A 72089-nucleotide genomic window follows, 5' to 3' on the forward strand; every position below is an offset into this window, starting at 1 on the left:
GAGGGGAGTGACCAACTCTGGACAGCTGAGAGCAAAGCAAGAAAACTTCCAGAAGCTCTCAACTGAAACAGATTAACCCCTGCACTGCTAGAAGAAACCCGCAGTGTTTAATAAGAAGGTGAAGTGCTTCTAATCAGTGCGAGAGTATGAAAAATCAGACAGTGCGGTTTTCTGGTTTTTCTCTGTCGCAATAAGTCCGTGACACTCTCCCTGTCTGCCACCAGATTCCTGAGGAGGCAAGTGGTTAACAACTCTTAAGTGTTAATTTAGTGGCAGCAGGCACTCGGTTTTAATTTGCACAGTAAGACACATACTAATTTCTGAAAGTCCTCAAGAAGTACATTTCTACTGACCAAAAAACACAAGAAAATGAGATCTAATATGCTCAAAACCACATAAATAAGCAACTGAAATTTTGGGATTTTGTTCTATGGAGAAATGAAGCAAAAATTGAATTTTTTGGCCCTTTAGATCAACAGTATGTCTAAACAAGGAAAACTGAAGCATAAGTTGAAAAAAACAACCTGCCTACAAGTGCAGCCTGGTGGAGGCTCGGTGATGCCTACGGTGAAGCATGGCAGTGGCTCAGTGATACTCTGGAGCTGCTTTGCTTCATCGGACACCATCTGGAAGACAACATGAATTTAATCAAGTATCAGAGGAAAATGTCATGCCTTCTGTGATACATAGTGGATGCTTTCCTGAAACGGAAAGTACTTGCAAGCAGCATAATACAAAGAATAGCAGGTTTACCCAGAATCCTTTTGCAGTAGGCGGAGCTATGCAAATCATCTCTTTCCACCCCTGTCTAATCCACAGCGCTTGGAACCGCCAAGCGTGCAATGCTACGGATTAGTTTCTAAATTTCAGGAAAGCATCCACTATGTATTTCCTTTAAGTAGAGGGCTTTTCGGTCTCTTTCGTCCCGCTACATTTAGCCCAACTTGGGTCTCTCCCTAAGGTGGCTAGCATGTATGTATCGCTTGCTCATCGAGCCCCACTCCATACAGCCAACCAATTCCAGCCCTGTGCTGATGAGGGCCTAAAGCCCGAAACACGTGTCCACAGGTAGGAATTGGTTGGCTGTGTAAATTTAGAAACTAATCCGCAGCATTGCACGCTTGGCGGTTCCAAGCGCTGTGGATTAGACAGGGGTGGAAAGAGATGATTTGCATAGCTCCGCCTACTGCAAAGGATTCTGGGTAAACCTGCTATTCTTTGTATTATGCTGCTTGCAAGTACTTTCCGTTTCAGGAAAGCATCCACTATGTATTTCCTTTAAGTAGAGGGCTTTTCGGTCTCTTTCGTCCCGCTACATTTAGCCCAACTTGGGTCTCTCCCTAAGGTGGCTAGCATGTATGTATGCCTTCTGTGAGTAAGATGAAACTTGGGTGCTATTGAACCTTTCAGCCAGACTATGATCCCAAAAATACCTCAAAGTTCACCAAGACTTGGTTTCAGAAGACGTACTGGGGAATCCTGAAGTGGCTATCACAGTCGCCAGACTTGAACTCCATAAAAAATCTTTAGTGGCAATTGAAGAAGGCGACTGCAGAACGCAAAGCCAAGAATATTAGTGAACTTGAGGCTTTTGCCCATGAGGAATGGGCAAAGATTCCTCAGGAATGCTGCCAGAAGCAGGTCTCTGGATAGGCATTATGTTTGCAGCAGATCATAACAGCCCAAGATGCTCTGCTAAGTATTAAATATGTCATGAACATGGAGAATAATTATCTCTGCAGAAATCAGTAAAGGTGGCATGTTGTTATTATTATTTATTATTATAGCGCGATTTATACCATGGCTCTGCAATAATCTTGAACAAACCGAGTCACAGACTGATACAGGAGTAGAAAGAACCCTGCCCGCAAGTGTTCACAATCTACAAGGCATGCGTGAGGATACAGTAGGTGAGGGTTGAGCTGGTCGTGCAGCAGTTTGGTGGAACGAGGGTTACTGCAAGTTGTAGGATTGTCGGAAGAGGTAGGTTTTCAGCTTCATTTTGAAGGTATCCACGGTAGGCAGTAGTCTGATATGTTGGGCTAGACCGTTCCAGAGTGGGGGGATACATAAGAAAAATCTAGTATGTGATTGTGGGAAGAGAAGAGGGGAGTACAGAAGGCAATCTTGTGATGATCGAAGGTTGCATGCAGGTAAGTACTGGGAGACTAGTTCACAGATGTATGGAGGAGACAGATTGCAGATGACTTTGTATGCCAAGGATAGGGTTTTGAACTCATGCCTGCAGACTGTGAGTCTTTGTGGGCTGGGTCCTCGCTCCTTCTGTACCTGTTAGTGCCTTGTTTTTTGCTCATGTCTATTGTATTTGTCTATATTTCCCCCCTTTTCACATGTAAAGCGCCATGGAATAAATAGCGCTATAAAAAATTTATAGTAATAATAATGTCTCTAGTCAATGGGGAGCCAGTGAAGGGATTGGCAGAGAGGCGAGGCCGGGGAATAGCGGGGGATAGGTGGATTAGTCTGGCAACAAAAGTTAGGATAGATTGGAGGGATGCAAGAGTGTTAATCGGAAGTCACAAAACAGGTTGCTGTAGTCAAAGCAGGAGATGATGAGGGCATGCACTAGTGTTTTTGCAGATTCTTGATTGAGGAATGTGGAGACCTGGGAGATATTTTTGAGTTGGAGTTGGCAGAAAGTGGAAAGGATGGCTTGAATGTGTGTTTTGAAGGAGAGATCAGAGTCAAGGGTTACCCCAAGGCAGGGAGCATGCGGGACTGGGGAGAGTGAGCAGCCATTGACTGTGATGCATAGGTTGGGGAGGTTGAGTAAGATGGTGGAAAAATAATGAAGAAAAATGAAATAGCGGACAGACATTGTGGGATACTGGTTAGGAAGGAGGTGATATTGGGTGATTTCAAGGTAGATATGTGTGTCATCAGCATAATGGTGATACTGAAAGCCGTAGGACTCTATGAGCTGTCCCAGGCCGAAGGGGTAAATGCAGAAGAGCAGGGGTCCTAGAGCAGAACCTTGAGGGACACCGACAGATAGGGGGCGAGATGAAGTGATGTGTGAGTGGGAGATGCTGAATGTCCTGTCTGTTAGGTATGACGAAATCCAAGAAAGGGACAAGTCTGTGAAGACAAGAGATGAGAGAATCTGTAGTAAGAGGGAATGGTCCACTGTGTCAAAGTCAGATGACAGGTACAGGAGGAGAACAGAGTAGCTTTTTTGGATTTGGCTGTCAGTAGGTTGTTGGTAACTTTAGTCAGGATGGTTTCAGTGGAATGGTGCAGTCAGAAACAAGAGTGTAAGCACTCGAAGAGAGAGTAGGATGGGAGGTGGGAGGACAGTTCAAAATGGACGTGCTATTCCAGTAGTTTTGAGGCATAGGGGAGAAGTGATATGGGTCGATAGACAGAGAGGATCAGTCAAGAAAGGGCTTTTTGAGGATGGATGTGATTGAGGCATGTTTGAAGATAGCAGTTAGGGAAGAGGTTGAAGAAATGGGTTAGGGTCAAGATGAAGACTGTGGTGAGGTTTGGGACGAGGGATGATGACATTGTGTCACGTTCACAGTTGGTGAGATGTGATTTGGAGAGTAAAGAGAAAAGTTGATCTTCTGTAGTGGTGGAGATGCTGGGTTTGGAGGAGGAGGGCTGAGTAGTTATGAGAAGGGGCTGTAGGTCAAAGCTTTCTTTGATGTTATCAATCTTTTGCTTGAAGAATGAGACAAAGTCTTCAGCTGAGGTGAGAGGAGAGGAAAGAAGGTGGTGTTGGATGGAGGAGAGAGTTGAAAGTGTTGAATAGCTGTTTAGGGTTGTGATACTGGGAGGATATGAGAGATGAGAAGTACGTTTGCTGCAGTGAGCGTAGACTTGAAAGTAGTGAAGGACTGTTTTAATGTGATGATGTGCTCATTGGAGAGGGATCTTTTCCATCTTCCCACAGCAACTCTGGAAGCCTGCCTCAGTTCTTTAGTCAAGCTGGTGTGCCAGGGTTGCCTGTTGATTGTGTGAGCTTTGGTATGTGTGAGGGGGCGACGGATTCAAGAGCTGCAGCTGTTGTGCTATTATATAAAGTGGCATCAGCATCTGCATTGTGTAAGGAACTTACGTCTGTAAGAGGTAGAAGGGATTCAGAGAGTGAGTGTAGGTCAAGGTGTTTGAGAATTCTGTGAGGGTGTGCAAGTTTTGTGGAGTGGGGATTGTGGTCCTGGAGAGAAGAAGGAAGAGAATGTGATTGTGGTCAGAAAGAGGGAAAAGGGAGTTAGAGAGGCTAGATAGGGAACAAGTGGCTGAAGATGAGGTCCAGTGTGGGAGTGGCTGCGGAAGACCATTGATCAAGGCCGAAGTAGGAAGTGAGAGATAGAAGCTTAGAGACAGCTGGAGTGGGAAGTATCGATGGGGATATTGAAGTCACCCATGACAGTAGTGGGGATGTCAGTGTAAAGGAAATAAATTAGCCAGGTGGTGAAGTGGTTAAAAAAGGTGGTGACTGGCCCTGGGAGGCGGTAAATGACAGCCATTTGTATTTTGGAGGACTCGTAGCTACGCGCACAGTGCACCTTGAAAGAAGGGAGAGTAAAGGAGGATGGCAGTGGGATTTGGGTGGAGCAGTTATCTGACAGGAGAAAACCAACTCCTTCATGCTTGCTGCTGGGGAGGGGGTTGTGGGAAAGGTGGAATCCTCCATATAAAAGTGCATCTGGAGACTGTGTCAGAGGGGGTTATTCAGGTTTTGGTAATGGCAAGGAAGGAACGTTGTGATGAATTTGGAGAAACCACTTGTTATACTAGTTGTGTTGAGCTATGTAAATTTATTTTGTTTCATTGGTTTATTACAAACTGCAGAAAGCTTGAAAACTTTTCTAATAATCTTAATTTGCGTTGGGAGTTGAAAAGTTTTGCTTGCAACTGAATATTTAGAATGTAGATGAGTAGAAGTGGCCACTAGATGGCATTATAACACAGGATTACTGAAGTCACTTGTACTTTTAGAAGTTTTTGATCGCTGTACATTCTTCTCTAATTCTAATCCAGACAACACAAACACCTACCAAAGTACTGCACAAACTTAGTTTATTAATTCTATATTTCTGTCTGCGTAATTTCTTTCCAGTTGCTTCACATTGTTTTTTATTAATGAAGAGGTATTACCTCTTAGATCATATGATGCCTATTAAAACTGGAGCAGTCTAATAACATGTCAGTACATCTATTCATCAGAGTTTATGATTATGAATCTCAGAAGAATGGTATAATAAACAGCAATCAGAATTAAAAACGTTCTAATTATACACTGTGCTGGGGTTGCGAGACAATAAAAATTAGGTAGTTGGGCAGTGGAGAGCCAGGTGGCAGTCAGCATGACGCTGGCAGTCATGTCCTAACGATACAGCAGAAGAGAAGCCACTGCTCTATCCATGTGATGACACACAAAAGCGCTGAATTGCCAGCAGGTGCGGTCTGTGACAGTTCTGTGCCGGCAGAGATGGGCGCCGGGCACAACTGGGAGGTAGTTAGCATCTATCTATGTTTGATCTTAGGCTCACAGCAAAAAAATTAAATAGTCCTGGATAACCCCTTTAAAGGGATTACAAACTACTCATTTAACCCCTTCTTAAATACAATATTCACCTTTGTAAAATAAAAATACCATACACTTACCTTGAGTACTGGCATCGTTCTAGTGCATTTGGTACCGGGGTCGCGTTACATTGTTTGCCATGTGAGCCCTGCAGTCAATCAGCGGCTGCCTTCTATTTCTCTGGATGTCTGAAGCCTCTTCAAAGGAAGTGCGAGCACCGCAGTCCAATAGTGGTCGCTCATGTGGTATAACAATGTGACTCGAATATTGGGAGACTCGGCGCTGATATTGCTGGGATGGCGATAAGGGAGGTGAGTATAGGGTATTTTTATTATACATGGGGGAATACAGTATTTAAGAAGGGAATGACTGTTAGTGGTCGAGTTCCCGCCTCTGCACAGGGGAAATCTCGGTCCATCTCCGCTGTGGTCTCCCATTCTCCTGCCGCAGTGGAGGCTGCTCAGCGGAGACGTCGGTCCCTACGTCTTCTTCAGTCTGACTCTGTGCAAAGGGTTATTGCTGCCTTTCCAGCTTCTACCATTGTAGCCAGTACTGGGCAGCGGCGAGCAGATGTTTTTGGGACTAAGTCCTGCTTTTTCCCTTCTGAGCGTGCCCAGGGCAAGATCTCCCATTGGAGATCAAGGGTCACATGCTTAGATACTGCAGCAAATCCCATTGGTTCTCTAGGAAGGTCCTGAAGGTGCTCAACTTCTGTGGCAGCCTCCCATTGGTACTTCTGGGAAGGTCCTGTACTTGTTGCAGCTATAAAAGTTTTGCATGGCCGCACGGCCATGCGCTAGTGTACATTTGAAAACGTGTGTGTGTTGATGAGTGAAAGTCGTTCTTTAAACATCCCCTCCCTTTTGTATGACTGTTCGCAAAAGGTGGATGCATGCTATCTAGTGCCCGGCTGAGCTATCAGCATTAAGCAAACGTTACAGCATCTCAGCACTAAACATACGTTACAGCGTCTATTGATGTGACCGCCAGTGCGGCGCCGTGCGTTATTAAAGCGCTTTCCAACCCTAGTCTGGGTGGTTAGTGGCGTCCGCCAGGGCGGCACTGCTTGCACTCTTGTGCTTCAAATTACTTTTCTTTAGTCTGGCACCCAGTTGCGGTGTCGAGCGCAAGTGGTCTAGACTAACCCAATCCCGAGTCTTGGAATTGAGTTCTGTGACCTCTTGCTTGCACTCTTGGTGCGGTACTATGGCTCTGTGACGTAACAGAGTTTTTTCCACCGCCATATAGTGCCGCCATTTGCCAGCAGCAGATTCTCTCCTGCACGGTGGACCCCGGACTGCGAACGCACCTAATAACATCTCATTTAATGATGAGTTAGCCTGTCGTGCTCACTATATGATATGTATATTACATCAGGTTGGTTTCCTATAAAAAAGCTATCCATCTCTATACTTTTTTGTCCCAAACTCTATTCTTTTAAAATAATGTAAGTATCACTACTTACCCCTGCAGATCCAGTGATACATTTCCCCTGCTCTCTGCTGGTATGCATTGACATGCTGCAGCGATGGTCCCATTTCTAAAGCACATGACCACTGCAGCCAATCAGCAGAGTTGGGTCGTCTATCTTTGCATCACCTCTTAAACCAGTGATTGGTTGCTGTAGTCACATGCTGTAGTCATGATGTCACTGCTATAGTTCTGTCAACGAACACCAGAAGTACGTAACGGAGAGACAGCACTGGAGCCGTCAAGGGTATGGAAAGGTATTATTAACCCCTTAACAACTGCCAATACACATTAAGGGGCCTTATTCCTCACTTTTTTCAAATAAAAAACATTTTTAATGTGTGATATTAGCAAAATATAACAAAAACTATATACAGTAAATTTGGTATCACTGTAATTTCACCAACCCGAAGAATGACGTCACCTAATCACTCCCATTATACCGCATGGTGAACAGCGCAAAAAAAAGAACCATTCTTGTATTGCTGCCTATTTGTTCTTCCTGCCTTCCAAAAATGGGAATAATGCTTAGCTCACATTTATCCTGTGCTCTCTGCTGAGCGCTTACGACGGGGTTTCCGTGTAATCACAAAAAAACATGATTCAGACAATAACCCAGATGGCACAACTCACTCTAATGAGGCAGATGAAGTCACTTTGGGCTCCATCTGGTCTCTGTTCCGGTGGTGTCCCATCATTTTTGGTGTCTTTTTAGCTCACAAGTGTAGACGACCACCATTCTGTGAAAGCCTAAAAAGATGGATACCACCGGAATCGGACAGCAAAGAGAGTACAAAGCCTCTCCATCTGCCCCATTATCAGAGATTTCGTCTGAATCGCATAGAATTTACACCAACGAGAGTGCTCAGTGTAGAACACAAAAATGTGATTTAGCCTTATACTAAAAACAAAAAATGTTATGTTCCCCAAAATGTTAACAATAAAAACCCTAAATTATCCCGCACAAAACCAGCCCCTTTCCGGTCCATCATCTGTCACTGGAAATGTAAGGGGTTCCCACGTTACTGGTAGAACAAAGACTTTGGAAAAGCAATGTCTACAAGACATCCAGATAAAATCCAGTGAAATCTGTGCTCCCTAATGCAAATATCCTCCCCTCCTTCTTATCCCCACAGTTCCCAAATTGGAGTAAGCGGCCACATGTTTGGCAGTATTGTAACAGGGAGAGAGCACTTAACAATTTACAGGGTGCATTATGCCAAAAGCACAGGCTTGGCACAATGTATGGGACTGCTACAACGTAAGGTGGCACTTGTTGTGAATTCTGTGGCTGAATTCACTCCTGTTGTCACAAGTGGTACTGCAGCTTCTGAGCTTTCTCCCTCAGGTGTTCTGGTGAGCTCGTTAACTGCTTCATTACTTAACTCCGCCTGATGCTGCTATCCTTGCTCCTTGTCAATGTTTCAGTGTTGGATCTGAGCTTCTCCTGATTGTTCCTGTGACCTGCTGCTCTATATAGCTAAGTGCCTTTTGCTTTTTTGTTGCTTTTTTTCTGTCCAGCTTGTCTTTTGTTTTGCTGGAAGCTCTGAGACGCAAAGGGTGTACCGCCGTGCCGTTAGTTCGGCACGGTGGGGTTTTTTTTGCCCCCTTTGCGTGGTTTTGCTTTAGGGTTTTTTGTAGACTGCAAAGTTCGCTTTACTGTCCTCGCTCTGTCCTAGAATATCGGGCCCCACTTTGCTGAATCTATTTCATCCCTACGTTTTGTCTTTTCATCTTACTCACAGTCATTATATGTGGGGGGCTGCCTTTTCCTTTGGGGAATTTCTCTGGGGCAAGTCAGGCCTATTTTTCTATCTTCAGGCTAGCTAGTTTCTTAGGCTGTGCCGAGTTGCCTAGGTAGTTGTTAGGCGCAATCCACAGCCGCTTTTAGTTGTGTTTAGGATAGGATCAGGTGTGCAGTCTACAGAGTTTCCACGTCTCAGAGCTCGTTCTTGTATTTTTGGGTATTTGTCAGATCACTGTGTGCGCTCTGATCGCTAAGCACACTGTGTTTCTGGATTGCCTTCATAACACCTGTCATTAGCAAACATAACAGTACAAGGAGCCAAACTAATGATTCTCAATAGAGGGAAAGAAAAAGTTCTGACATCATTTTTTTTTTTTTTTCTGCTCTGTGTTCACTTTTTTTTTTCCCCTAGACATTTGGGTGATTCTGGACACAGGTGTGGACATGGATATTCAGGGTCTGTGCTCTTCAATGGATAATCTCGTTATAAATGTACAAAAAATTCAAGATACTATTGATCAGAAATCTATGTTAGAACCAAGAATTCCTATTCCTGATTTGTTTTTTGGAGATAGAACTAAGTTTCTAAGTTTCAAAAATAATTGTAAGCTATTTCTGGCCTTGAAACCTCATTCTTCTGGTAATCCTATTCAACAGGTTTTGATTATTATTTCTTTTTTGCGCGGCGACCCTCAAGACTGGGCATTTTCTCTTGCGCCAGGAGACCCTGCATTGAGTAGTGTCGATGCGTTTTTCCTGGCGCTCGGATTGCTGTACGATGAGCCTAATTCAGTGGATCAGGCTGAGAAAAATTTGCTGGCTTTGTGCCAGGGTCAGGATGATATAGAAGTATATTGTCAGAAATTTAGGAAATGGTCAGTACTCACTCAGTGGAATGAATCTGCGCTGGCAGCTTTGTTCAGAAAGGGTCTCTCTGAGGCTCTTAAGGATGTCATGGTGGGATTTCCTATGCCTGCTGGTTTGAATGAGTCTTTGTCTTTGGCCATTCAGATCGGTCGACGCTTGCGCGAGCGTAAATCTGTGCACCATTTGGCGGTACTGCCTGAGGTTAAACCTGAGCCTATGCAGTGCGATAGGACTATGACTAGAGTTGAACGGCAGGAATACAGACGTCTGAATGGTCTGTGTTTCTACTGTGGTGATTCCACTCATGCTATTTCTGATTGTCCTAAGCGCACTAAGCGGTCCGCTAGGTCTGCCGTCATTGGTACTGTACAGTCCAAATTCCTTCTGTCCATTACCTTGATATGCTCTTTGTCGTCGTTTTCTGTCATGGCGTTTGTGGATTCGGGCGCTGCCCTGAATCTGATGGATTTGGATTATGCTAAACGTTGTGGGTTTTTCTTGGAGCCTTTGTGGTGTCCTATTCCATTGAGAGGAATTGATGCTACACCTTTGGCCAAGAATAAACCTCAATACTGGGCCCAGCTGACCATGTGCATGGCTCCTGCACATCAGGAAGTTATTCGCTTTCTTTGCGTCTGGAGGAGAGAAGGTTTTTCCACCAACATAGAAGAGGATTCTTTACTGTTAGGGCAGTGAGAATCTGGAATTGCTTGCCTGAGGAGGTGGTGATGGCGAACTCAGTCGAGGGGTTCAAGAGAGGCCTGGATGTCTTCCTGGAGCAGAACAATATTGTATCATACAATTATTAGGTTCTGTAGAAGGACGTAGATCTGGGGATTTATTATGATGGAATATAGGCTGAACTGGATGGACAAATGTCTTTTTTCGGCCTTACTAACTATGTTACTATGTTACTATGTTCTGGTGTTGCATAATCTGCATGATGTGGTCGTGTTGGGGTTGCCATGGCTACAAACCCATAATCCAGTATTGGATTGGAATTCCATGTCGGTATCCAGCTGGGGTTGTCAGGGGGTACATGGTGATGTTCCATTTTTGTCGATTTCGTCATCCACCCCTTCTGAGGTCCCAGAGTTCTTGTCTGATTATCAGGATATATTTGAAGAGCCCAAGTCCGATGCTCTACCTCCGCATAGGGATTGTGATTGTGCTATCAATTTGATTCCTGGTAGTAAATTCCCTAAAGGTCGATTATTTAATTTATCCGTGCCCGAACACGCCGCTATGCGCAGTTATGTGAAGGAATCCCTGGAGAAGGGACATATTCGCCCATCGTCATCACCACTGGGAGCAGGGTTCTTCTTTGTAGCCAAGAAGGATGGTTCGCTGAGACCGTGTATTGATTACCGCCTTCTTAATAAGATCACTGTTAAATTTCAGTATCCCTTGCCATTGTTATCTGACTTGCTTGCTCGGATTAAGGGGGCTAGTTGGTTCACTAAGATAGATCTTCGTGGTGCGTATAATCTGGTGAGAATCAGGCAAGGAGATGAATGGAAAACTGCATTCAATACGCCCGAGGGTCATTTTGAGTATCTAGTGATGCCGTTCGGACTTGCCAATGCTCCATCTGTGTTTCAGTCTTTTATGCATGACATCTTCCGTGAGTATCTGGATAAATTCCTGATTGTTTACTTGGATGACATTTTGATCTTCTCAGATGATTGGGAGTCTCATGTGAAGCAGGTCAGAATGGTTTTTCAGGTCCTGCGTGCTAACTCTTTGTTTGTGAAGGGATCAAAGTGTCTCTTCGGTGTGCAGAAAGTTTCATTTTTAGGGTTCATCTTTACCCCTTCTACTATCGAGATGGATCCAGTTAAGGTCCAAGCCATCCAGGATTGGATTCAGCCGACATCTCTGAAAAGTCTGCAAAAGTTCCTGGGCTTTGCTAATTTTTATCGTCGCTTCATCTGTAATTTTTCTAGCATTGCCAAACCATTGACCGATTTGACCAAGAAGGGTGCTGATTTGGTTAATTGGTCTTCTGCTGCTGTGGAAGCTTTTCAGGAGTTGAAGCGTCGTTTTTGTTCTGCCCCTGTGTTGTGTCAGCCAGATGTTTCTCTTCCGTTCCAGGTCGAGGTTGATGCTTCTGAGATTGGAGCAGGGGCGGTTTTGTCACAGAGAGGTTCTGATTGCTCAGTGATGAAACCATGTGCTTTCTTTTCCAGGAAGTTTTCGCCCGCTGAGCGTAATTATGATGTGGGCAATCGAGAGTTGCTGGCCATGAAGTGGGCATTCGAGGAGTGGCGTCATTGGCTTGAAGGAGCTAAGCATCGCGTGGTGGTATTGACTGATCATAAGAACTTGACTTATCTCGAGTCTGCCAAGCGCTTGAATCCTAGACAGGCCCGTTGGTCGTTATTTTTTGCCCGCTTCGACTTTGTGATTTCGTACCTTCCGGGCTCTAAAAATGTGAAGGCGGATGCTCTGTCTAGGAGTTTTGTGCCCGACTCTCCGGGTTTATCTGAGCCAGCGGGTATCCTCAAGGAAGGAGTCATTGTGTCTGCCATCTCCCCTGATTTGCGGCGGGTGCTGCAAAAATTTCAGGGGAATAACCCTGATCGTTGTCCAGCAGAGAAACTGTTCGTCCCTGATAGGTGGACTAATAAACTTATCTCTGAACTTCATTGTTCGGTGTTGGCTGGTCATCCTGGAATCTTTGGTACCAGAGAGTTAGTGGCTAGATCCTTCTGGTGGCCATCTCTGTCACGGGATGTACGTACTTTTGTGCAGTCCTGTGGGATTTGTGCTAGGGCTAAGCCCTGCTGTTCTCGTGCCAGTGGGTTGCTTTTGCCCTTGCCGGTCCCAAAGAGGCCTTGGACACATATTTCAATGGATTTCATTTCTGACCTTCCCGTTTCTCAAAAGATGTCAGTCATTTGGGTGGTCTGTGATCGCTTTTCTAAAATGGTCCATCTGGTGCCCTTGGCTAAATTGCCTTCCTCCTCTGATTTGGTACCTTTGTTCTTTCAGCATGTGGTTCGGTTGCATGGCATTCCTGAGAATATTGTTTCTGACAGAGGTTCCCAGTTTGTTTCAAGGTTTTGGCGAGCCTTTTGTGGTAGGATGGGCATTGACCTATCCTTTTCCTCGGCTTTCCATCCTCAGACTAATGGCCAGACCGAACGAACCAATCAGACCTTGGAAACATATCTGAGATGTTTTGTTTCTGCAGACCAGGATGATTGGGTGTCCTTTTTGCCGTTGGCTGAGTTCGCCCTTAATAATCGGGCCAGCTCGGCTACCTTGGTTTCTCCATTTTTTTGCAATTCTGGGTTCCATCCTCGTTTCTCTTCAGGACAGGTTGAGTCTTCGGACTGTCCTGGTGTGGATTCTGTGGTGGATAGGTTGCAGCAGATCTGGACTCAGGTAGTGGACAATTTGATCTTGTCCCAGGAGAAAGCTCAACTTTTCGCTAATCGCAGACGCCGTGTGGGTCCCCGACTTCGTGTTGGGGATCTGGTTTGGTTATCTTCTCGTCATATTCCTATGAAGGTTTCCTCTCCTAAATTTAAACCTCGTTTTATTGGTCCGTATAGGATTTCTGAGGTTCTCAATCCTGTGTCTTTTCGTTTGACCCTCCCAGACTCCTTTTCCATACATAATGTATTCCATAGGTCGTTGTTGCGGAGATACGTGGCACCTATGGTTCCATCTGTTGAGCCTCCTGCCCCGGTTTTGGTGGAGGGGGAATTGGAGTATATTGTGGAGAAAATTTTGGATTCTCGTGTTTCTAGACGGAAACTCCAGTATCTGGTTAAATGGAAGGGTTATGCTCAGGAAGATAATTCCTGGGTTTTTGCCTCTGATGTTCATGCTTCCGATCTTGTTCGTGCCTTTCATGCGGCTCATCCTGGTCGGCCTGGGGGCTCTGGTGAGGGTTCGGTGACCCCTCCTCAAGGGGGGGGTACTGTTGTGAATTCTGTGGCTGAATTCACTCCTGTGGTCACAAGTGGTACTGCAGCTTCTGAGCTTCCTCCCTCAGGTGTTCTGGTGAGCTCGTTAACTGCTTCATTACTTAACTCCGCCTGATGCTGCTATCCTTGCTCCTTGTCAATGTTTCAGTGTTGGATCTGAGCTTCTCCTGATTGTTCCTGTGACCTGCTGCTCTGTATAGCTAAGTGCCTTTTGCTTTTTTGTTGCTTTTTTTCTGTCCAGCTTGTCTTTTGTTTTGCTGGAAGCTCTGAGACGCAAAGGGTGTACCGCCGTGCCGTTAGTTCGGCACGGTGGGGTTTTTTTTGCCCCCTTTGCGTGGTTTTGCTTTAGGGTTTTTTGTAGACTGCAAAGTTCGCTTTACTGTCCTCGCTCTGTCCTAGAATATCGGGCCCCACTTTGCTGAATCTATTTCATCCCTACGTTTTGTCTTTTCATCTTACTCACAGTCATTATATGTGGGGGGCTGCCTTTTCCTTTGGGGAATTTCTCTGGGGCAAGTCAGGCCTATTTTTCTATCTTCAGGCTAGCTAGTTTCTTAGGCTGTGCCGAGTTGCCTAGGTAGTTGTTAGGCGCAATCCACAGCCGCTTTTAGTTGTGTTTAGGATAGGATCAGGTGTGCAGTCTACAGAGTTTCCACGTCTCAGAGCTCGTTCTTGTATTTTTGGGTATTTGTCAGATCACTGTGTGCGCTCTGATCGCTAAGCACACTGTATTTCTGGATTGCCTTCATAACACCTGTCATTAGCAAACATAACAGGCACTACACTGTATGGGGGCAAAATGTTTCAGCTCTAAACTGGTATATTTGCAATTCTCCAGCAAGAAAAGCCTGGTGTGGATGTTACAAAATAGCCATTGCAGCCATAGATGAAATCTTTGAGAGGTGAAATTTCTACAATAATGTTACTTTTGTGTTTTTTTTGCTGTCCTAGCACTTTACGGGCTCCGCAAACGTCGCATTTGTCACATTTTAACTCGGTGCTTCATGAACATAGAAACATCATTTTTAAAGGGTAAAAGCACTTTAAAGTAACTTTTTAAAATAAATAGTCTTAGGTGCACATGAGGACTAACACTATTTCTGGCCTTCATATGACGTGCATCCAGCTTTTTTATCCATTTTCTCATCTTCAGGCTATATCTCTTAATTTACAGTTAACTCTGAGCTGGTGAGTGGAGTGTAGCTGTCATGAAAAATCCCATACACAGTGCACAGTATAGGAGAAGCTGCAGCAGCCTGGATAAAATCATACAGCAGTACTGAGCTATACAGATGCAAATCCAGCTTTGGGGTGAGGTAAAAGACTTGTTAGAAATCTCAGCACCATCTTTTTCTGTCTCTGCCTGTTTTGTTTCTTTGGTCCTCCCTCTTTCCTCATTCCCGCTTTATATAGTAGAGTAGGCTTTGTTATTTGATACCTCACTGTTCTAGCACTCTGTCTTGAACAAAACAGATATCGGCTGTTTTTTTTTAGAATATATTGTGAGTTCAGGAGGCAAAGTAGAAGGGGATAAGTGCTTGTAAGTGGCAAAAGAAGCAGAATTCCCCAATAAGATATGTTAGGTACGCTGATGTATATTTCTGTTGTCATTTATACCACTTATGTGGTATAAATTTATGATTAACTTGTTGGCTATTTGACCACGCCCCCTCTTACCTAAGCTCCACCCACTTTTGGAAGTAGAATGTCCAGGGAAACAAAACCTGTAATAGTCAAACGGTGCAAATTTTTTAATAGAACCCAACTTCAAACATTATTTTTAGTTCTGATTACGTGCCCTTAAGTTAAAAAATTCCCGTAAGTTGGACAACCCTTTTTAGCAACATTACAAATATATTACATTTAATTTTTTTTTATATTACATTTGACCTATAATAACTTCCAGAGTTTCATTCCCAATTCTGTTGGTTTTATTGGAAACAGTAAGCAGTTTGTGGGTCGTCAGTGATGAGTGTCCATGCCTAAATGGCGACAGTGGCCAAAATGCATTTCGCCAGAACACCACAATACACATCCTATATACAAATACTGTAGGGAATGCTGCAATTTGTAAGCCTGCCAAATTCTGGCTGCAGCTTTGAAGTATAAGGGTATATTCACACGTGGTAGATTTCTTGCTGAAATTGCTGTGACTGAAGGTCTGTTCTAATTATCTGAATTTCTTCTGTAGCAAATACATAGGTTTCTGTAAGCCGCATTCCGCAGAAATGACTCAAGCTTTATGAAGATTATATTCATAAATAAGGTATAAAAAAGCGTTTGACAGCGAGCATCGGCTTTATAGGAGATATTTACGAAAAATGAGGCAAATTTGTATAATTAGAGGGCAATCCCAAAGATTCCATCCAGGCAATATATTGTTAGCACTGATCTTCTTTTTAGTAATAATGATAATAATAATACAATGAAATTTTGTGTTAAAAAATAATGAAATGTTCAATTACATAATACCATAAAGTGTAAAAATAACTATTAAAATAATACAACAAAGCAGAAGATATGATCTATGTCACACGGCATAAGGCAGACGTTCAGAACAAAGCATTTTATTCTGCACTGTTATCCGCACCTGACATGAATGTAGCAGTGGAATAATGTCATGTAAATAGAAATATAATTTAGAGATAAATACGATTTTCCTCCACGCTTCAGTTCCAGCCATTACCATGTAATCCTATTTATGCTGAATTATCCCGATAGAAATTGTCATTCTTTTTCTGCCACTTCTTGGCACCGAGGCTCCAGACATTATCTTGTCTGCAACTTTCAAAATTTTGGAAATAGAGAAATTGCAGGAGCTGTCATAATCCAGTTTGTCAGGATTATCAGGAGAGTGGTGTTTATTCATCGAGGATGTCTGAGTCAAACACCAAATAGGCTGATCCTAACGAGCGCGTGTCAGCAGTGTGTGATGGCACAGTCCTGTGGCTTAATAATACCGGCTTCTTTCCTTCTTTCTTTCCTTCTCTGCCCTGTAAATATTTTGACACTTATCGAGGACCCGATTCAATAGGGAGTTTACATCACAATTCTGGTGTAAAACATCTCAATAAGTTGCAATATTTTTTCGCAACTTTTGAGCGCAAAAAATATTGGGAATTGTGTCTTTCACATGCCATCCTGGGCCAATTTGAGTGTAATACGGATGGGGCATGGCTGTGCCCACCCATCAAATTAATAAAAAGTTATGCCACCAAAACTTACTCTACAAATATAATCCAATACCATACAGAAGTAACATTTTTTGGTGTAGGCGCACAGCAGTTAACATGTGCCCAATTAATTAAAGGGAAACTGGAACTAATTGCTCCGGATCTCCTGGGTGCCGCACTTTTAATCCTGGTTCTTGGCACTTACATTACACTGTTAACCTGCAGATTAACCCTATATCTTCAGGTTTATAGTGCTATTGGAACTGACATGTTTACTTTAGTGAAGAAGGTACATCGTACTGTAGGGCACTTCATCATTAAAGGGAACCTGTCACCCCCAAAATGGAAGGTGAGCTAAGCCATCTTCTTACGATCACGTCCTCTTCTTGTCTTCACGCCGCAGCTCCGGCGCAGGCATACTTTGTCTGCCCTGTTGAGGGCAGAGCAAAGTACTGCAGTGCGCAGGCGCCGGGAAAGGTCAGAGAGGCCTAGCACCTGCGCATTGCAGTACTTTGCTCTGCCCTCAACAGGGCACACAAAGTACGCCTGCGCCGGAGCTGCGGTGTGAAGACAAGAAGAGGACGTGATCGTAAGAAGATGGGAGGCCCCAGATCGGACCGCGACGCCCATTGGACCAGACCGCAGTGGGAACGCCCCTGGGTGAGTATAATCTAACCTCTTTTTCTCATCTTTCAGGATACATCGGGAGCTTATCTACAGCATTCCAGAATGCTGTAGATGAGCCCCTGATGCTGGTGGGCTTAGCTCAACTTCCATTTTGGGGGTGACAGGTTCACTTTAAGACTGGCATGCAACACCAGTCTGAAATTGAACCTGTCATGACCGAGTGGGAATTTCAGCTCATTGATGGATCAGGTTGCATGCTATCAATAGAAAACCAATGTAGAGGAAAAGAACAAGAAGAGGAAGGAGCTACTGGGGGAAGACACAGGCAAACAGACACACAGTGACAATGCTGCAAATTCTGGTTAGTGTTTTATCTCATTCCACTGTTGCATTCACACCGTGAGGTGACCAGGGTGGTAGTCATGGTGAGGGGTTGCTACTTCAGCACACCCTGGCACCCCACAAATAAAATACAAAGTCCCCACTGCTGTGTTATATCTGCGCCATGTAATTCACTCACTTTTGGGTTAGCCTTCTCAGGTTGCAGAGTTCCAGTTAATTTTTTTAACAACTTTACTTAACACATTCAGTCCATTGACAGGCATTGCACAGTGATCCTCAACGCTCTCATTTCCTTTCCTCTGTGACGTCCCTTGCTCTCCTCTCATTCTTTATTTCTGTACCGTATCCTCCAGTACCGCAGCATCCCGACTAGCCACACTAGTTCGTGCCCGCTCATTTTATCCCCTGTGAGGGCGAAATCAAGGATGGTGCTTTCCAACCTTTTCCAGACCGTAGGTCTCGGACCTTTTGGGATTTCCCGCTGAACCTAGTTGCTATTCTTTCCTCGCTGCACTTTTCCCTTCGTGTCCAAATAACTTCCGGCCCCCAAGGCCTTAAACCACTGGGCTTCTCTTGCACTATTTACCTCAGCAACCTCCCTTCACCTCATCCCACACCCTGAAACCCAGGAAGTGTCTCAACTGTCACTACTCTGGCCCTTCCCAATTCGGAAATCCCCTATTAACTAGGTCTTAGCCTAACCTTATCTTCTAATCTACAGTGCCCTCCACTGTACTAACCTGTATATTACCCCTTACCATTACTAAACCTTACTTTGACACTGTATCTCCCTATCTCTATCCCTAGTCCATAAAGATACATAACTTACACAGTACACAAACATCATAACATTGTTTAGCATATTACTACACAATAAAACAGTTCCACATAACGCCTCCATTTTACACATAAAAAGTACCCACTTTATTAGGAAGGAACATGAAGGGATGCAGGGCATAATTTAGCCCCCCGACACACCCCTTACAACAGCTACACTGCATGCTGCAGCTTCTGGAGGTTTGCTACAGAGAAATATGGCAGTGGGATTTGTTCTTCTCTTCGTACTGCTTATCATTACCGAACACACTGGCCACTCTGTAGCTGAGGTCAGTAGCCACTGACAATTAGAGATGGTACTTAAACAGGTGAAAACTGGGAAAATGCAGGATACTAGTCATAATGGCCAAAAATTGTGTAAATCCATGTACAGACCCTTGACTTGCTTATTCTCAAATACCACCTGAAGTGACAGGTATGCTTCAGCCTGTTTATATGACAGTAGGACTCAATCAAATCCATTTTCAGTAGCTCCTCTTTGCAAGTGAGGAAGAACTTTGGGATGATGGTTCTGACATTCAGTTGATCAGTTATGGTCCCTGCGCCCAGGCACTCATTGGTCTAACATTTATAATCTCATGAATTTGGGTGGAAGACCCATTTATAGATCAGAACTAGAGTTTACTGTTAGGCTATGTTCACACGCAGCATTTTTGCAGCATTTTTATGCAAATAAAAGCTGCATTTTACACTTCTAGAAAAAGCTATGATATTTCAGAAATCTCATGCACACACTTTTTATTCCTGACTGAATTTGAGAACTGCAGCGGTTTTTAAATCTGTAGCATGTCATTATTTCAGCATTTTTACAGTATTTTTACTGTATTTTTTTACCTATAGAAAGCAATGAGAAAGTGTAAAATGCTGCAAAACATGCAGAAAACAGGATTTGCTGCATTTTTGCATTGTTTTCTGCTGTTATTAGTGAATAAAACTAATATTTTAAGCATGCACTGTAGACAAAACACATATGTAATCCACACCCCAAAAAACGCTATGAAGCATTTAAAAAACGCCACAAAAACATGGCAAAACCTGCGTTAACAGCAAAGCATTTTTATTGCCAAGAAAGTAGTAGGTTTTGGCTGCAGAAAAAATACTGAGTGTAAACATAGTGTTAAAGTGCAATAAAGGCATTCAAATTTGGAGGCCAATAAAGGCAACACACTGTTATAAACTAAAAATATAGTTTATAATGAGAAACTAAGAATATCAGTTCATTCTGCTGGATATGTCATCAGATTTCACAATACAAAGCATCTCTACTCTATGTGACTGCAGTCTTGTGAATCTTCTAAGTGCACGCTGACAGAGAGGATTCAGAAGACCGCAGTGTCTGATTTCTCATACTCCTGCACTGATTAGAAGCACTTCACCCTCATATTAAATGGTGTAAGTTTCTTTTAGCAGTGCAGGGGTTAATCTACTCAGTTGAGAGCTCCTGGAAGCTTTCCTGCATTAAGGCTATCAGCTGTGCACTCTTAGCCACTCCCATCACCTATGTAAACTGGGTCCTTGCTAGCACTCATTGTCAGAGTTAGCTTTTGCTGCATGGCTGAAGGTGGTTGGTGGCTGTTATTGGAGAAAGCGTTTTGTGGACTTATCTGTGACTGTAGCTTGGTTTTGAGGGTGTGGTGATAATTCCCTTGCTTCTCCTACATTGGTTTAACCCCTTCCTTCACTCCCCGGTGCATTTCTCTGTTGTCTGTGTGCACATATTTGTATGATTGTTATTTTTCGTTACCCCTGTTCATATTGCCTTGTTAATCTCGTTGGTGTATTACGGTACACTATCACTCCTCTCTTTCCTGGGTGGGGGAAGGGTACAGACTGAGGGCAGATTTAGGAGTAAGGAAGGTGCTTGCCCATGGCATCTTCACCATCTGAAGTAATCCAGGGAACAAGTTGAGCTAGGGACACCCAGCAACAGAGTCGTGACAGCGGTCATGTAACCAGAAGTATGCAATATGCATACTTCAGGCCACATTCCGACATGCACGGCCTCAGTCAATTTATTTGTATTTAGTGAGGCCACGCATGTCTATGCAGATGGTGGTCGGGAGTATGCATAACGCATACTTGTGGTCACGTGACCACCTGCTCCTGATGCCAGCACCAGAGAATCCTGACAGCATTCGCTGAGATGATTCCCTAGTCACTAGAGTGACAGCAGACTTTCATGTCAAATCTGAACAACTCCTTCAAGAATGAATGGAATGTTAGTGTGCATGATCGGCCTCTGCTCCATTCAGCTGTGTGTCTTCAGAACCCTGTTCGTGTGATCAGTGGGTGCCAAGGTGGTCAAACCCCCAACAACCCGAAAGATATTCCCTATCCCCAAAACTTTTATACTTGAAAACACCCCAATAATGTTATAAAGTTTGCACCTACTTTAAATTATTAAAGTATTTCTGTTTTTTTTTTAAAGAAATTCTGCCACTCCTTCTATATTGGGTTAAGATTTTCTTCATTCTGAGTTGTGTACAGTGATGTTCTGCAGCAGCTGGGACTTAGGACTGTATAACACACATAAGAAACAAACCAGGACAAGGAACCTCTTGCAAATGTGATTTCATTTATGACAGAAGGCTTCTGGGGAAGAGGTGAGGGTTACTTTATGTAGCGTCGCTCATCCCTGTATAATGGTAAGCTGCTGAAGTTTACGTGGACACATAATATCACCAAAAAGGAACATTATTTCTGTATTATCTTTGCAACACCAACCACCCAAAAAAACATTGCAGCTTAGCAAAACCCCACTTAGCTGTATTGCTAACAGCAGGATATTAAGTAATTTCAGAAGCCCTGGTCACATTGTAAAGGTGCTATTATCGAGCACGGGCAAGGAAAGAATCGTGCTCCTTCTTTATTATGAACCTGATGGAAGAGGAAGAATTAGAAAAGCATAATGAGGTAGAATGTTCCTCCAGAGGTTTCCTCTGCTACACTAACAAAATTAATTTCCCTGTAATTCCTGTCTACAATGAGAATAGCAGAAAAAGAAATAACACCCAGAGAATTAAGCTCAGCAATTCAATGTAATTCACAACTTGATTGATCTCTTTTGTCTAGGAAGTATACTTAATGTGTTTTTTTCAGATTTATATAAATATAGCTCATTCAATAATTTATGAAAAGTCCTGCAATTTTCTAATCTTTCATCTAGAGGCTGAAAACCTGCATTCACAGGATAGGTGATAATTTATTTATTGGTGGGGGTCCAACTGCTGGGATCTGCAGCGATCGGCAGGACAGAGCACTTTTATCACTTTTAGCAGCAGTGCACATTCTTGACCACTGCTCCATTCATTACCTAACGGGCTGCAAAGTGCTGCATTTGGCATAGAGAATGAATAGAGTGGCGGCTGGGCATCCTATCTGCTGCTCCATTTTGTAATTGACATAAAAGGACCCTATCGGGAATGCACATTTCCTGTTCAACTGATCAGCATAGGTACTAGGGGTCGGACACCTACCGATCAGTATATTATATCTTGTTTTTACTGGACAACCCCTTTAACCAGCACTGACATGATCAAGACAGATTTTAATCCTCTGAACGTAAATGAGAGGTTTTCTATTTTACCGATATCAACCAGAGTTCTTGAAGTAGTAAATTAGGAGCACATGCTTGTCAAATCCAAACATCACACGTTAAGCAATTTCCACTCCTACCTGGTTCTTCCCTCTCCCTGTTTCTGGAGGGATTGTGATACACATGCTGGGCAGCTTCCAAGGAATAGAGAAGTAGAAGGTGTGTTGTCTACTAAGGTAACGTTCACATTTGCGTTGTTGGGCGCAGCGTCGTCGATGCAACCAACAACGCAAAAAACAACTCTGTGTTTTTTTATGCATGCGTTGCCATAAACTAGTAATGTTCTTGCATTGTGGCGCAGGGAAAACGCTACAAGTAGCGTCTTCTGCGCCCTGTCTGGTGCGTCAAATTGACGCATGCGTCGTAAAACGCAATACAACGCATACCGGCGCATGTCCTTGCGCCCCCCATGTTAAAGATAGGGGCGCATGACGCATGCGTCGGTATGCATTGATGATGCTGCGCCCAACACCGCAAATGTGAACGTAGCCTAAGACTGGGCGTAATTACCTTAGTACCTAGCACTTTGTGATAGAGGAGAATGCATGAAGTTGTAAATAACAATACATATGAGAAAGGAGATGAATTTTGGGAACTGTAGTTTGTTACATTGGTTATCCCAACCAAAAACAGACCCTGGAAGCACCAACACAACAGTGCTGCATTAAAATAATGAAGATGATAAATGTCCGTGGAGGAAAAACATGATGAGCATTCAGACAAGTATAGAATATAGATGCAGATTGGCAATATAGGGTTAATTAAAATGTAGGTTGAGTTGAATGGAGGGGCGTGGCTAATCACAGCCTGTTAAAGGGAATCTGTCACCCCAAAATTGGCCTATAAGCTGCGGCCACCGACATCAGGGGCTTATCTACAGCATTCTGTAATGCTGTAGATAATCCCCCGATGTCACCTGCAAGATAAGAAAAAGTCCTGGTGTGGTCCGGTCCTATGGGTGTCGCGGTCTGGGTCCGGCGCCTCCCATCTTCATACAATGGCGTCTTCTTCTTTGCTGCCTGCCGCAGCTCCGGCACAGGTGTACTTTATCTGCCAGAGAGTCCCGGCGCCTGCGCACTGCAGTACTTTGCTCTGCCCTCAACAGGGCAGATAAAGTACGCTTGCGCAGGAGCCGCGGCAGGCAGCAAAGAAGAAGACGTCATCGTATGAAGATGGGAGGCGCCGGACCTGGACCACGACGCCCATCGGACCGGACCACACCGGGACCGCCCCAGGGTGAGTATAATCTAACTTCTTTTTCTTATCTTGCAGGTGATATCGGGGGATGATCTACAGCATTACAGAATGCTGTAGATAAACCCCTGATGCTGGTGGCCGCAGCTTATAAGCCAATTTTGGGGTGACAGATTACCTTTAAATTTACTATATTTCATGTGATAAAGTGATGTATTGGTAATGATAATTTATATTTCTATAGCACCATCATATTCCACAGCACTTTACAATTCAGAAGCTACAAGTAAAAAGAATAAAAGACAATGCAGAAAAAACTAAATGAAGGCCAAATGTGCTAAAGTGAAAAAATAATGACAACAATCGATTGATATACAGGGGAAATGCAGCTCACTACATTAACTATGAAACTAAGGCATTGGTGTATTATGCAGTGGTTATAAGTTGGCCTTGCCTCCCGGCAATTTAAGGTCCGGGTAAGGAAATACAGCAACAAGATCATTGCAGTCCAAAAAGAAAATAACATTTCTTTGCTCAAAACAATTCCCAAGCACTTTTAAATGTGTTTCAACTGTAATCAAACCCTACTGATAGTAAGAAGAATTGACAGGATCATACCCACAGTACATGGTGGAAACATTAGCCAAATTTTGGCACAAAGGGAAACAAAATGTATATGGAACTCAAAAACAATATATCTCCATTGCCTGAATGAAAATGTCAGTTTTGATCCTTTTCTCTGACCACCTTGTCATCTAGCTATACTTTTTTTTATTATTTTGTATTCGTTTTAGAGATTTATTCAGTGTTTTATAGTTTTTTTTTATTCATTCGTCTCAGTAGTTGGTGTTAATTTTCTTTTGTGTTTCTTTGTCTAGCCATTCTGCATCTATGATGACTGATTTATCCATTCCACTCCTGGATTTTTCATGTCAACCATTCCACTCAGTCCTATTATCCACCTTGAGTCCCTACACACATGGTCAAAATTGTTGGTACCCCTCGTTTAATGACAGAAAAACCCACAATGGTCACAGAAATAACTTGAATCTGACAAAAGTAATAATAAATAAAAATTCTATGAAAATGAACCAATGAAAGTCAGACATTGCTTTTTAACCATGCTTCCACAAATTAAAAAAAAATAAAACTTGTGAAATAGGCCTGGACAGAAATGATTGTACCCTTAACTTGATACTTTGTTCCACAACCTTTTGAGGCAATCACTGCAATCAAACGATTCCTGTAACTGTCAATGAGACTTCTGCACCTCTCGACAGGTATTTTGGCCCACTCCTCAGGAGCAAACTGCTCCAGTTGTCTTGTGTTTGAAGGCTGCCTTTTTCCAGACAGCATGTTTCAGCTCTTTCCAAAGACGTTCAATAGGATTTAGGTCAGGGATCATAGAAAGCCACTTCAGAATAGTCCAATGATTTCCTTTTAGGCATTTTTGGGTGTTTTTAGCTGTGTGTTTTCGGTCATTATCCTGTTGCAAGACCCATGACCTGCGACTGAGAGCAAGCTTTCTGACACTGGGCAGCACATTTCTCTCTAGAATCCCGTGATAGTCTTGAGATTTCATTGTACCATCCACAGATTCTAGACCCCCTGTGCCAGAAGCAGCAAAGCAGCCCGAGAACATAACAGAGCCTCCTCCATGTTTCACAGTAGGGACAGTGTTCTTTTCTTGATATGCTTCTTTTTTTCCATCTGTGAAAATAGAGCTGATGTGCCTTGCCAAAAAGATCCATTTTTGTCTCATCTGTCCATAGGACATTCTCCCAGTAGCTTTGTGACTTGTCAACTTGTAGTTGGCAAATTCCAGTATGGCTTTTTTATGATTTTTTTCAACAATGGTGTCCTCCTTGGTCGTCTCCCATGAAGTCCACTTTGGCTCATACAACGACAGATGGTGCGATCTGACACTGATGTTCCTTGAGCTTGAAGTTCACCTTTAATCTGCTTAGAAGTTTTTCTGGGCTCTTTTATTACCAATCGTATATCCGTCTCTTTGATTTGTCATCAATTTTCCTCCTGTGGCCACGTCCAGGAAGGTTGGCTACAGTCCCATGGATCTTAAATTTCTGAATAATATGTGCAACTGTAGTCACAGGAACATCAATCTGCTTGGAGATGGTCTTAAAAACTTTGACCTTTAACTTATTTGTCTAAAATTGTCTTTCTAATCTCCTGAGACAACTCTTTACTTCCCCTGGTCCATGTTGAGTGTGATACACACCGTGTCACCAAACAACACAACACAGTGAGTATCTGTAGCCCTATATAAAGGCCACTCACTGATTCCAAGATTGTAGACACCTGTGATGCTAGTTAGTGGACACATCATGATTTAACATGTCCCTTTTGTCAAATTATTTTCAGGGGTACCATCATTTCTGTCCAGGCCTATTTTATGAGTTTTTTTTTTTTTTTACTCTATGGAAGCATGGCTGAAAAGCAATGCCTGACTTTCATTTGTTCTTTTTCATAGATCTTTGACTTATTATTACTTTCGTCAGAATCAAGCTATTTCTGTGACCATTGTGGGTTTTTCTGTCATTAAACAAGGGGTACTAAGAATTTTGACCACATGTGTATGCACATTCCCGACTGGGTGGATTTTTGTGATCATTCCTATGGGAACTATTGTACTACTCTTCCCCTTACTATTGGAGATCCTCAAGGATCAGTCGTAGGCGCTCTCCTCTTTTTCCTTATATTCTTTACCTATTGGACAAACCATCAGTAGATTTTCAGTACCATCAGTACCATCTCTATGCGGATGACACTCAATTATACACATCATCTCCCGACATCAACCTCATATAATTACAAAATACCAGAGATTGTCTTTCCGCTTTCTCTAAAATTATGTCCTCACTGTATCTAAAACTGAGTTTGTCAAATGCTGAACACCTTGTGTTTCCTCCCTCCAGTAATCTACCTTTACCCGATATTACCATTTCTTTGTGTGCTTTTACCATTACTCCCTAGTGACATTCCCGCTTTCTTGAAGGGTCACTCTTGATTCAGATCTTTCCTTCACCCCTTACATCCGATCACTCGCCCGCTCATGTCACCTACAGTACATCTCACAAATATTTCTAGAATCCGACCTTTTCTTACCTTTGACTCAGCAAAAACTCTTACTGTTGTTCTTATTCATTCTCGTCTAGACTATTGCAACTCTCTACTGATTGGTCTTCCTCTCACTAATCTCTCCCCTCTCCAAACTGTCCTGAATGCAGCAGCCAGGATCATATTCCTTTACAATTGCTGCATTGATGTCTCCACCCTGTGCCAGTCCCTACACTAGTTGCCCATCCACAACAGAATCCAATATAAACGTATCACTCTCATCCACAAATAGCTCCCTGGTTCAGCACCACCCTACATCTCCTCCCTTGTCTCAGTCTACTACCCTACTCGTGCCCTCCATTCTGCTAATGACCTAAGATTAACATCCTCAATAATCCAAACCTCCCACTCCCGTCTCCCCAAGACTTCTCATGTTCTGTGCCAATTCTTTGGAATGCACTACCCAGGACAAATCGATTAATCCCCAATATCCCCAGTTTTAAGAAGACCTAAAGCCACATTTCTTTACACTGGCCTATCACCTCCACACTTATCTAACTTCCTGTTTTGCCCACTCAAAATTTTCTTCCAAATCGGGACCCTTTTAGTATCTGTTCCCACATCCTCCATGCACTTATTAGCTTTCTGTGTCAGTCCTTGTACTGATACTGGCTGGTGACTGGTTCATGCAGCGTTGTAAATCCCCCTATATAGTTTATTGATGGCTGGACGGTACAATATAAGCACTTTTTACCATTCTCCTTTCATGTTTCTCCTACTTCCTCATAGATTGTATGTTTGCAAGCAGCGCCTTCACTCCTTTTGGTATCTGTTGATTTTATATGTTATTCTGTAATGTCTTTAGTGTCTGTACAAGTCCCCTATAAAATATAAAGTGCTGCAGAATATCTTGGCACTACAGAAATAAAAATTAATATTATTATTATTTTTACTACGGACAATGATGCAATCGTGTATGTATACACTGTTCTCTTGTTTTATGTCTGACATATAGCATCGCTCCACTCCTGCTGTCGCTGCTCGCCTCCTGCAGCAGGTACCCTGCCTCCTGTGACCCCGCTCCAGCGCCATAGCCCCCCATCCACGGTAAGCTACTGTAAATTCAGACTATAAAATGGACCACCATTTTATTAAAAACATTTTTTCCTATTTTCTACTCCAAAATGTAGGGTTCGTCAAATGGTCCAGTGCGTCTTATAGTCCATAAAATTCTAATTTACATTCTTTTATGTACCTATGTATATTCTATATATATGAGTTCAGCAGATTTTCATATACATTGACGTAAAAGCTCTCTGCATGGTGGAGTTTCCACCATATAAGCTATATGCACAGACCACTGCTAGAGACAAGACTTTTCATGATCGTTGTCTCACGGCCAAAGTGGAGATTGTCTACAAAGAGTATATCTCAAGCTGGCCGACAATCCGATGATTGCTATGAAGTATGAAGTATCTTATATAGCCATGTAGGGCGCTGCAGGGAAAATAAACACTTACTTTCAGATTTTGTTATAAGGGATCAGGGGTTCACTTGGTGATCAGCACATATTCTCTTACCCCTTCCAACAAGTAGAGATTGTCCAAAGCGAAGAATCGAGTCGAAACCTTATGTTGCAATAGTGTCTCTTGGTACTTTTTGACCATAGTAACAAGAAGTGAATTTTGATTATTTTTTTCAGGGCAAGCCATTCTGCTCTTTAGCAAACCTTTAGCCCATCAATTTTGCATTCTGTGTCATATGCCTCTGTAATTGTATGCGCTCCTATTAGACAGTGTTCCATTGAAGAAGGCACAGGCTTTCATGTTGATGTTTCTTTCAAGGTGTTAATTATTTCCAGGATAACAGAATATGTATTTACTTGGTCTTGACTTACATATTTCTTTTAACCAACACTTAACATTCGTTTTAATTTCCTTCCTTTGAACCATCGCTGTTACTTTAACATAGCGTGTTTGTTTTTTTATCTTAATGAATATGTTATAGCCATACATTTACACTCTAGCTGAAGTAACATAAAGGATATTTCACACATTATTATACCGCAGTGATTGGTTTTATGAAATGTACTATGGCCTTAGGCCTTGAAAATGCTGCTTTCATTGTGTTTTGTGTTTTACAGAGTGTTTTGAGGCGGAGAAGTGGTTATTTACAACGGATGCACACAGAGTGGAGATCAGCTCTTCAGATCAGCGTATAACTTTATAAGATTCAGATTAAAGGCTATTGGCAATTTCTTGCTTGATCAAAGCCACCGATGAAAGTTCTTTGACTTTCCCAGGACAAGAATGAGATGAACTCAACAAAACAAACAACGCCATTGTAAAAGCAAACAAAAATACACAGCGTGAAATATTTTACTGATAAAAATATCATGAAAGGTGGTTATATACAATCAGATTTTTCTTCCTGAAAGACATAAATAAACTGACATGTTTGGAGATTTTTATTTGCAGCATGGCGACTCTATCTATCTAGCTATCTATCTATCATCTATTTATATATCCATCTATTATTTGTCTATCATCTATCTATTATCTATCTATTATCTGTCTATCATCTATTATCTATCTATCTACTATCTGTCTGTCATTTATTTATCTATTATCCATATATCAAACTATATACCTAATCATTCTATCTATCTATCCCTTGCCCCTCTATGACAATCTCCGTCTGCATTTCATACAAGTTCTCTATAGGCTACTAATTAACCCACCTCATTTAAAAATGACCACTATATTTCTACACTTTGCATAAATCAATTCACTTATGATCCACTTCTTCAACTCCCCCTTGCATCTTAGAGTCATATTTTACTCTAAACAACTTCTAAAATTAATTTTGTTTACAGCAAGTCAGACTACAAGTTCACTTGGGGGTCAGAATACAGCTGCCTATTATTTTACAGTGAAAGGAAGGGGAGGAGATGCAAAGGGAGTCAGTCAGAAAGACACCCATAGAAAGTGCAGCTGCTTTCTAATAATTGTTTTATCTCACTTGTATGCTGGATTCACAGCTACAATGCTCTTTACTGCTGTATAATGTCCTCCATTCGCTTGCTGCTTTTGCCTGTTTGTTACATAGACCAAAGAGAGCAGAAATGCCTCATGTCATTGTGAATTTTGTGTGGGAGAAATCTAGTCTCTACCCAATAGCTTGGAGACACCTGAAAATAAGAAATAAAGCCTTTAGAGGGGAAAACTTGAAATGTTCAGAATGCAAGTCATAATGGACAGAAATTATGTCATTCCTCATATATGCATTCCTGGCAGGTTATTCTGGTTATGCAGGTTATGCTTTTTATGAGAACTGTTTTTCAGTACTCAGAAATCCAGTCCCAGGAATAATACTTGTCAAAGAAACTCACCATACTAGTTTTACCAAGAAACCAAAGTTATTACCAGTTTTTTGTCCTGCTTTGGGATTAGTATGTACAGTATTAAACCTGAATGGGAATTTTAAGACTACATACACCACTAAACCCATTTCTTATTCCAATGCATCTAAAATGAATGATGTAGGAACGAAATGAAGGCAAAAAGACGAAAGCATGGTCAGCACGGTGTCTCAGTAGTTAGCTCGGAAGCCTTGCAGTGCTGGTGTCCCGGGTTCAAATCCCACCAAGGACAGCATCTGTGAATAGTTTGAATGTTTGCATGTTCTCCATGTGTTTACAGGGGTTTCCTCCATTGCTCTGTATTTCTCCCACACTCCAAAGACATACTGATATGGAATGTAGATTGTGAGCCCCAATGGGGACACTGATAATGTATGTAAAGCGCTGCAGAATATGATAGAACTATATAAGTAATCTACTATATAATTGTCTAAGGGTCACTTCCGTCTGTCTGTCTGAATTTCTGTCATTCTGTCACGAATATTCATTGGTCACAGCCTCTGTCTGTCATGGAAATCCAAGTCGCTGATTGGTCGCGGCAAAACAGCCACGAGCAATCAGCGACGGGCACATTCCGGAAGAAAATGGCCGCTCCTTACTCCGCGCAGTCAATGCCCGGCACCCGCATACTGCCTTCCAGTCACCGTTCACACAGGGTTAATGCCGGCGGTAACGGACCGCGTTATGCCGCGGGTAACGCACTCCGTTAACGCTGCTATTAACCCTGTGTGTCCCCAACTTTTTACTATTGATGCTGCCTATGCGGCGTCAATAGTAAAAAAATGTAATGTTAAAAATAATAAAAAAACAAAAAACCTGCTATTCTCACCCTCCGTAGTCTGCTGAGCCACACGCGCCTGCCGCCATATTCCGTTCCCGGCGATGCATTGCGAAATTACCCAGAAAACTTAAAGTCATCTGGGTAATTTCACAATGCATCCTGGGAGCGGAAGATGGCGGCAGCCGCGCGCGTATCGTCGGAGCTCCGCTGGATCCCAGGGGTGAGTATATAACTATTTTTTATTTAAATTATTTTTTTAACAGGGATATGGTGCCCACACTGCTGTATACTATGTGGGCTGAGTTAGATACCGCGTGGCAGTTATATACTATGTGGGCTGTGTTCTATATTGTGTGGGCTGTGCTATATATTATGTGCCCACTGTTATATACTGTGTGGCTGCTATATACTACATAGGCAGTGTTATATACTATGTGGGCTGTGTTCTATACTGTGTGGACTGTGCTATATATTATGTGCCCACTTTTATATACTGCGTGGCTGCTACATACTGCGTGGGCTGTGTTATATAGTATGTGGCTGTGTTATATACTACATAGGCACTGTTATATACTATGTGGGCTGTGTTATGTACTGCGTGGGCTGTGCTATATATTATGTGGCCACTGTTATATACTGCGTGGACAGTGTTATATACTACGTGGCTGCTATATACTGCGTGGGCAGTGTTATATACTACGTGGCTGCTATATACTGCGTGAGCTGTGATACATATTATGTGGCCAGTGTTATATACTGCATGGCCTGTGTTATATACTACGTTGCCTGTGTTATATACTGCGTGGCTGCTATGTACTGCGTGGGCTGTGTTATATAGTACGTGGCTGTGTTATATACTGCTCGGCCACTGTTATATATTGCGTGGCCTGTATTAACGCATCGGGTATTCTACAATATGTATGTATATAGCAGCCACATAGTCACATAGTATATAGCACAGGCCATGTAGTATTTGTCTGCTATATACTACATGGCTCCTATATACTGCGTGGCCTGTGCTATATACTATGTGGCTGCTATATACATACATACATATTCTAGAATACCCAATGCGTTAGAATCGGGCCACCATCTAGTGAATAATAAATAGATTAAAAAAGCAAAAATAAATAATTAAAGTCTGCTATGGCACATTGACTTTAAATGGCTGAGGTCCCTCTAGGTTTTTTCCCCTACCAAGCATAAAGCATGGTGGTAGTGAAGAGCCCTATTTAGGGAGCTGATATCACGTAATTAGACACAATTCTCCTATCAATTTTGCAGTTTATAAATAAGGAATATAGCTTTGACTGTACTATAGACAGCCTACCTACTTTGATGACATACTTTTCGTTTACCTCTAATTATGGAATTCCCTCATTCATTCTCTACAGTGGCACTGCCAAGGAACTTTACTTTTAGCAAGACCAAATCCTTCTTGAGTTGTTATTGATTCCTCCTTAGGCATAGCATAATGTTCATTAAGATTGATACTTAGATGAAAGTCTCTTACTCATTCAGTTTAGCAATGATTGACATTCTTCTCTGTAGTTTGATCAAATGAGATTTGCTCTCCAAACACTTTACAAAACAATTATTTCATTCTTTCACTGTGAAAAAACTCTAGATTAGCTCTTGCTGAAAAGTTGCTCAATAGCAGATATAACAGCTGAGGTTGTTATTTGCCAGAATTCATGATTAGTCAAAAATACAAATGGAGCTCTGAGCACCTGCACTTCTGGGTCAAGGCGATGGGCAGCAGCATGATGAGGTCACCTTATCATGCTGCTGACTTTCCTGTACTGTATATTAGATGAAGATGTAAAAAAGTAAGTGTTTCAAAGAGCAGAAGAAGCAATGGAGTTTTATGGGATATAGTTATTGTGAGGGTCCAAAGTAGGAAACTCGTAGCTTGGTGATCCTTGCTTCAAGTGACATGTCTGGTTTAATGTGTTGCTCTACAGTTACAAGATCTCTATGTGCTGTTCCTGAAAGAAATATTATAGCTAACATTCCAAAGCTGAAACCTGTATATACGTATATACTAACAGCTGAGATTTTGTAAAAAAAAAGTATCCAATGATTGTGATTTATAAACCTTGGACTTGAGGCTGATTTATTATACCTACATTGATGAAAGCAACAAACTGTCAGGACAGGAGAGAGACTATTTTCAAGCTGCCAATTGACTGTGAGAAAATTAAAAATCAAGTCAAATCTCAGACTGGCTGCATTGGCGGGCGCAAAGTTTGGAGTTTTTGAGACTGTCAAATTGCGTTAGATCAGGGATGGCAACACAACACTATTGACAATTTTGAGATGCATTGTCACAACGCTACATTGCAATCGTCATGTCGCATGACTCTGGTGACCTTATTTGTATGCCCAGGAGTTATTATAGCTTTAATGATTCATTTTAACTTATGAGTGATGGCTTCATTGTATGACTTTACATGCAGTTATTTTGTTCTGAAGCCTCATAGTTGAAATAGTTGCTCTACAAAAACATCCCAGGAAAAGTGCTTCTTATGTATTTAGATTTTACACAATGGTTTAGACTTCAGCTATGAATGTATTAGGTCTGTCCAGATTTTTATGATCCCGTTCACAGACAATAATCAAAGATTTTACAAATTTAAAAACAATCAATAGCTGGTGTCCTCTTTTCTGACTTCTTTGTAGTAAATGCTTGTAGCGTTGATGAAATAACAATGCGGGATTGTCTTTTCTCTTGTCGGTCCTCTTATTCCTCCTGAAAATAAATATATAAATTGATAAGTGGGCGCTTTGTGTGACACTATTATGGTATGGAGTGATATATCCTATTGAATTTAACACCAAGTTAAATAACAGAAAAGATCTTCCAGAATTATTTTATTTGGAAAAACGGTATTTTGAAGAACAGACCCGAGAGCTGACAATTACTTTTTAAGATCTAGCTTAAAAGAGGTTTTCTTTGCACAAAAAGAAAAATCAATCTGGCTGTCCCAATATTGCGTTCCTAAGACCCCCCTGGTACCTTCATGTTCCTATTTTAGCTCCCCATTCAGCCTTCTGCAGCAATTCTTGTGGTTTGTTAATGTTTACTACCTTAAATTATTGCCAGCTGTCCATCTCTGCCTCTATATTACATTTCCCAAGAGGCAATCCTTTTTGGCCATTCAGCAGAACTGTCTCGGTCCACAGTTCCCTCTCCCTCTCTCCTTCAATGCTCACCCACACTATTTACAAAGCATCATCCTGAGACTTCTACAGTCTCAAGATGGAAAAATTGCTGTCCGCAGTTTCTCCCTCCTAATGTTACTCCAACTTAACTCGCTATGTACTAAATTGAGACTCAACAACGTTATTAGTTGTGACACTGGTCCCACACAGTTGTAGTGTACAATGGGGGAGCAATGAGTAAGTTAATGGATTCATTTATTATGTAATTTAGCCATCCTGAACACCCTTTCTGGTCACCAATTTATAATCATGTTCTCCCTCCCAGTATATGTTCCCGGAGTGGCAGAAACTGAGCCTACCAAAGCAGCAATGATGATTACTTATTTTTAATTTTTATTATTTTATTTAACCCATTCCCTACTGTTAGTGACATTTTAGAATTAACTTAAAACCCCTGTAAATAAATATATAAAACTCCTTTCAGTGACAAGTTGCACTTCTGAATATTGATGTACAGAATCATATAACAGCGGATCTGATTCATGCTGGTAATAGCGATGATAGGTTCTTATATAAAGCAGTGGACGGCTTTGATGATTTCAGGTCAAAATCATTAATTGTCCTTGATATGGAAATCTCCTGTCTGCGGTTCACACACTTTTCCGTTTCTTCCCCACTTATCCATTAATGTGATAAAATAAAAGCAAAAGAAGAAAGGTTTGAGGTAGCAATTTACTGTGAAGGTTGTGAATTGCACAAGATTGAACAAGTACATTTATGTAATGGACTGCAGCTCAGAGAGATGTGTGAGCGTTGAGTAATGTGCCACGTTTTACAGCTCAGTGGGAAATGTGGCCCCAAACCAAAAGGGATTAGGAAACCATTATACCGCTTTCATGTCTGTGGCTCTGCACTGTGCACGATCTTAAAGCATGACAGTAACCTGCTGAGAGCAAAAGAAAAAGTCCCATTTGCAAAATAAATATTGAAATGGTGGAATTCTATCAGAGGCTGAGACATTATGCTGCTGGATTATTACCTGTCACACAATGCCGAGGACTTGTGTATGGTTTATGGGAAGTAAATCTTAACCGTATGAATGACTCAGTTCCTATGGGCAGTATTGGTTTGTAGGAACACTATTTTACATTGGTGCTTGCAATTTAGGGACTTTTGGGCCTTTCCCCTATCATGGGGATGATCCAATCCAACCTGAGACCTCCCACTGGTAAATGTGATTTATGAAAACCCTGTCCTTTTTGGCTTAAGACATCCCTGAATTTTTGCAGAACTGTTTCTGAAAAAATGTGACTGTCCCATAAAATCCCGTTAGACTGACGGCAGGTGTATTCAATGGAACGTATGGCACATTACAGTGTATTCTAGCACTTTCTGTATTGAGGGTTCAGCAGGGTGTGTGCCTTATGAATCTCAGCTTGCTGGCTTAAGTTATGGGAAATTTTCAAACTGAGTTTTTGACGTCGATTTTGTTTTGAGTAGATCCTGTACAAATTCCATAAAAACTCTTGGAAAACTCTTCCAATTCATTTCTATGGGAAAACTATTGTGCTCGTCATATGAAGTGTCTATTGACCTTTTTTTTGTTCCTAAAGAGGTTCCCTTGGTGGAAGAAAAACAACAAAAACAAAGTGCACGTTACTTCTTTGAAGAAGATGTTGAAGAAACGTCTCCAATTTAGGCACTGTCCAATCAAATGATCGCAAAGGTCACCAGGTAAAAATAATGTTCAAAATTTGTCAAAACTATTTCAAGGAAAAGAAACACCAAAAAAACAAAATAAGTTTCCAGAAGCATTTTTCAAGGAGGTTTTAGAGCAGAAACTGGGTGGAATTTCTGCAAATTCACCTCAACATCTCAAAGTTCCTCAAAAACTTGAAAGTCCTGCTCCAAAAACTCTGCAAATGGACTCCGTGTGCATATAGCCTCTGCTTGAAAAACTCATGGATTTCAGACTTCTCAAAAAAGTCTGTGAGAACATTCCCTATTAGTGCTGCTGCTCCATCTAGCTGGAATTAGTCCCTCATGACGTGTATTTATAAGTCATACAGTGGAATTCGGTTAACTACAATATCAGGGAATGAGAAAGATATGATATTGATGGTGTAACCTAAGGAAATGCTATCAATATCTAATTGGTTGGGTTACGACTATTGACACCTCTCCAATCAGGAGACACAGGTTCTCACCAAGCACTGCGGATCCTCCTTCATTTTACAAGCGCTGCTGTTACTTTTAGGAACGATTTGTCTATTATTGTAGCTCCCTAGCCACCTATCTGAGCTGTAGAGAGCTGCCATACCACACAAAACTATAACCATGAGTATGGAGCAGTATATGGTAAATGATGAAGGAGGGGGGTAACCCTTGATGGAGGAATTGTCATTGCCACTTCTTTAATAAGTTGGTTGCTGAAAGACAGAACCCCCAATTACCTGATTTTAGTGACCTCTTTTAAGGCATGTCTTGTCCTGCCCTTCCGTTGAATAGGAACAGGATTAACAGAACAGAAACCATCACAAGAATGTGAATATGGACCTAATCACCATATTGGCCTAAAAAGCTAATCAACAGAACACTCCAAACTAGCGATAAGAGACTGGAGAACATGGAGTCATGTAGTCTGTGTATTATAATTCAATAAATCTTTATTATTTCACATCAATAATTTTTTTTTATATATATATAAAGGGCGATAGTGCATGCCAAATACATAAAAACAAGATGATTGGAGAAAAGGACTCAGATAATGAAAGTCTAGGGTCAGCACAAGCAGTATCAGGATAGGAGGAAAGCATTTCCTGGGAATATTGGCAACAACAATGTACAGGAATATGGAAATATATCTAGCCAACTTGAAGGGTCAAGGTTAAAACAGAAAGAGGCAAATGAATACCTCAAATAGGCAAAGTAATAGTTATCATACAGCCGTCAATTCAGCAAAGTGACATAATCCCTGTTAGTACCACAACCCTATTTCAATGTCAGTAACCACAGATGGTCAGTCTTACCCATGTATATCCCTTAGTGACTCAAGACTCACAACCCCCCCTCCATTGAAGTAGCTTCATGAGGAAGATGAAAATGGGAAGAGCAATTCAGCCATTGTTTCTTCCTTTCATTTTCACATCATACACAGAAAAACATATGCTATTGAAGCGATACAATGTGTTAGTTTTTTTTTATGAAACACTATTAAAAAATAAATAAAAAAACGAAATGGGCGTAGGTTTTTATTAAAAAAAACAAACAAAACTTAATTTTATCTGTTTTTAAGATCCCTGACTTAAATCTGGAATAATTTGATTGCTAATGTAAAGCTTTAAAGAGAACCTGTCACCAGATCTTCCTCATGTAAAGTACGGTCAGCACCTGTAAACCATCAGAAAAAAATATGTTTTATTATACTTGCAGATGGCGCCGTCCTGTTCAATGGACGCCTCTGGTCTTCTTATGATCTCCGTCTTCCTTCCCTACTTCATGTGGATGATGGTTCCTATGTCAACTATGCAGTGTTCACCATTGCACTCCTGCACATGCATACTTCGCTCTGTCCTACCGAGAGAAGACCAAAGTACTGTAGTACACATTCCCCGGATTTATGTATGGGTCACCGCTCTCTTTAGCCTTTCCCTGCGTATGTGCACTATAGTAATTTGCTCTACCCTCAACAGGACAGAGAGAAATGCACCTGCGCAAGAGCACAATAGGGGCACTGGGTGGATAACGTAGGACATTTCATCCATATGAATCAGGGAAGGAGGACGGAGACCGTATTAAGGGAAGAGGTGCCGGATCACGACTTGGGAGGGACGCCAATCAGACCAGAGCCCACCATATGTAAATATAATAATAAAAGTTATTTTTTGTGCCATGCAGATTGGATTGGGAACATATATACAACATACTATAATGCTGCAAAAGAGGGCTTACAGGTACTGTCCCTACTTTATATGGGAAAAACCTGGTGACAGGTTCCCTTTAGCACTCTTTATATTCCAAGGCAATAACCATGATAACCTATTCACACTCCCCTCCGTGACTTCGGTCTCGTACCACTCTACGCTGCTGCATACAGGACATTCCAGGCATCCAGGCAACTTAAAAACCTTTGGATCTGCAAACAGCAGGAGTTTGATAATATCCACTATACCAGTAAAATTGTTCTGATGAAGGTCTGGATGTGGACCGAAAATGTTCAAACCTTTTGCTTTATGGATGCACAATAAATAATTTGTTTTTTTCAAGCCACAATACTACTTGAGTGCCAAGTTCTTTTCTATTTTTGGACAATTTTGGGCTGGACGCCCTCCTTGAGCACCTCCCATCCTATATTGTATGAATGCCATGTTTTCACTACTTCAAATTTTAAAATCTGAAATGTTGGCCTACTAAAATGTATGTTCAGTAAATGTACTCAATACTTGGTTGGGGCTCCTTTGCATCAATTACTGCATCAATGCGGCATGGCATGGAGGCGATCAGCCTGTGGCACTGCTGAGGTGTTATGGAAGCCAATGTTACTTTGATAGCAGCCTTCAGCTTGTCATCATTGTTGGGTCTGGTGTCTCTCATCTTCCTCTTGACAATACCCCATATATTCTCTATGAGGGTTAAGGTCAGGAGAGTTGGCTGGACAAACAAGCACAGTGATACTGTTGTTTTTAAAACAGGTATTGGTACTTTTGGCAGTGTGGACAGGTGCCAATCCCTGCTGCTGAATGAAATTTCCAACTCCAAAAAGCTTGTCAGCAGAGGGAAGCATGAAGTGCTCTAAAATTTCCTGGTAGACGGCTGCACTGACTGTAGTAGTAGCACCGCTCTCCACTACCAGCAGGCACTACCAAATAGCGACAGCCAGCCTCCTACTGTACACCTCGCACATCCTCTATAGCGCCGCTCTCCACTACGCTACTAGCAGGCACTATCTCCTAACAAAGGCTAGTCTCCTACTATACGCTCCTTACTGTTATGACCTGGTGGTCAGGACAATAATGGACCTGGTGGTTAAGAGCACACGGAATGACCTGATAGTTACTGATAATAAGGACGAGCTCTGGGACGTGGGAACTCTGCTGACCGCAATCCCTAATCCTATCACACACACTAGAAATAGCCGTGGATTGCGCCTAACGCTCCCTATGCAACTCGGCACAGCCTAAGAAACTAGCTAGCCCTGAAGATAGAAAAATAAAGCCTACCTTGCCTCAGAGAAATTCCCCAAAGGAAAAGGCAGCCCCCCACATATAATGACGGTGAGTAAAGATGAAAATACAAACACAGAGATGAAATAGATTTAGCAAAGTGAGGCCCGACTTACTGAACAGACCGAGGATAGGAAAGGTTACTTTGCAGTCAGCACAAAAACCTACAAAAAGACCACGCAGAGGGCGCAAAAAGACCCTCCGCACCGACTCACGGTGCGGAGGCGCTCCCTCTGCGTCCCAGAGCTTCCAGCAAGCAAGACAACAAATTAAATAGCAAGCTGGACAGAAAAATAGCAAACCCAAGAAATACAAGCTGGAACTTAGCTTCTGATGGGAAGACAGGTCACAAGAACGATCCAGGAGTGAACTAGACCATTACTGGAACATTGACAGGTGGCATGGAGCAAAGATCTAAGTGGAGTTAAATAGAGCAGCAGCTAACGAATTAACCTCGTCACCTGTGAAACTCAGAAACACCCACCAGAGGAAGTCCATGGACAGAACCAGCTGAAGTACCATTCATGACCACAGGAGGGAGCCCGACAACAGAATTCACAACACCTTACGTTTATTACTATAGGGCCACTCTCAACTATGCTATCAGCAGGCACTACCTCGTAACAAGGGCTAGCCTCCAACTGTTCGCCTCCTACATTTATGACTATAGTGCCACTCTCCACTACACTTTCAGCAGACATTGCCCCTCACTGAGCGCCTCCTACATTTGGTATAGCGCCGCTATTCTCTACGCTTTTTACAGGCCCTATTGCCTGGCCGCCATTAGCTTCCTATTGAAGGCTTCATACATCTATTATAGCGTATTAAGATTAAGAACCCGGTTGGGTTCGAAACGTCCATTTGTATACGCTTTCTGCTGTATTTGCACTGTTATCGTTGATGTCTTTATACATGAATAAATTTCTATGTGATATATTTGCAACATATTCCACCTGTGAGTGCGGTGTATTTCCTTCTTATTGTAGTCTTGATAAAACATAGTGGACCTACACCAGCAGATTACATGGCTCCCCAAACCATCACTGATTATTGAAACTTCACATTAGACCTCAAGCAGCTTGGATTGTGTGCCTCTCCACTCTTTCTCCAGACTCTGGGACCTTGATTTCCAATTAAAATACTTTCATCTGAAAACAACACCTTGGACCACTGAGCAACAGTCCAGTTCTTTTTCTCTTTGGCCCAGGTATGCGACACTTGTAGCCCATGTCCTGGATACCTCTGTGTGTGGTGGCTCTTGAAGCAATGACTCCAGCAGTCCACTCCTTGTGAATCTCCCTCAAATTTTTGAATGACCTTTTCTTAACAATCCTTTCAAAGCTAAGCTGCGGTTATCTAGGTTGCTTGTGCAATTTTTTCTGCCACACTTTTTCCTTCCATTCAACTTTCCATTAATATGCTTGGATAGAACACTCTGTGAACAGCCAGCTTCTTTAGCTATGACCTTTTGTGGCTTACCCTCCTTGTGGAGTGTGTCAATGACTGACTTCTGGACATCTGTCAAGTCAGCAGTCTTCCCCATGATTGTGGAGCCAACTGAAACAGACTTAGGGACCTTTCTAAATGCTTAGGAAGCCTTTGCAGGTGATTTTTGTTAATTATTCTAATTTACTGAGATAATTACTTTTGGGTTTTCCTTGGCTGTAAGCCATAACCATCCACATTAACAGAAATAAACACTTTAAATAGATCAGTCTGTTTGGGATATATTACACCCGTTTTATATATTATTTTTTTCTACTTGCATACAGTTAGGGCCAGAAATATTTGGACAGTGACACAATTTTCGCGAGTTGGGCTCTGCATGCCACCACATTGGATTTGAAATGAAACCTCTACAACAGAATTCAAGTGCAGATTGTAATGTTTAATTTGAAGGGTTGAACAAAAATATCTGATAGAAAATGTAGGAATTGTACACATTTCTTTACAAACACTCCACATTTTAGGAGGTCAAAAGTAATTGGACAAATAAACATAACCCAAACAAAATATTTTTATTTTCAATATTTTGTTGCAAATCCTTTGGAGGCAATCACTGCCTTAAGTCTGGAACCCATGGACATCACCAAACGCTGGGTTTCCTCCTTCTTAATGCTTTGCCAGGCCTTTACAGCCGCAGCCTTCAGGTCTTGCTTGTTTGTGGGTCTTTCCGTCTTAAGTCTGGATTTGAGCAAGTGAAATGCATGCTCAATTGGGTTTAGATCTGGAGATTGACTTGGCCATTGCAGAATGTTCCACTTTTTGGCACTCATGAACTCCTGGGTAGCTTTGGATGTATGCTTGGGGTCATTGTCCATCTGTACTATGAAGCGCTGTCCAATCAACTTTGCAGCATTTGGCTGAATCTGGGCTGAAAGTATATCCCGGTACACTTCAGAATTCATCCGGCTACTCTTGTCTGCTCTTATGTCATCAATAAACACAAGTGACCCAGTGCCATTGAAAGCCATGCATGCCCATGCCATCACGTTGCCTCCACCATGTTTTACAGAGGATGTGGTGTGCCTTGGATCATGTGCCGTTCCCTTTCTTCTCCAAACTTTTTTCTTCCCATCATTCTGGCACAGGTTGATCTTTGTCTCATCTGTCCATAGAATACTTTTCCAGAACTGAGCTGGCTTCTTGAGGTGTTTTTCTGCAAATTTAACTCTGGCCTGTCTATTTCTGGTATTGATGAATGGTTTGCATCTAGATGTGAACCCTTTGTATTTACTGTCATGGAGTCTTCTCTTTACTGTTGACTTAGAGACAGATACACCTACTTCACTGAGAGTGTTCTGGACTTCAGTTGATGTTGTGAACGGGTTCTTCTTCACCAAATTAAGTATGCGGCGATCATCCACCACTGTTGTCATCCGTGGACGCCCAGGCCTTTTTGAGTTCCCAAGCTCACCAGTCAATTCCTTTTTTCTCAGAATGTACCCAACTGTTGATTTTGCTACTCCAAGCATGTCTGCTTTCTCTCTGATGGATTTTATCTTTTTTTTCAGCCTCAGGATGTTCTGCTTCACCTCAATTGAGAGTTCCTTTGACCGCATGTTGTCTGCTCACAGCAACAGCTTCCAAATGCAAAACCACACACCTGGAATCCACCCCTGACCTTTTAACTACTTCATTGATTACAGGTCAACGAGGGAGACGCCTTCAGAGTTAATTGCAGCCCTTAGAGTCCATTGTCCAATTACTTTTGGTCCCTTGAAAAAGAGGACGCTATGCATTACAGAGCTATGATTCCTAAACCCTTTCTCCGATTTGGATGTGGAAACTATCATATTGCAGCTGGGAGTGTGCACTTTCACCCCATATTATATATATAATTGTATTTCTGAACATGTTTTTGTAAACAGCTAAAATAACAAAACTTGTGTCACTGTCCAAATATTTCTGGCCCTAACTGTACATTCCTGTGTTATTGAAGTATTTACTTTTTTGTTTTATCACATAGTATAGCGCCGCCAAGTAGATGAGACTATTATTCAAGTAGATGAGACTATTATTCTTACCATGTGTCTCAGATCACAGCTCCATGGATCAAAACATGAAAATGTTATGGTTCTCAGAAAATAGTTACAATGGCAAAAATTAATGTACCGTATTTCCCGGCGTATAAGATGACTTTTTGACCCCTAAAAATTGTCCCAAAAGTCGGGGGTCATCTTATACGCAGGGTACGGCGTGTGCAGGGAGCGATCCTGCATGTCAGCGTGTAGTTCCCAGGGTCTGGAGGAGAGGAGACTCTCCTTCAAGCCCTGAGATCCATATTAATTTAAAAAGTAATAAAAAATAAAAAACATGGATATACTCACCCTTGGACGGCCCCTGGCTCACAGCGCTGCTAGCGTCTCCCTCAGTTCCTTAGGAATGCAGTGAGTGAAGGACCTTCGATGACGTCGCGGTCAGGTGACCGGTCACCTGACCGCTCATGTGACCGCGACGTCATTGAAGGTCCTTCACTCACTGCATTCCTAAGGAATGGAGGGCGACGCTAGCAGCGCTGTGAGCCAGGGGCCGTCCAAGGGTGAGTATATCCATGTTTTTTATTTTTATTCTTTATTTTTTACATGAATATGGATCCCAGGGCCTGAAGGAGAGTTTCCTTTCCTCCAGACCCTGGGAACCACACGCCGTATAAGATGACTGGGCGTATAAGATGATCCCCGTCTTATACGGCGGGCATATCCCAAATACCATATTTTATATGGAAAAGTTGGGGGTCGTCTTATACGCCCAGTCGTCTTATACACCAGAAAATACGGTATATGAGTTTTGGATTTTCTTTCCACCATTTAAATGAAAACAGAAATTGCTGTCATCGTAATCGCACTGACCTGACCTGGAAAAATGCTTTTACAGATCAATGAATGCCATAAAAACTAAACTGCAAAATCAGTTGAAGAATTGGGTTTTTTTTTGCAATTTTACCACAGTTTAAATTTTGGAATTGCATGGTATCTTAGATGGTATGATTCAAGAGTAAAATTCAGCCCACTGGAAACAAGCGTTCATATGGCTAAGTCGGAGGGAAAAAATCAAAAAGCAACAGATCTTGGAGGAGGAAAAAATGAAAATGTAAAAATGAAAAATTACTCAGAACTTAAGAGGTTAAAGGCAATTTCTAATCTGATTAATGTAACCTAAACTATGGTCAGTATGAATCAGACACTGACAACATTATTGCGGCTGTGTATGTTTTACTGTGTATGTTTTACTTATTAGGACCATCCATAATTTGCATAGTTTTAGGCGCTCGCTCAAAACACATTTGTTCAGAGCGGCCTATCACGTTCACTAATCAAAGTTATGTTATGTTTGTGTGTGTGTAGTCCATTCACTATCCCCATCTATTCCCCAACCCCTGAAGATGGCTGGACCATGATTGTAAATACATCATTGTAAATACACACCTGTACTTTGTATCTCCCCCACCTCATTGTAGATTGTAAGCTCTCACGAGCAGGGTCGTCTTATTTTGCTTTAATTATTGTATTGTTAACGTTGTTACTTATGACTTTTGTGTTTGAAACTGTAAAGCGCTGCGGAATATGTTGGCGCTATATAAATAAAGATTATTATTATTATTACTCTGAATCAATGCTAAGAAAACATATTTTCAAGAGCTGGCTCGAAGCAACACTTTTCAGATAACTTCAGATGGAAGCATTTGTCTCTTTTATTTCCCTGTTCGATAAAGTGATCTGTTATAGTGCTATCAGTTTTTAAACTTAAGATGAATGGATAAAAATGTGTTAAAAAAGAGAACTTGCCAGGTCCCCTGTGCCCAGGACCACCAGGAGTTGTATCTGCGACTGTAAATACCCTATCTAACAAGATTTGAACTTCTTTTTGACTCTTGCATCTTATTATAAAAGTGTGGACCTCCAACTTATGCTAAAGATTATAAACCCTAGTTTAAGCCTTTTTTAGACAGTACTTTTTTTTCATTTTAGTGACCTAGTAAAAGTAACGGTTTAATATAAACTCTCACATGACATCACCACACGAACACTGCCGGAAAAAGCCAAAGACTGCCGAGTGCAATGAAAAAGGTAATGAGCAGCCCCGAGAGGAGATAGGAGATGGGAGGACGTGTCGCTGGACAGGTAAGTATAATTATAATGTTTATTATTAATTTTATTCTTTCTTTTACAGCCCCCCCGCCCCTTCCCATATCTGTAAAGTCCAACCTCGGGGTTCAGACGCAAGGACGCGCCATCTCCCGCCTCGAACTCTACAGAAAATCTTGGGTGAACCTGCCGATCCTGATCATCGGGGGGTTCGCCCATCACTAATTGTGATAGTAGACAAGGATCAGAAGACAACAATGATAATAAATGTGGCAGTGCCAAATGGCAGCAACATCAGAAAGAAGGAATATGAGAAGCTGGAAAAATACCAGGGCCTCAAAGGAGAACTGGAGAAGATGTGGAAGGTGAAGGCAATAGTGCTTCCAGTGGTGATATCAGCTCTTGGAGCAGTGACCCCTAAGTTGGGAAAACGGCTGAACCAGATCCCAGGAGCAACATCTGTCTCTCTGTCCAGAAAAGCGCAATGCTGGGAACAACTAAGATCCTATACAGAACCTTCAAACTCCCAGGCTTCTGGTAGGGGACCCGAGAATGAGAAAGGACAAAAAAAGACTACACCCATTGGTGGGTGAGAAGGAAGTTTTATATATATATACTAGATAGAGGCCCAATGCTATCGCATCAGGAAGGCAGTAATGTCACGATGGGGACAGGCTTTGCAGCTCTGAGAATCTCTCCCCCCAATGTGCTCACCCACATATCCACTCTCTCTTTCCCTATGTGTTGTCTTTTCCCATCTGTGCTCTCTTTTGACGTGTGCTATGTTCTCCCTTCAAAGACAATACTGACATTACTGCAGGAGATCACAGAGGAAACATTTTGTGAGGTAAAATATTGTTTAAAAACAGTGAAACATCTTACTTGACAAAATAAATCCTCTGTTATCCACTGCTGTAATGCCAGTATTGTCTTTTGCTTCCTCTCCTGCCCAGGAGATGTGGTATGCTACGTACACAGTCAGACACAGACAATTTTTAAAATGAGCTTTCGTTCGTGGGAAAACCCCTTTAATGTGACCGGTTTCCTCTGCCTGTAAACACGTCGTGCATCTGCCACCAGGATCAGCCAAATGATTCACTGCGCCTGTGCTGAATTTGAGCAGGCGCAGTAAATCAGACCGCCGACATCTTTGTGCAGACAGATAGCAGCGGTCACATTAAAACTGCATATGCGCTCCTCCTGTACAAAGTTGGCGGTGGTTAGTGAATCACTCGGCTGATCCCAGCAGCGGCATGTTCTCGACGGTCTTCTGCTGTTTGTGCCAAGCAAGAGGCTGCGTATGGCATATACAGTGTGTGTGTGGTGCATACGGCGTATACAGTGTGTGTGTGGTGCGTACAGCATATACAGTGTGTGTTTGTGTGTGAGTGTGTGTGTGATGCGTACGGCGTATACAGTGTGTGTCTGTATGTGGTGTGATGGTGTTCTGCTGGTGGTACCGCGCAAGAGGCTGGTACCACCAGCAGTTTCCATATTGAGACACCCATCACTTGGGTGTCCCAATATGGAGGTCGGTGAACTTCTGCCGCTTGGAATTCTGGGATCCGGTTACATCTGGACGGAACAGGATGTGGAGACATTACAAGGTAAGTACATATTAAGATAATATAAAAAATATGTTATTTTCTTATGATACGCTTTGCTATGTGATTTTGAAAAAATATATGTACACTTTGCCCACAAATGTATTTACACATTAAGCCAAAATATATATCTGCTTATTTACTTGATACTTATTTAACCCCTTAGCGACCGCCGATACGCCTTTTAACGGCGGCCGCTAAGGGTACTTAAACCACAGCGCCGTTAATTAACGGCGCTGTGGAAAAAGTGTATAGCGCCCCCCACAGGCCGATTTTCTCCGGGGTCTCGGCTGCCGAGGGTAGCCGAGACCCCAGAGAACATGATTCGGGGGGTTTTTAACCCTCCCCGCATTTGCGATCGCCGGTAATTAACCGTTTACCGGCGATCGCAAAAAAAAAAAAAAAAAAGCGATCTCTTTTTAATTTCTCTGTCCTCCGATGTGATCGCACATCGGAGGACAGAGAAAAGGGGTCCCAGATGGCCCCCCAATACTCACCTAGCTCCCCCGATGCTCCTCGTGTCTCCCGGTGGGCGCCGCCATCTTCAAAATGGCGGGCGCATGCGCAGTGCGCCCGCCGGCCGGCATCGGGAGAATCTTTGGGGTCTCGGCTGCCTGGGGTAGCCGAGACCCCAAAGAGCATGATCGGGGGTCGGTTTTAGCGACCCCTGTTTTGCGATCGCCGGTAATTAACTGTTTACCGGCGACCGCAAAAAAAAAAAAAAAAAAAAAAAAAAGTAAAGTGTAATTCTCTGTCCTCTGATGTGATCGCACATCAGAGGACAGAGAAATAGGGGGATTCGGGGACCCTAGCATACTCACCTAGGTCCCTGGATCCTCTTGCTGCTCCTCCTGGCCGCCGGCAGAAGAACATGGCGGACGCATGCCCAGTGCGCCCGCCATCTGTCTCCATCTGCCGGCCGGCAGGAGAACAGCGGTTAGGGCTAAAATTAGGGTTAGGGTTAGGGGTAGGGTTAGGGGTAGGGGTAGGGTTAGGGGTAGGGTTAGGGTTAGGGGTAGGTTAGGGGTAGGGTTAGGGTTAGGGGTAGGGTTAGGGGTAGGGTTAGGGTTAGGGGTAGGGTTAGGGGTAGGGGTAGGGTTAGGGGTAGGGTTAGGGTTAGGGGTAGGGTTACGGCTAGGGTTAGGTTAGGGGTAGGGTTAGGTTAGGGGTAGGGTTACGGCTAGGGTTAGGTTAGGGGTAGGGTTAGGGGTAGGGTTAGGGGTAGGGTTAGGGGTAGGGTTAGGTTAGGGGTAGGGGTAGGGGTAGGGTTAGGGCTAGGGTTGGGGCTAAATTTAGGGTTAGGGTTGGGGCTAAATTTAGGGTTAGGGTTGGGGCTAAATTTAGGGTTAGGCTTCTTTCACACTTACGTCGGTACGGGGCCGTCGCAATGCGTCGGCCTGACATACCGACGCACGTTGTGAAAATTGTGCACAACGTGGGCAGCAGCTGTAGTTTTTCAACGCATCCGCTGCCCAATCTATGTCCTGGGGAGGAGGGGGCGGAGTTACGGCCACGCATGCGCGGTCAGAAATGGCGGATGCGACGTACAAAAAAACGTTTCATTGAACGTTTTTTTGTGCCGACGCTCCGCCAAAACACAACTGATCCAGTGCACGACGGACGCGACGTGTGGCCATCCGTCACGATCCGTCGGCAATACTATGGGCAAAAAACGCATCTTGCGGGCACATTTGCAGGATCCGTTTCTTGTCCAAAACGACGGATTGCGACGGAATGCCAAACAACGCAAGTGTGAAAGTAGCCTTAGGGCTAGGGTTAGGGTTTGGGCTAAAGTTAGGGCTAGGGTTGGGGCTAAAGTTAGGGTTAGAGCTGGGATTAGGTTTAGGGTTTGGATTAGGGTTGGTATTAGGGTTAGGGTTGGCATTAGGGTTACGCTTGGGATTAGGGTTAGGTTTGGGATTAGGGTTAAGGTTAGGGTTGTGATTAGGGGTGTATTGGGATTAGGGTTAGGTTTGAGGTTAGGGTTGAGATTAGGATTAGGGGTGTGTTGGATTTAGGGTTTTGATTAGGGTTATGGTTAGGGTTGACATTAGGGTTGTTTTGGGGTAAGGGTTGTGATTATGGTTAGGGTTAGTGATTAGGATTATGGATCAGGTTGGGATTAGGGTTAGGGGTTGGAGCTAGAATTGGGGGGTTTCCACTGTTTAGGTACATCAGGGGGTCTCCAAACACGACAGCCAATTTTGCGCTCAAAAAGTCAAATGGTGCTCCCTCCCTTCTGAGCTCTGCCGTGCGCCCAAACAGTGGGTTACCCCCACATATGGGGCATCAGCGTACTCGGGATAAATTGGACAACAACTTCTGGGGTCCAATTTCTCTTGTTACCCTTGTGAAAATAAAAACTTGGGGGCTACAAAATCTTTTTTGTGAAAAAAAAAAATATTTTTTATTTTCACGACTCTGCATTCTAAACTTCTGTGAAGCACTTGGGCATTCAAAGTTCTCACCACACATCTAGATAAGTTCCTTGGGGGGTCTAGTTTCCAAAATAGGGTCACTTGTGGGGGGTTACTACAGTTTAGGTATATCAGGGGCTCTGCAATCGCAACATAATGCCCACAGACCATTCTATCAAAGTCTGCATTCCAAAAAGGCGCTCCTTCCCTTCCGAGCTCTGCCGTGCGCCCAAACAGTGGTTTACCCCCACATATGGCACATCAGCGTACTCGGGATAAATTGGACAACAACTATTGCAGTCCAATTTCTCCTGTTACCCTTGTGAAAATAAAAACTTGGGGGCTACAAAATCTTTTTTGTGAAAAAAAAAAATATTTTTTATTTTCACGACTCTGCATTCTAAACTTCTGTGAAGCACTTGGGCATTCAAAGTTCTCACCACACATCTAGATAAGTTCCTTGGGGGGTCTAGTTTCCAAAATGGGGTCACTTGTGGAGGGTTTCTACTGGTTAGGTACATCAGGGGCTCTGCAAATGCAACATAATACCCGCAGACCATTCTATCAAAGTCTGCATTCCAAAACGGCGCTCCTTCCTTCCGAGCTCTGCCGTGCGCCCAAACAGTGGTTTACCCCCACATATGGGGTACCAGCATACTCAAGACAAATTTGACAACAACTTTTGGGTTCCAATTTCTCTTGTTACCCTTGTAAAAATAAAAACTTGGGGGCTACAATATCTTTTTTGTGGAAAAAAAAATATTTTTTATTTTCACGGCTCTGCATTATAAACTTCTGTGAAGCACTTGAGCATTCAAGGTTCTCACCACACATCTAGATAAGTTCCATGGGGGGTCTAGTTTCCAAAATGGGGTCACTTGTGGGGGATTTCTACTGTTTAGGCACATCAGGGGCTCTCCAAACGCGACATGGCGTCCGATCTCAATTCCAGCCAATTCTACATTGAAAAAGTAAAACGGCACTCCTTCTCTTCCAAGCTCTGCGGTGCGCCCTAACAGTGGTTTACCCCCACATATTGGGTATCAGCGTACTCAGGAGAAATTGCACAACAACTTTTGTGGTCTAATTTCTCCTGTTACCCTTGTGAAAATAAAAATTTGTGGGCAAAAAGATCATTTTTGTAGAAAAAATTCGATTTTTTTTTTTCACGGCTCTACGTTATAAACTTCTGTGAAGCACATGGGGGTTCAAAGTGCTCGCCACACATCTAGATAAGTTCCTTAAGGGGTCTAGTTTCCAAAATGGTGTCACTTGTGGGGGGTTTCCACTGTTTAGGCACATCAGGGGCTCTCCAAACGCGACATGGCGTCCAATCTCAATTCCAGCCAATTCTACATTGAAAAAGTAAAACGGCGCTCCTTCACTTCCAAGCTCTGCGGTGCGCCCAAACAGTGGTTTACCCTCACATATGGGGTATCGACGTATTCAGGAGAAATCGCACAACAACTTTTGTGGTCTAATTTCTCCTGTTACCCTTGTGAAAATAAGAATTTGTGGGCAAAAAGATCATTTTTGTGTAAACAAAAGCGATTTTTTTATTTTCACGGCTCTACGTTATAAACTTCTGTGAAGCACTTGGGGGTTCAAAGTGCTCACCACACATCTAGATAAGTTCCTTAAGGGGTCTAGTTTCCAAAATGGTGTCACTTGTGGGGGGTTTCCACTGTTTAGGCACATCAAGGGCTCTCCAAACGCGACATGGCATCCAATCTCAATTCCAGCCAATTCAACATTGAAAAAGTAAAACGGCGCTCCTTCACTTCTAAGTTCTGCGGTGCGCCCTAACAGTGGTTTACCCCCACATATGGGGTATTGGCGTATTCAGGAGAAATTGCATAACAAAATTTATGGTTACATTTCTGTTTTTACACTTGTGAAAATAAAAAAAATGGTTCTGAATTAAGATGTTTGCAAAAAAAAGTTAAATGTTCATTTTTTCCTTCCACATTGTTTCAGTTCCTGTGAAGCACGTAAAGGGTTAATAAACTTCTTGAATGTGGTTTTGAGAACCTTGAGGGGTGTAGTTTTTAGAATGGTGTCACACTTCATTATTTTCTATCATATAGACCCCTCAAAATGACTTCAAATGTGATGTGGTCCCTAATAAAAAATGGTGTTGTAAAAATGAGAAATTGCTGGTCAACTTTTAACCCTTATAACTCCCTAACAAAAAAAAATTTTGTTTCCAAAATTGTGCTGATGTAAAGTAGACATGTGGGAAATGTTATTTATTAACTATTTTTCGTGACATATCTCTCTGATTTAAGGGCATAAAAATACAAAGTTTGAAAATTGCAAAATTTTAAAAATTTTCGCCATATTTCCGTTTTTTCATAAATAATCGCAAGTAATATCGAAGAAATGTTACCACTAACATGAAGTACAATATGTCACGAAAAAACAATCTCAGAATCAGCGGGATCCGTTGAAGCGTTCCAGAGTTATAACCTCATAAAGTGACAGTGGTCAGAATTGCAAAAATTGGCTCGGTCATTAAGTACCAAATTGGCTCTGTCACTAAGGGGTTAAACGGTCCTTACAATTATCTGCCTCTGGTCTAAAAGCAAACAAGCCATATTAAAAAAACACATAAAATCTGAAATGGAAGAGTTCCTCTAAAATTACAAATTTTACTAAATATAACTCAACATGTCATTTTTTACTTATCAGTTGGAATGGGTAATTTTCTACGCCCTTTTAATTTTTTTTAAACCTTTGCTAAATACTTCCCTTTTCAGTTTATATTCTCTTAGCCTGAAATCGGCAACCAAATGGCTTTTGGCAAAGTTATCTAAGAGATCTATTTAGTAATGTAGGTTCCAATCCTTCCGCTTCAAGCCAAATGATGTCCTCGTGGCATCCATCCAGAGTGATTCCCTCATGTAAAGTAGATGTAACAATCCGTGTGCCAGTTTAGGAATTATTGCTAAAACCTCACACATTCAGAGTTCAGTAAGGACAAGGTTGAAAAGAGCCATTTTAGAAAACATGAGTCTACATCTTCATCTCTGTGGGAAGAAAAAGATGCAGAAGAAGAAATTGCTTCAGCATTGATCACATTAGCCTAGGGCTATATACGTCTAGAATGCTTCAAACATTCAATTTTGTCATTAAATGTATTTTCTGAATATGAACGTAGAATGTTTGAGCTAGGTTCATTCAGAGTATAAAGCTGAGCACAAAAGGAAGTATCGAGCTCTTACCATGTAATAGCCCTACTTTCTGGAGTAAAAAAAAAAAATTATCCATATCCACCCACACATCAAAGTAAACTTTTTCTTCTAGGTCTTACGTGAATGACTGTGATATACCTTCATTTTATTTTTTCATTTTTTTTTTCCAATCGGCTAATCATATGCATTTACCTAATTGGATCCAGACAGCTCGGATTCATGTTCGAGAAAATGCCAAGCTTCCTTTTGGCACTTTCTCTTCACTTTCTTGTGTTCAGCTGCAAGACTGTCAACTAAAATAAGACTCTGCTCTTCAACTTGTTAGGGATCAGATCAAAGAAGAATCTTCTTTCATCCCCTTGTAGTTTAATCCCTTACCTGTCAAAGTCCATTATTTCAAAAGAAGTCTTTTAATTTTAACAAGTATATAACTTGAATAAAACTAAAGGCGAAGCCACAAACTTTATTCTTTTTTTTTTTTTTTCATTTCTTTTTTTTCCCCTTTTTTATTTAAATAAATCAACATTGCCACAAATTCTGCTAGGAGATTGTTAAAATGGGGCAGGAAGCAAGTAATAGTCATTTCGTATGCAGTAGTGGAGAGGGAACGGTGAGACCAATTTTGTTTTGTTGATTTCTCCTTGGAACTTGAACATATGGTTTCTTTAATATGTAGCAACCGATGGTGTGAACTCACCCAGTCGTTTCAGCAATGGATCACTACCGCTCACAGAGCTTCAAGCTGCAAAAAAGGAAAAGTTACTATCAGAGCAAAAATGAATGGTGGTGGTGGTACCTCCTCCGCATAGAGGAAAGTGAGGATATTCATGTCTTAACTTGTTTTTCACATTAGTTGTAGCCTACTCACAATTATTTTAAGGGGTTCTCACCAGTGCCATAATTAGAGTCTAATGGGCCCATGGAAAAATTTGGGCAGTGTGACCCTTATAAAAAAATTATACAAATAAAATATATGAATGTGATAAAAAAAAACACCAAATACAGTAATTAAGTAATGGGCCTAAAAATACAGTCAAATAGGTCACTGATCACAAATATTATGCCTATACTAGTAATGAATAAAACCCACAATATCAAGACCAATATACCAATAACACCACAAACAATAAACAAATAATGCCGCCAAATCATCACCATATATTACCACATAGTGTCTGAATATAACCACCATGCTATTACTGAGCAAAACTGTCACTATACACATAGCAATATACAAATAAATAATCCAACATAGCAAAGAAAATCCAGGCACCAGTACCTGGATTCTGGTGTATAACAGCCCAGCACAATAGCATGATGAAAATCTAGGAGGTGAAGAAACCCGGGTGCTTGCCGGGGAAAAGAAAACCACAATGTCCAGAAAAAGAAAATTCAGCACTCACCATTCCAGATGCAATCCTTTATTCTGGGACGTGAACACATGGAGGCGGGGGATGTAAGTGTGTGAGTGTAGACAGGCTGTTTCGTGCTGCGTGCGCTTCCACGGGTCCAAAGGTGAGGAGGAAGTGACGGGGATCCTAACCTATATTGTGGATTAACCCTCCTGATTGCTTCAGAGCTATACTAACAGGTGCCACCCTCTCACCTTCCAAGATAAAAAAAAACAGTAAAGTGAGCTACAACAAATAAAGTTAAAACCTTACAATCAAATTATCTTCTAAAAAGCATTCATATCAAATTTATTGGGCCCTTGTGCCGTGAATGCATAATCCACCTGGCTCCTCCCATGGCAGGCAATTTGACCCTTTCTAATCCTCCAACGCTCATCTGCATGCAAATCTCGCATGTGCTGAATTATCGTATATACTCGAGTATAAGCCGACCCGAGTATAAGCCGAAGCACCTAATTTTGCCACAGAAAACTGGGTAAGCTTATTGATTCGAGTATAAGCCGGGTGTGCATTGTCCCCTCATCCTTGTCATGCTATGCGTGGCTTCCCCTGTTGCTGTCCAGCTATGCATGGCTCCCCCCGTCGCTGTCCTAGTATGTGGCTCCCCCATCCTGTCTTGGTATGTGGCTCCCCCGTTTTGTCCTGGTATGTGTGGTACCCCAGTTCTGTCCTGCTATGTGTGGCTCCTCCCTTCCTGTTCTGGTGTGTGTGGCTCCCCTGTCCTGTCCTGCTATGTGTGGCCTCCGCCCGTCCTGGTATGTGTGGCTCCCCCTGTTATATGCATGGCTCCCCCGTTCTCACATGGCTCACCCACCATCCCATCGTTGTATGCATGGCTCACTCTCCCCCCCTGTCCTACTCATCCTCCTCGCGCCATCGTTGCATCTCCATTGTCCCAGCATGGCAGCTCTCCTGTGCGTGGTACCGCTTATTAAGGTAATGAATATGCACTCCACGCCTATGGAAGTGGAGGCGCATTCATATTAATTGGATTCTGTTTTGAGATGGTTATGTACGAGGGCCACTGGGAACTTGTAGTTTGTGCACATGCGCTATACAAATGGGTGAATGTCACTGAATACAATCCAACTATGCATATGCACTTTAGTTGTTCATTCTATCCAGGCTCTGAGCTACATAGCTCATTAAAAGCATTCAGAGAAAAAAAAATGAACGAGTCACGATCTTAGCACAGGCAGTTTTAAGTATTTTCCTGTATTGTTTTGGTTTTCTGGGTGATGCACACAGCTCTCTGCATTCATAGGTTTTCTTCCCTGAATTACTTAAATTGTTGATATCAGGTATTTTTGTGGATCTACCGCATACCCAGCTCTTCATTCCCAGGGTGCTGATTGAGGTTCCTCTTTTTGCCTACCTCTCTCTTTCATTCTACTGTATATGTATGAATTGTTTAATTTATTATCAATAAAATAATGGTTATTTTTTTATATTGATGAAGTCAGAACTAAATTTTTCAACTTCTATATTAATCAAAACAACAGTATTAACACATTAAGGGTACTTATGCCTCAGCGTTGCTTTTTAACATCGCTGAGAAATAAGTATATAGCACAACCCAGCATTGGAAATTCTCCGGGGTCTCGGCTACTGGGGGGGGGGGGATTGCTGAGGCCCCAGAAAACATGATTTGGGTTGGTTTTTACGGCAACCGCAAAATAAAAAAGTCAGATTTCCCATTTAATTTCTCTTCTGATTTGATCGCACATCAGAGGAGAGAGAAATAGGGTCCCCCGACCCCCCCAGTACCTCCTGTGTCCCTGGACCATCCTGCTTCTCCCAGTGATGTCCCGCAGCATCTTCTTCCAGGAACAAAATGGTGCACGCATGCGCAGTGCGCCCGCCGAGATCTGTGGGCTGGCACCTGGCAATAATATGAAATTTTCCTATTGGTTCATTTTGATCACTGTGATAGACCCTCTCAAAATTAAGAAAAAAATAGTAAATCATACCCCCCTTTATCACCACCTTAGTTAGTTAAAAATAATAATTAAAAAATGTACTTAGTTCCATTTTCCATTAGGGTTAGGGTTGGGTTAGAGCTAGGGTTGGGTTAGAGTTAGAGTTGGGCTAGAGTTAGGGTTGGAATAAGGTTAGGGTTGGGCTAGGGTTAGGGTTGGGGCTAGAGCTAGAGTTGCAGTTGGGCTAGGGTTAGTGTTGAGCTAGGGTTAGGGCTAATGTAAGGGTTGAGACTAGGGATAGGGTTGGGCTACAGTTAGGGTTGAGCTAGGGTTAGATTGGGGCTAGGGTTAGGGTCGAGCTAGGATTAGGGTTGTGGTTAGGGTTATGATTAGGGTTGGGATTAGGGTTAGGGGTCTGTTGGGGTTTAGATTGTGGTTAGGGTCATGGTTAGGGTTGGGATTAGGAATAAATTGGGACTAGGATTAGGGTTGTGGTTAGGGTTATGATTGGGGTTGCAATTAGGGTTAGGGGTGTGTTTGGGTTAGGGTTGGAGTTAAAATTGGGGGGTTTACACTGTTTGAGTACATCAGGGGGTCTCCAAACAAAACATTGTGCCCACCTTTGATTCCCACCAATTTTGTGTTCAAAAAGTCAAACAGTGCTCCTTTTCTTCTGAGTCCTGCCATGTGCCCAAACAGTGGCTTTCCCCCACATATGGGGTATCGACGCACTCAGGAGAAATTGCACAACAAATTGTGTAGTCTATTTTCTCCTGATACCCTTGTGAAAATAAAAAAAATGGTTCCAAATAATTTTTTTTGTGAAAAAAGGAAAATGTTCATTTTTTCCTTCCACATTGCTTTAGTTCTTGTGAAGCACCTGAAGGGTTAATAATCTTCTTGAATGTGGTTTTGAGCACCATGAGGGGTGGAGTTTTTAGAATAGTGTCACTTTTGAGTATTTTCAGTTATATAGACCCTTCAAACTCACTTCAAATGTGAGGTGGTCCTTAAAAAAAATGGTTTGGTAAATTTTGTTGGAAAAATTTGAAATTGCTGGTCAACTTTTAACCCTTATAACGTCCTAACAAAAAAAATTATGTTTCCAAAATTGTGCTGATGTAAAGTTGACATGTGGGAAATGCTATTTAATTACTATTTTGTGTGACACCACTCTGATTTAATGGTACAAAAATTAAAAGTTTGAAAATTGCAAAATTTTCTAAATTTTTGGCAAATATCTGTTTTTTCATAAATAAACGCAAGTTATATTGAAGAAAGTTTACCACTACCATGAAGTACAATATATCATGAAAAAACATACTCAGAATCAGTGGGATCCGTTGAAACGTTCCAGAGCAATAACCTCATAAAGTGACAATGGTCAGAATTGTAAAAATTGCATTGGTCATTAAGTACCATATTGGCTCTGTCACTAAGAGGTTAACAAAGATAAGAAGATGGATTCAAGCAACCACTGTCTGGTAAGCTTGACATCAGTGTTGTATAAAATTTTTGAGAGCGCTATTAGAGCTGACAAAAATAGAAAAAAAAATTATACTGCTGGGCCCCATCAATTAGGGGAAAAAAGAAATCCCTGTAAAATGTAACGTTTATTTCTTTAATTTAAAAAAAAAAATAGTTTTAGTAGAGGACAAGATTACATAATGAAGAGACCTAACAACTTTTAGGGTATGTGCACACGTTGCGGATTCTCTGCGGATCCGCAATGTTTTTTGCAGTGCAGAAACGCTGCAGATTCGCAATTGGTTTACAGCCCACTTTGCGGAAAATCCGCTGCAGAAACGCTGCGGTTTAAAAGAAGTAGCATGTCACTTCTTTTTTGTGAATCTACAGCGTTTTTGTACGCATTCCATTATAGAAAACCGCAGGGGTAAAAAACGCAGCAAATCCGCAAGAAAACCGCAGCAAAAACACACAAAAAATGCTGCGGAACAGCACAAGAAACGCGACAAATCATAAGCCTAATCCGCAACGTGTGCACATAGCCTTAGGGTGGTAATTCTCTTCTGGGACTGAGGAGATTCCTGCTCCTCGACTAATGTTCTTCTTCATGTCCTCTGCCAACAGATTGCACTATCTCCATGGTTGTTTCAGACGTGGTCACTCTCATTCTAGGAGCGATCCAAGGAGTGGTGTAAAATGTAAATGACCCAATTTGGTGCATTAAAATCTTGGGTAAATATAGAATTCTGTCCTCAAACTTTTCCTTAAGTGGTAAATTACCATATGCAGCATTTATATTATAGAAATGAGATAGATTAACAGGGAAGCAATACAACAGAGCGGAGAGGAGGTAAAATGACATAATAGAGGTAAAAGTCACAAAAGTCTAATTAAAATGAATAATGAAATACTTTTCTTGTTTGCGGTAATGAAATTAATTGCAGGCTTTGTATTGTAATGAGTTTCATGTTCACTGGGAGGGAAGGAAAAACACAGTCATTGTATCACGCACAACAGGAGCCATAGTGTAGAGGAGGCAGTAAAGCAGGTGCAATATACTAGTAGTCATTTTCACAGCATTGTTTTTATTAGATCGTATTTTAGAAATGTAGATACCTTAAAAAATCACTGACCATGTCTAATCATTTCAGAATTACATAAAACATAACTGATTTGGGAATTAACCCTTACCTCAGCTGCCAATGCCCATCCGGAGTATAGATTCACAGTCTGCTCTGTGTAGTGCTCTGTCATTAAAGAAAATGGCATAACTGTTATCTGGTTCATCAAAATCGATGTGTTAGGTAATCAATGGTTCGAATGGGTACACAGGCCGTGGGCTTTGGTGCAACAGATGGATGAGGCATATAAGACACAGACAGAATTACTGGAAGCAGGTGACATCCTGGAGACCGCCAACAGTAGGGATAATCAAAGTGGAAGGCAGACAGGAGGTGTCGTAGAGACTGCAGAAAAGAAGAAGGGATACTGGAAGCCACAGTCACACAGGAGCAGTGCACTGACAAACTGAAAGTGTTAGGAACACTGAAGTCTTTATACCAAGACATAGGTACAAGTGCTTCTCACTAAATTAGAATATCATCAAAAAGTTAAATTTATTTCAGTACTTCAATACAAAAAGGCGAAACTCATATATTATATAGAGTCATTACAAACAGAGTGATCTATTTCAAGTGTTTATTTCAGGTAATGTTGATGATTGTGGCTTACAGCCAATGAAAACCCAAAAGTGATTATCTGAGTAAATTAGAATAATTAACAAAAACACCTGCAAAGGCTCCCTAAGCGTTTAAAAAGGTCCCTTAGTCTGTTGCAGTATGCTACACAATCATGGGGAAGACTGCTGACTTGACAGATGTCCAGAAGGCAGTCATTGACACACTCCACAAGGAGGGTAATCCACAAAAGGTCATTGCTAAAGAAGCTGGCTGTTCAGAGAGTGCTGTATCCAAGCATAGTAATAGAAAGTTGAGTGGACGGAAAATGTGACGTAGAAAAAGGTGCACAAGCAACCGAGATAACCGCAGGCTTGAAAGGATTGTTAAGAAAAGGCCATTCAAAAATTTTTGGGAGAGCCACCACACACAGTCGTATCTAGGACATGGGCTACAAGTGTCGCATTCCTTGTGTCAAGCCACTCATGACCAATAGACAACGCCAGAAGCGTCTTACCTGGGCCAAGAAGAAAAAGAACCGGACTGTTGCTCAGTTGTTCAAGCTGTTGTTTTCAGATGAAAGTAAATTTTGCATTTCATTTGGAAATCAAGGTCCCAGAGTCTGGAGGAAGAGTGGAGAGGCCACAATCCAAGCTGCTTGAGGTCTGGAAAATCATAATAGCAGGTCAGTTTTAGCATTTGGTGAACATAGTAAAAAAAAATCCAAAAACAGATGTGGAATTGCATTTTTTTTGCAATTTCAACGCACTTGGAATTTCTTCCTGTTTGCAAGTACATGACATGGTAAAACCAATGGTATTATTCAAATGTACAACTCGTCCTGCGAGAAACAAGCCCTCACATGGCCATATTGATGGAAAAATAAAAAGTTATGGCTCTGGGAAGAAGGGGAGCAAAAAACAGAAATGCAAAAATGAAAAGGGGCTGAGGCGTGAATGGGATAAAGGGATTTTCTCACGTGTCCTTTTTTACTCCTCTGAACCCCTCTCCAGCTTCTCGCTTCCCTCTAAATTGTGACTGTCTGGACCAGCAGCATAGTTGCATCAGTATCCCAAACTGAATTCTCACCCATGATGTAAGCAGAGGCAGGCAGGTTGGCCACTAAACCATGAGAGGAGTGCAGGTGGCACCAAACCTGGGAGGATCTGGCCAGCTCCCCCTCATCAGCTATTTGACGGGAGCGGAACTATGGGCTTACATCTGCTCGCCCTAACAGCTACATTTCATGGGGTGTTGTCTCTGATGAGATGAACTTTAAAGGGGTTGTCCACTACTTTCAATTAACCCCCCAATGTACCACCCCGGGGCCCCTAATGAATTGTGCCATTACCTTCTGTTGACGTTTTCGCCTGTGAGCGGCGCTATTCCTCCTGCTGAGTCCGGGTCACATGACCCCCAGACTGCAGCCGCCGCTCATTTCCGCCGACGTCACGTCAATTTCCAGACTCTAGAAATTGACGTGACGTCAGCAGCAGGCGTGACCAGCCCCCACAGTCAGCAGTCACTCAGCAAGAGTGACTGGGCTGTGGGCGGTGCTGGGGGCTGCAGGGCTGTGCTGGGGGCGGGCGGGGCTGTGTGTGCTCACTGCTCAGTGCTGGGATCATGATGTGCGGCTGGGCTGTGCTTCGGTCGCCAGGGGTCTGCCCGCCGGTGCTTGTGCCCACCGGCGCCGGTGCTTGTGCCCGCCGGCGCCGGTGTTTCTGCCCGCCGGCGCCGGTGCTTGTGACCGCCGGCGCCGGTGCTTGTGCCCGCCGGCGCCGGTGTTTCTGCCCGCCGGCGCCGGTGTTTGTGACCGCCGGCGCCAGTGCTTCTGCCCGCCGGCGCCGGTGTTTGTGGCCGCCGGCGCCGGTGTCTGTGACCGCCGGCGTTTCTGCCCGCCGGCGCTGTGCGTGTGTGTGTGTGCCGGCGCTGTGTGTGTGTGTGTGTGTGTGCCGGTGCTGTGCGTGTGTGTGTGTGCCGACGCTGTGCATGTGTGTGCCGACGCTGTGCGTGTGTGTGTGCGCCGAGGCTGTGCGTGTGTGTGTGCGCCGACGCTGTGTGTGTGCCGACGCTGTGTGTGTGTGCCGGCGCCGTGTGTGCTGACGCTGTGCGTGTGTGTGCAGGCATCGTCCGATGGGACTACAAGTCCCATCGGGCTCTGCCTGCTACACTGACAGTGAGTGACACATTAGCCAATGATGGGACAGTAGTAGTCCCATCATCCGGCTAATGTGTTGAATGTAAAAAAAAAAAAACACAGTACATACATACAACACACCATGCGACTACATGCACCATGCGACGACATGCACCATGCGGCGACATGCACCATGCGACAACATGCACCATGCGACAACATGCGACATGCACCATGCACCATGCGACGACATGCACCATGCGACGACATGCACCATGCGACGACATGCGTCATGCGACGACATGCGCCATGCGACGACTTGCACCATGCGACAACATGCACCATGCGACAACATGCAACATGCACCAAGCGGCTACATGCATCATGCGCCGACATGCGACATGCACCATGCGACGACATGCGACATGCACCATGCGACATGCACCATGCGGCGACATGCACCATGCGCCGACATGCGACATGCACCATGCAACATGCACCATGCGGCGACATGCACCATGCGGCGACATGCTACATGTACAATGCGGCAGTCATTGACACACTCCACAAGGAGGGTAATCCACAAAAGGTCATTGCTAAAGAAGCTGGCTGTTCAGAGAGTGCTGTATCCAAGCATAGTAATAGAAAGTTGAGTGGACGGAAAATGTGACGTAGAAAAAGGTGCACAAGCAACCGAGATAACCGCAGGCTTGAAAGGATTGTTAAGAAAAGGCCATTCAAAAATTTTTGGGAGAGCCACCACACACAGTCGTATCTAGGACATGGGCTACAAGTGTCGCATTCCTTGTGTCAAGCCACTCATGACCAATAGACAACGCCAGAAGCGTCTTACCTGGGCCAAGAAGAAAAAGAACCGGACTGTTGCTCAGTTGTTCAAGCTGTTGTTTTCAGATGAAAGTAAATTTTGCATTTCATTTGGAAATCAAGGTCCCAGAGTCTGGAGGAAGAGTGGAGAGGCCACAATCCAAGCTGCTTGAGGTCTGGAAAATCATAATAGCAGGTCAGTTTTAGCATTTGGTGAACATAGTAAAAAAAAATCCAAAAACAGATGTGGAATTGCATTTTTTTTGCAATTTCAACGCACTTGGAATTTCTTCCTGTTTGCAAGTACATGACATGGTAAAACCAATGGTATTATTCAAATGTACAACTCGTCCTGCGAGAAACAAGCCCTCACATGGCCATATTGATGGAAAAATAAAAAGTTATGGCTCTGGGAAGAAGGGGAGCAAAAAACAGAAATGCAAAAATGAAAAGGGGCTGAGGCGTGAATGGGATAAAGGGATTTTCTCACGTGTCCTTTTTTACTCCTCTGAACCCCTCTCCAGCTTCTCGCTTCCCTCTAAATTGTGACTGTCTGGACCAGCAGCATAGTTGCATCAGTATCCCAAACTGAATTCTCACCCATGATGTAAGCAGAGGCAGGCAGGTTGGCCACTAAACCATGAGAGGAGTGCAGGTGGCACCAAACCTGGGAGGATCTGGCCAGCTCCCCCTCATCAGCTATTTGATGGGAGCGGAACTATGGGCTTACATCTGCTCGCCCTAACAGCTACATTTCATGGGGTGTTGTCTCTGATGAGATGAACTTTAAAGGGGTTGTCCACTACTTTCAATTAACCCCCCAATGTACCACCCCGGGGCCCCTAATGAATTGTGCCATTACCTTCTGTTGACGTTTTCGCCTGTGAGCGGCGCTATTCCTCCTGCTGAGTCCGGGTCACATGACCCCCAGACTGCAGCCGCCGCTCATTTCCGCCGACGTCACGTCAATTTCCAGACTCTAGAAATTGACGTGACGTCAGCAGCAGGCGTGACCAGCCCCCACAGTCAGCAGTCACTAAGCAAGAGTGACTGGGCTGTGGGCGGTGCTGGGGGCTGCAGGGCTGTGCTGGGGGCGGGCGGGGCTGTGTGTGCTCACTGCTCAGTGCTGGGATCATGATGTGCGGCTGGGCTGTGCTTCGGTCGCCAGGGGTCTGCCCGTCGGTGCTTGTGCCCACCGGCGCCGGTGCTTGTGCCCGCCGGCGCCGGTGTTTGTGACCGCCGGCGCCAGTGCTTCTGCCCGCCGGCGCCGGTGTTTGTGGCCGCCGGCGCCGGTGTCTGTGACCGTCGGCGTTTCTGCCCGCCGGCGCTGTGCATGTGTGTGTGTGCCGGCGCTGTGTGTGTGTGTGTGTGTGCCGGCGCTGTGTGTGTGTGTGTGTGTGTGTGTGCCGGCGCTGTGCGTGTGTGTGTGCCGGTGCTGTGCGTGTGTGTGTGTGCCGACGCTGTGCATGTGTGTGCCGACGCTGTGCGTGTGTGTGTGCGCCGAGGCTGTGCGTGTGTGTGTGCGCCGACGCTGCGTGTGTGTGTGCCGACGCTGTGTGTGTGTGCCGGCGCCGTGTGTGCTGACGCTGTGCGTGTGTGTGCAGGCATCGTCCGATGGGACTACAAGTCCCATCGGGCTCTGCCTGCTACACTGACAGTGAGTGACACATTAGCCAATGATGGGACAGTAGTAGTCCCATCATCCGGCTAATGTGTTGAATGTAAAAAAAAAAAAACACAGTACATACATACAACACACCATGCGACTACATGCACCATGCGACGACATGCACCATGCGGCGACATGCACCATGCGACAACATGCACCATGCGACAACATGCGACATGCACCATGCACCATGCGACGACATGCACCATGCGACGACATGCACCATGCGACGACATGCGTCATGCGACGACATGCGCCATGCGACGACTTGCACCATGCGACAACATGCACCATGCGACAACATGCAACATGCACCAAGCGGCTACATGCATCATGCGCCGACATGCGACATGCACCATGCGACGACATGCGACATGCACCATGCGACATGCACCATGCGCCGACATGCGACATGCACCATGCGACATGCACCATGCGGCGACATGCACCATGCGGCGACATGCTACATGTACCATGCGGCAGTCATTGACACACTCCACAAGGAGGGTAATCCACAAAAGGTCATTGCTAAAGAAGCTGGCTGTTCAGAGAGTGCTGTATCCAAGCATAGTAATAGAAAGTTGAGTGGACGGAAAATGTGACGTAGAAAAAGGTGCACAAGCAACCGAGATAACCGCAGGCTTGAAAGGATTGTTAAGAAAAGGCCATTCAAAAATTTTTGGGAGAGCCACCACACACAGTCGTATCTAGGACATGGGCTACAAGTGTCGCATTCCTTGTGTCAAGCCACTCATGACCAATAGACAACGCCAGAAGCGTCTTACCTGGGCCAAGAAGAAAAAGAACCGGACTGTTGCTCAGTTGTTCAAGCTGTTGTTTTCAGATGAAAGTAAATTTTGCATTTCATTTGGAAATCAAGGTCCCAGAGTCTGGAGGAAGAGTGGAGAGGCCACAATCCAAGCTGCTTGAGGTCTGGAAAATCATAATAGCAGGTCAGTTTTAGCATTTGGTGAACATAGTAAAAAAAAATCCAAAAACAGATGTGGAATTGCATTTTTTTTGCAATTTCAACGCACTTGGAATTTCTTCCTGTTTGCAAGTACATGACATGGTAAAACCAATGGTATTATTCAAATGTACAACTCGTCCTGCGAGAAACAAGCCCTCACATGGCCATATTGATGGAAAAATAAAAAGTTATGGCTCTGGGAAGAAGGGGAGCAAAAAACAGAAATGCAAAAATGAAAAGGGGCTGAGGCGTGAATGGGATAAAGGGATTTTCTCACGTGTCCTTTTTTACTCCTCTGAACCCCTCTCCAGCTTCTCACTTCCCTCTAAATTGTGACTGTCTGGACCAGCAGCATAGTTGCATCAGTATCCCAAACTGAATTCTCACCCATGATGTAAGCAGAGGCAGGCAGGTTGGCCACTAAACCATGAGAGGAGTGCAGGTGGCACCAAACCTGGGAGGATCTGGCCAGCTCCCCCTCATCAGCTATTTGACGGGAGCGGAACTATGGGCTTACATCTGCTCGCCCTAACAGCTACATTTCATGGGGTGTTGTCTCTGATGAGATGAACTTTAAAGGGGTTGTCCACTACTTTCAATTAACCCCCCAATGTACCACCCCGGGGCCCCTAATGAATTGTGCCATTACCTTCTGTTGACGTTTTCGCCTGTGAGCGGCGCTATTCCTCCTGCTGAGTCCGGGTCACATGACCCCCAGACTGCAGCCGCCGCTCATTTCCGCCGACGTCACGTCAATTTCCAGACTCTAGAAATTGACGTGACGTCAGCAGCAGGCGTGACCAGCCCCCACAGTCAGCAGTCACTCAGCAAGAGTGACTGGGCTGTGGGCGGTGCTGGGGGCTGCAGGGCTGTGCTGGGGGCGGGCGGGGCTGTGTGTGCTCACTGCTCAGTGCTGGGATCATGATGTGCGGCTGGGCTGTGCTTCGGTCGCCAGGGGTCTGCCCGCCGGTGCTTGTGCCCACCGGCGCCGGTGCTTGTGCCCGCCGGCGCCGGTGTTTCTGCCCGCCGGCGCCGATGCTTGTGACCGCCAGCGCCGGTGCTTGTGCCCGCCGGAGCCGGTGTTTCTGCCCGCCGGCGCCGGTGTTTGTGACCGCCGGCGCCAGTGCTTCTGCCCGCCGGCGCCGGTGTTTGTGGCCGCCGGCGCCGGTGTCTGTGACCGCCGGCGTTCCTGCCCGCCGGCGCTGTGCGTGTGTGTGTGTGCCGGCGCTGTGTGTGTGTGTGTGTGTGTGTGCCGGCGCTGTGTGTGTGTGTGTGTGTGCCGGCGCTGTGCGTGTGTGTGTGCCGGTGCTGTGCGTGTGTGTGTGTGCCGACGCTGTGCATGTGTGTGCCGACGCTGTGCGTGTGTGTGTGCGCCGAGGCTGTGCGTGTGTGTGTGCGCCGACGCTGTGTGTGTGTGTGCCGACGCTGTGTGTGTGTGCCGGCGCCGTGTGTGCTGACGCTGTGCGTGTGTGTGCAGGCATCGTCCGATGGGACTACATGCGACATGCACCATGCGACGCCATGCGACGACTTGCACCATGCGACAACATGCACCATTCGACAACATGCGACATGCACCATGCGCCGACATGCTACATGCACCATGCGCCGACATGCGACATGCACCATGCGACATGCACCATGCGGCGACATGCGACATGCACCATGCGACGACATGCACCATGCGACGACATGCGACATGCACCATGCGACATGCACCGACATGCGACATGCTACATGCTCCATGCGCCGACATGCGACATGCACCATGCGACGACATGCAACATGCGACATACAGTACATACATACTACAGACATACAGTACATATAACATAGAGTACATACTCACCATCACTTGTCACTTTGTTCCCCGAAGCCATTGTCACCTGTAAAAAATATTAAAATAATAAACAAACAATATACTCCCTGTCCGCAGAAATCCAATTAAAACGAGTGTCCCACGACGATCTCCCGTGGAGAGCAGGAGCATCAGTTGATGCGACCACTCTCCAGAGGCTCCAGGAACACAATGATGGAAGGTATCCTTCCATCATGTATTCCTCACAAGGTATTCCTACGCCCCTATGAGAAAATAGTCCCTAGTCTCACTATTGGCATTGCTGGGTGAGACATTTTCCCACGCAGCAATTGCCATAAAGTGAGACCAGTGAACTAGAGTAACCTCAGTGATGCACTGCAGGAGCCATTGTCTCCTGTCAGTGTGTCACTGAAGGTCCTATAGAGCAGTGACATCACCCGATATCACTGTTCTATAGGGGAGATCGTCGTGGGACACTCGTTATTAATTGGACTGCGTCGGACAGGGAGTATACGGTTTATTATTTTACTTTTTTTTGCAGGCGCTGAAGTATGGTAAGTATGGTTAAATGAAGAATATTAAAATACTTTTTTCCAAATGTGTGTGTGTTTTATTAAACCTTTCTTACTATTGGATTAGTAATGGATAGGCGTCTTATTGACGCCTCTCCGTTATTAACCCGGCTTAATGTCACCTTACAATAGCAAGGTGACATTAACCCCTTATTACCCCATATCCCACCGCTACTCGGGAGTGGGAAGAGAGGTGCTAAGTGCCGGAATTGGCGCATCTTACAGATGCGCCATTTCTGGGATGGCTGCGGACTGGTATTTGTAGCCGGGGGGGGGGGGGCCGATATCCATGGCCCCTCTCTAGGCTATGAATATAAGCCCGCAGCTGTCTGCGTAGCCTTTCTGGCTATAAAATATAGGGGGACCCCACGTCATTTTTTTGGGGGGTCCCCCTATTTTAATAGCCAGTAAAGGCTACGCAGACAGCTGCGGGCTGATATTCATAGCAGGCTACAAATATTGGCCCCCGGCCGTCGGCTTTCCCCCTCTGGCGCAGAGAATTGCGTGGGAGCCCACGCCGTTTTTTTCTTTATTTTTAAAAAATTCAACTCTCATTAAGGCCTCTTTCACTCTTGTGTCGGTACAGGTCCGTCGCTATGCGTCGGGCCGACGTACCGATGCACGTTGTGAAATTTGTGTATGAAGTGGGCAGCGGATGCAGTTTTTCAACGCATCCGCTGCCCATTCTGAAGTGCGGGGAGGAGGGGGCGGAGTTTCTGCCGCGCATGCGCAGTAGAAAATAGCGGGCGCAACGGCCAAAAAAATGTTCACTTGAACGTTTTTTCGTGCCGACGGTATTCCAAAACACGACTGATCCGTAGCACGACGGACGCGACTTGTGGCCATCTGTCGCTAATACAAGTCTATGGGTGAAACGCATCCTGCGAGCACATTTGCAGGATCCGTTTTTTTCCACCGGAACGTTTTTTTTCCGCCGGATGTTTTTTTTTTCCACCAGATCTGTTTTTTCCACCGGATCCGTTTATTTTCGCCGAATCCTTTTTTTTACGCCAGATCCGTTTTTTCTCATAGAGTTGTATTAGCGCCGGATTAGACCTGATGGCCACACGGCACTGGCGGAAGGAGGGGGAGAGAGTGCAGCGGCCCACTACTGGCACCGGCCCTTCTGGCATTTGCCAGACGTGCCCGATGGCCAGTCCGGCCCTGGTCACCGCCCACACACTTCCCTCCTCCTGAACTGCAGCGTTTCTCGGACCCACATCCGCAGCAAAACTGCAGATATTTTTTACATCTCAATGAAAGTGTAAGGCCGGAGTCACACTACAGCGAGATACGGCCGAGTCTCGCAGGATAAATACGGCCGAGTCTCGCAGGTTAAATACAAGCTCTGGCACCGGCACTCCGGAACGGAGCGTGCGGCTCCATTTATTGCTGTGCGGCTGCACGTTCCGCTCCAGAGTGCCGGTGCCAGAGCTTGGTTTTAACCTGCGAGACTCGGCCATATCTCGCTGTGTGTGATCCCGGCCTAAGGGTGCAGAAACGCTGCAGTTCGGCACAAAAGAAGTGACATGCTGCGGAGAAGAAAAAAAGCTGCGTTTCGGTGCGGTCTTTCCGCAGCATGTGCACAACAAGTCTGCGGCTCCCATAGACTTACATTGGTTGTTCACTACACTGCGGATTTGCTGCAATTCTGTGCGGCAAAAAACGCTGCGGATCTGCAATCAAATCCGCAACGTGTGCACACAGCCTTAGCATTTAGTGAACCTAGCAAAAAGGCAAGCAAAAAACAAGTGTGGGATTGCACTTTTTTTGCAATTTCATCGCACTTTGAATTTTTTTCACATTTTCTGTTACACGACATGCTAAAACCAATGGTGTCGTTCAAAAGTAGAACTTGTCCCGCAAAAGATAAGCCCTCACATGGCCATACTGACGGAAACATTATGGCTCTGGAAAGAAGGGGAGCGATAAACGAAAAAAGCTCCAGGGGTGAAGGGGTTTAGAAACATGGATATGGACATATCTATGCAAATAGATATATAGATATATAGATATATCTGTATGTATTTATCCCATATCTATCTAATTCTATCTATCTGTCTGTCTGTGTCTATCTATCTATCCCATATCTATCTATCTATCAATTATCTGTCTGTCTATTATCTATCTATCCCATATCTATCTATCCCATATCTCTCTCTCTATCTAATATCTATCTATCTATCTATCTATCTATCTATCTATCTATCTATTATCTGTCTGTCTATTATCTATCTATCCCATATCTCTCTCTCTCTCTATCTAATATCTATCTAATATCTATCTATTTATCTATCTATCTATCTATCTATTTATTTATCTATCTATCTATCTATCTATCTATCTATCTATCTATCTATCTATTATCTATCTATCTATCTATCTCTGTGTGTAATGGAGTGTGGGTTGGACAAATGTAAAAGACGAGTTGGACAGAAATGACACCACAAATCTTTTTGAAGAGAGAGGAGGGAGAGGAGGGAGGGGTTTGGGTGTGTTTTTGGAGTGGGTGTGCTAGATTCGGGCTTAGTGGCAGTGCAAAGTATCATGGAACTTGTAGTATTAGGTCACAATAAGGAAGTTGTCGATTAACCCCATGAGAGCTGAATCCAGCACTGAAGATGTGCTGCTACAGCATGATAACAGCTAATATTGCTAAAATAAACACAGTAGATGTTTTCAGTGGCACATAATAGCAAGATTTATGAAAAAAAACAAAAAACTTTATAGTAGTGGATAACTTCTTTAATGCAGAAATATTTGACAGATACATTTTGTACCACCAATTAATTCACCGCCAGTGTGTTAGTGTAATGTATGCAAATCAGCCCTCTTCTTATCACTATATACAGGAGGACCCAGGGCTGGCGTCAGCACCCGGCACTCCGGGCAAATGCCGGGGCCCTGGGGAGAGAGGGGGGCCCACTTACAGCTGGGAGAGCAGAGCAGGAGAAAACATGCTCTCTCCGCCCACAATGTCACTGCTGGCTGCGTTCTCTTAACCCCTATGTGCCAGCTCTGACACAAGCATCTTCTCACTCAGTCAGTGCAGCCAGGCAGGCACACATAAGGGTTAAGAGAAGGCAGCCAGTGTGACATTGTTTGTGGGCGGAGAGAGCACATTCCCTGGCTGCAGTGCTGAGCTGAACTCCTTATCAGGCAGATTCCGGAGCTCCTACCAGTGACTGAGTGAGTGCTATGGTATCCAGCAGTGGTTGAAGTTGTGGCTCAGTCTGCTGCTGTCTGTCTCCGCTGCCTAAAAATGTGGGTGATGTCTGGAGGAGCAGCTGGTGGGGTGCAGCCTGTAGCCACCCAGCTCTCCCAGAATACATGCATGCTGCACCAAACCTGCACCAGTGGGATAGGAAGAAGCTTAACCCCTTCCCATCTGTATGAAGGTTATTGCTAAACCTTAAAGATAACAATCCGACCCGCATAAATGGGGTTAACCAGATGCCAGGAGGTAGGGGAGCTGCTGCCATGGATAAAACTGAGCTGTGGGCTGTACATTGGGGCCCCGTGGCCCCAGGCTGGTGACTGGAGGGACTCTGCCCAGTGCTGGCATGTGGGTGATTTCTGCGTCTCAGCTTCTCTCCTCCACATCACACTGTGCAGGCACAGCAACATTGGTTGTCTCTGTCCAGGTCCCAGCAGCTGCCACTGCTCCCACCAAGGACATGGCATCACTTAACCCTTCCCCTGCAGCCACCGGCAACAAATCCACATTATTCCTTGATTAAATCATGTTCCAACCCAATAGAAGAGCAGACATTTCCTGCTGCCATTAGGGTCCGGGAGGGGGTGACATTGGCTGCCCTGCTACTCTGTAGTGGGGGGTGACAAGTGTAAAATGGGGTAATGATGACGGAGAAATGCACAGGGTAATAGTGAGCGCGACAGAGGGCAGTGTATGGTATGGAGCAGTCAGGGGGTGGGCTGCAGGATCCCCCCATACTGTACATGACTGCCCGGGACAGGGAGGCGTTTAATAAGCTTCTAATGACGAGGCACTAATTGGGTCATTAGGGTTTGTGGAAAGGATTCAGCATCAGGTCCCTCATTAATGCCCGAGCCACCTGTTACTTTGTAGCACAGATCTGTTGGGGCCGCAAAACCAAACAACGTTGTTTATGTAGAAAAGTCTTTGTTTCATAGAAAAACTCAAAACAGAAAAGCACCTCTCCTGTATATATACACTGCACAGCACCTTTCCTCCTGTATATATACACTGCACAGCACCTCTCCTGTATATATACACTGCACAGCACCTTTCCTCCTGTATATATACACTGCAGAATTTACAATAGCTGTCACTCATGTAAGAAGTGAAATCTGGCATTGTACTATACATTTCTCTGCCGTATCTGTGCATCATAAATCGGGGTATGTGTTAAAGGGGGGGCCCACTGAGACTCTTTCGCCCAGGGCCCTCGAAAACCTGGAGCCGGCCCTGGGAGGACCAGAGCTCTCAAAAAAAATAGGTCATTTTATTCTTCCAACCATTCACCGACACATTTGCATTTTTTGTTCCTAACACTGCTGCCTAATTTCAAAGAAATATTCGTTACAGAGTAAGGCCGGCTTCACACTCAGCGTATGAAAATACGGTCCGTATATTACGCCCGTAATACGCTGAAATGTCCCGAAAATAGTGGTCCGTAGCTCCTCCGTAGGCAGGGTGTGTCAGCGTTTTTTGCGCATGGCATCCTCCGTATGTAATCCGTATGGCATCCGTACTGCGTGGTTTTCTCGCAGGCTTGCAAAACCGACATACCGCTATAGAAATGATCCATGTGTCCCAAAAAGAAAAAAAAATATATATATACTGTCTATATATATATATATATATACAGTATGTCAGTAGACACATATATGTATATATATTACTATTTTTTCCAGCGCTATACAGCTTGAAAGCCGGTAATTCAATTACCGACTTTTTCTTTCTCCTTCCTAAAACCCGACATGATTTGAGACATGGTTTACATACAGTAAACCATGTCTTCTCTCCATTTTTTTTGCAGGTTCCACACTACTAATATCAGTAGAGTGTATCTGCAAAATTTGGCCGTTCTAGCTCTTAAAATAAAGGGTTAAATGGCGGAAAAAATTGGCGTGGGCTCCCACGCAATTTTCTCCGCCAGAGTAGTAAAGCCAGTGACTGAGGGCAGATATTAATAGCCTGAAGGGGTTAAAACATTTTGCAGCAAGGAGTTCCGCTAATGCAGGCTGCTCCTCGCTGCAAAACCCCGGGGAATGAGTCTAAATATAGTTCAATGAGCTATATTTAGCTTCATTTGCGGTGAGGCTCCCTCTGCTGGATGTTCATAGATCGTGGGAACTTTCCTAGAAAGCTCCCAGGCTTTCCCCTTCAGAAGGATTTACATCGTTGGACGTTACAGATCTGCGGAGGGTAAGTATATTGTTGGTTTATTATGTTTTTTCTTTCACAGAACGAGGGTCTTCAGTGACTGGATTGGGCGTAGAATAAAATACTCCAACAACCATTGTTTTTATTTCATTAAAATAATTTTAAATAATGTGTTTGTGTTTTATTTAACCCTTTACTACAATTGGATTAATAATGGATAGGTGTCATAATTGACGCCTCTCCATTATTAATTAGGCTTAATGTCACCTTACAATAGCAAGGTGGCATTAACCCTTCATTACCCCATATCCCACCGCTACACGGGAATGGGAAGAGAGTGGCCAAGTGCCAGAATAGGCGCATCTTCCAGATGTGCCTTTTCTGGGGTGGCTGGGGGCAGATATTTTTAGCCAGGGGGGGCCAATAACCCTGGACCCT

The 72089-nt window shown here is 43.7% G+C and overlaps 1 long non-coding RNA gene across 1 annotated transcript; it reads right to left on the reverse strand.

Annotated features, from left to right (window-relative positions):
• Positions 1-32440: 32440 nt before the first annotated feature.
• Positions 32441-57862, reverse strand: LOC138680919 (uncharacterized). The gene is made up of 4 exons (XR_011321835.1): positions 57804-57862; positions 53218-53420; positions 52512-52556; positions 32441-33376 (listed from the first exon to the last, which is right to left on the reverse strand). It is a non-coding gene; the product is annotated as an uncharacterized lncRNA (long non-coding RNA).
• Positions 57863-72089: the final 14227 nt, after the last annotated feature.

Source organism: Ranitomeya imitator, chromosome 5, assembly GCF_032444005.1.
Source record: "Ranitomeya imitator isolate aRanImi1 chromosome 5, aRanImi1.pri, whole genome shotgun sequence".
Lineage (NCBI taxonomy): Eukaryota > Metazoa > Chordata > Amphibia > Anura > Dendrobatidae > Ranitomeya > Ranitomeya imitator.